The 72089-nt window shown below is 40.4% G+C and overlaps 2 protein-coding genes across 6 annotated transcripts; one reads left to right on the top strand and one right to left on the bottom strand.

Moving 5' to 3' along the window:
* Nucleotides 1-16750: 16750 nt before the first annotated feature.
* Nucleotides 16751-19695, bottom strand: erich2 (glutamate-rich 2). 3 transcript variants are annotated; one of them, XM_077724742.1, is made up of 6 exons: nt 19554-19695; nt 17446-17543; nt 17246-17364; nt 17124-17193; nt 16975-17046; nt 16751-16911 (listed from the first exon to the last, which is right to left on the bottom strand). In XM_077724742.1, exons 2-6 carry the CDS (start codon nt 17471-17473, stop codon nt 16763-16765), a joined length of 438 nt encoding a protein of 145 aa, XP_077580868.1. In that variant the 5' UTR covers nt 17474-17543; nt 19554-19695; the 3' UTR covers nt 16751-16762. The 3 variants fall into 3 exon arrangements, with proteins under 3 accessions (XP_077580868.1, XP_077580869.1, XP_077580870.1); XM_077724743.1 differs by having other exon boundaries at nt 17446-17518; nt 19554-19670; XM_077724744.1 differs by having other exon boundaries at nt 17446-17529; nt 19554-19647.
* A 2509-nt stretch (nt 19696-22204) lies between these two features.
* LOC144201196 (glutamate decarboxylase 1-like) lies at nt 22205-61947 on the top strand. 3 transcript variants are annotated; one of them, XM_077723640.1, is made up of 17 exons: nt 22205-22369; nt 23108-23224; nt 24391-24447; nt 25792-25932; nt 26625-26867; nt 28610-28700; nt 38290-38402; nt 38716-38831; nt 39004-39083; nt 48651-48705; nt 48779-48895; nt 48986-49050; nt 49687-49765; nt 49866-50015; nt 50109-50216; nt 50306-50395; nt 60154-61947. In XM_077723640.1, the coding sequence occupies exons 2-17, from the start codon at nt 23149-23151 to the stop codon at nt 60325-60327; spliced, it is 1755 nt and encodes a 584-aa protein (XP_077579766.1). In that variant the 5' UTR covers nt 22205-22369; nt 23108-23148; the 3' UTR covers nt 60328-61947. The 3 variants fall into 3 exon arrangements, with proteins under 3 accessions (XP_077579766.1, XP_077579767.1, XP_077579768.1); XM_077723641.1 differs by lacking the exon at nt 24391-24447; XM_077723642.1 differs by lacking the exons at nt 22205-22369; nt 23108-23224; nt 24391-24447; ... (1 more) ...; nt 26625-26867; nt 28610-28700 and adding an exon at nt 31821-32109.
* Nucleotides 61948-72089: the final 10142 nt, after the last annotated feature.

Raw genomic sequence — 72089 nt, 5'->3', positions numbered from 1 at the left:
TTTGTATAACCTTTCTTCTCTTTCCATTCCTTTGGGTCATGGACAATTACAGAGGCAGTTTATTTTCCTCTGTTTCTTCTCTTTCCATTCCTTTGGGTCATGGACAATTACAGAGGCAGTTTATTTTCCTCTGTGAATAAAAGGAAATCAATAGATTTATCAGGCCATTATGTTTTAAGGTCACTTGCTCTATTTATTATATTATCCATGCAAAAAGGGGGAGGTCACAATTCCACTTCTTCAATTTGCACAGTACATTGGCGATGCAGATTTATGCAAATTCCTTCCCCAGTGTTTGGGTATACAATACAGGAGGAGCTTTACACTCCCATCAAAGCAAATTCAAAGCTTAAAGGGAAATTTGCAAGGCTGGATAGAAAAAAAAGCAGGATGTGAACGAGAAAGTAGCGGCTTTCTGTCGTCAGTTGACGTAGTCGACTTGATGGTCGTCACCTATACGTAAGACACCCACATACATTTTAGGCAAGGTAAGCAGCTGGGATGATTTTGTGCTTCCAAAAGGGCAAATCAAGGACAAGCCAAATAGTGTTACCATAAAATATAGTGTAGTAAATTTGAATAAAAGTTTAAATTATATTGTATAGTACATACAATAAATTATCCATCCTTAGTTTGTAAAACAGTTTACATGGAAAAACAACAGTACGGTCGATAAATTGAACACTCTCAGTTGTCTGGAGGCAAGGATACAACTTGCTGGTTATTATTGGGAGATTGAAAAGTTTTACACGCATGCACGTGTACACAAACATATTCTTGCAGTTTTCGACTAACTCAGGTGATCTATACTTTTGTTGAATCGTATAATTTTGTGAAATGCTGGCTTGTTTTTCCAGTACTTTTACAAATAGATTGTAGGACTACAGTGGCGAGCCGTGCATTTCACACCTAGGCTTCAGTAGTACTGTGTGTGAATCAATCCAACCCTCAAGTATTTTATGGCTATAAAACCTTTAATGCAGCTACAGCTGCGACACATTTAAAAAGAATCAATAATAACCTAAAAAAAATATATATTATTCAGGTAAATCAACTTTTTATTTATACACAATCCATCCTCCTTTATTTCCTAAGAAGATTTCAATAATTCTGTCATGCAGATTACATGTGCATATCAGGTCCATCAAGAAGTCCTTTTCTATCACCATCAAAGCTAATGCAGTTGAGTCTGTCCTGTTGTATTTCTGGCATAAGTTTTGATTCGGTTTTGGGCTGAAAATGTCCGTTCGACAGAAGCAGTGGACACAGGGATGGTCAATGTCAAACCTGCTAATGTGTACAGCTGCCCCATGCACTCACTTAGACTTGGAGGAAGTCAGGGAGATCAGTGGGAGATTTTCCTGTAAAATCATCCGTGGCATACATTACAATCAGTTCTGTTCTTAGCCGAGGCAAATCGAAAAGTGCTCTGTGGCTCTGCGTTAAGCAGGAGAAGGTTGCATGTGGGCAAAGTTTTCTGGTATTCCCGAAACTTCTGCGGGTCAAGGAGGGAGAGAAACATCAGTCTTTCGTGTTCTTGAAATCTGGTCCGTGTCTGGCAAATAATATTGTCCAGAATCATGTCGTGGAGTTGGTGGTAGTGGACGCGAGAATCTTGCGCTTGATGTCCTCGTGCGTTTGGAGCACCCGCACTGCGTTCAGTGGCCTCATAGATTTTCCTCATATCGACTCCACCCTCACAGGGGCTCCTGGTCTCACAAAAAGCTCTATTTTTTTTATAAAAAGGATGGCTACCACCCACTGTCCAGCCATTTTATTTCCTCAGTGCTGAGTTGGGTGACAGTCTGTGGAGTATAGAATGTATTATCGTCACTAGGATATAATTTTGCAGAGCCTAGTGGAAAAGTGACATCTATGAGTTAGGGGCGCGTCATATACCAAGAGACGCCCATTTCTTTGTTCACCTCTTCCCACCTCAAGTTTGTACCTAGGTCACAGGACCCTTTGTTAATAAAACTAGCTCAACTGTTGGAGGTAGGTAGGGATTCGAACTGGTCACGCTGGGGGATGGACTCATCTCCCAGCGCTGGCTATTCTGACCCCTCCTTCAGCTGAAGTCTTTGAAAATCTCATCAAGCCGACTCTCCGTGTGCTACCTCTGATCCGAAGTTATTGAATGTATATGGTTCTAAACCTGACACAGTCCTCTGTCTTTCATCATTTTCCTAGTGTCAAGCGGAAGAAAAGAGAGTGGCGTCCGCTAGCGAGTTTCAGTGTGGATTCTAATTTTTTCATGTAATTTTTTTCAGAATAAAATCTGCGATGTATTGAAGCCGCGAAAGTTGAAGCCGAGAAGTGACAAAAATCACAGTATTTGAGGAGTTGGTGATCAAGTTTTTGTTCACTTGATTAATGTTTACGTTACAAAGTATGTGTGATTATTTTATTGGCTCGATCTGATTATGCCTGTTAATTATGTCCATGTGATGATGATTTTGAGTCTTTGTCTATTTGTGCTGTGCAATTGGCTGGCAAACAATATGAGGTGGAGCTACCATTTACCTAGCACATAGTCAATAGTGAATGGCTCTTTATCCTCTCATATGAATAAGCAGCAAAGATAATGGATGGATGAATATGTGTTCAATTTCAATACAGAAAAAATGGTGAGTGTGTGTATGCATGCGAACAAAGAATATGTTGCATATTGATTTTCTGACATTGGTCTCCTGCATAACCCAGACAGTGAACAGCATACTCTAGGGAAATAATGCTCATAAGGTTTTAGAACACGCTATACAATTATGCCTGTTATCAATGGCAGTTATATACATCACACACACTAACACACACACACACACACACACACACACACACACACACACACGCATGCACGCACATACACACACACACACACACACACACACACACACACACACACACACACACACACACACACACACACCACACTCCTTTAAATCCTTAATTTTGACTCTTTCCTCCCCCCAAATCCACTGCTTCCATTGCCTTCATTCACATTTTAGTTTAGTCCAACTTCCTGACGGGAGGAACCCTTATCAGCCCCAAACAGATGCACCAATGTGCGTGAATGTGTGTAGCCATGTTAATCCCCTCATATTGGCTCAGCAGCAGCACATTTTATTGTAGGTGATGACTTTTTATTTCATTTCTTCACAATATCTGAATTTCTTGCAAAAATTGAATGTGTTGTTTGAATGCCACAACTCTAATGAGACAGAATATCACAGTACAATAAATTCCAAATTAATGTGATGGATTGTTGACTGTGGGTGCATGTGTGAGTAATACATGCTTCAGTAAACTTATCAAATATTGTCAGTTCAACAAAATGATTCGCTCTTTTAAAGCATTTTAGTCATTCTTAGTGTTGTGAATATTCATGAGTGTCTGTATGCATTGTCAAAAACGATCAACTGAATGCCATAATAATTTCAAAGTGACCATTGCCAAACATGTGTGAACAACCACTAGCTATTGACGAGAATAATCTGCCATTTTGTATGTTTGTGTGTCTATGCAGCCAAATGCCCAACTCTCATCTATTTAGTTGCCATAGTAACTGGCAATTCACAGCATCTGGCAAATTATAGAGCTGTGTTGAAGGAGGGAGGAGGTGGGGGAGTGAGTGCATGTGTACATATATTGCTTGTGGGAAGTTGTGTGCATGTTTGATGGTGACCGTAAACCCTTCTTTACCCAAAAAAGATGTGTTCTTTAGTTGCACGAGAAACACATATAATGAACAATGATTAATTCCAGCCAATTTACCTCAGGTAATCCAGAAGACACAGACACAAACTCCAATAACAATCAGAAGCACACGCAGAATGTGTATATGCTAATACGACTACAAGAAACAAAATATAGTATATATCTATATACTATCTCTCTCTCTCTCGTCGTCGTCTCAGCTCTCTCTCTCTCTAAGATCTATCTTATATATATATATATATATATCATATATATTATATTATCTCTCTCTATATATATATATATATATAGTATATATATAGTGTATGGATATAGTATATGTGTATATATATATATATATAGGGATAGAGTAGTGAGTGGATATATTTATATATAGTATGTATATATATATAGTGATATATATATATAGTAGTATAGTAGAGTTAGTATATATATATATATATATATATATATATATATATATAGATAGATTGATAGTGTAGTGAGATATATGTATGTATATATATATATATATATATATATATATATATATATATATATATATATATATATATATATATTATGTAGTATAGTATATGTATATATATATATATATATATATATATATATATATATATATATATATATATATATATATATATATATATATATATATATATATATATAATATATAATATATATATATATATATATATATATATATATATATATAATATATATATATATATATATATATTATATATACTATATATATATATAATAATATATATATATACATATATATACTACATATATAATATATATATTTATATATATATATATAATATATATATATATATAAATATATATATATATATATTATATATTATAATATCAATTATATATATATATATATATATATATATATATATATATATGTATATATATATATATGTATATATATATATATATATACACATATATATATACATACATATATATATATATATATATATATATATATATATATATATATATATATATATATATATAGAGAGAGAGAGAGAGAGAGAGAGAGAGAGGAGAGAGAGAGAGAGAGAGAGAGAGAGAGAGATATATACATATATATACATACATATATATATATATATATATATATATATATATATATATATATATATATATATATATATATATATATATATATATATATATATATATATATATATATATATATATATATATATATATATATATATATATATATATATATATATATATATATATATATATATATATATATATATATATATATATATATATATATATATATATATATATATATATATATATATATATATATATATATATATACTTCCGGGAAGTGTACCAGGGAGTATACTTCTGTTTGTGTGTCGTGATAACATACGGAAAAATTGTTGCCAGCTGATTGCACGACAACTCCCTTCAAAATGGGGACCTAAAATAATAAGACGGCTAGAGTTGACGATCCCAAACAAAGTCTGCTGTGTAAAGATTGAAAATGTGCTGAAAATCAAAGTGCTACAAGGGTTAAATACCTAACTTTATAGATTAACGAATATGGGTTTGCTGGTTAGCTTAAAATGCATAAAATAATAGAACTGCAGGATAATATACGCACTAATGCATAGAGGTAATATATATGATATATGAATGGAGATAGAAGTGAGACGACTTGTTCCAGAGAAGAATAAGACGGGTCCGTTGTATCTAAAAATAAATAAAAGGAGTAGCGGGGCCTCCTCGGCTGACGGGGAGAATATTTACCGAGATAGGTGGCGGGAGCATAGGAGAGATTGGATGAAAATAAATGGGGAGGTTAAACAAAATCAAGTTTTCAAAAATGCTGGGTTTGTGGAAATTGGGACATTTAGTGATTGCCTGGACAAAAGGGTCTCTAAAATCAAGGGATGCCTGCTCAAAATGATTTGAATCAGGATTTTGAATATGGGGATGAGGATGTTGATGAGGATGTTGAGCTAGATTAAATGGTAACACCGGCATTGGATTTGGTTAAACCGGGATCACATTTTTTGTGAAGGGGATTCAATTGGAAATTTGGTGTGATGCTGGAGCTCATAAAACAGCAATTAGAATGGTTAAATCCAAGTGCTTAATGTACTTTGTGTATTCTGGGTATGGTGCCACTACACAACTTATAGGGTTAAGATGGTTGCAGAGCATGCCTAACCTATGCTCGGCATACCAGTGCACAATTTGAAATTCCAAAGAACCATTGATTTATCATGATAATGGCACCCAAATTGTGTTAACAAAATAATTGGCTGGATGGACAGAAAGTTCCATATCTCGTTATGAATTCACTGTCTACATAACAAGTTCAACAGGAAAACAACATGGAAATCCTATTCAGTAGACCCTACAAAACGCCATTATTTACTGTACGATTGGAACTGGATGATAAAGCTAATGTGGCTGACTGCAAAAAAAGGGAAATCTTTAAGAAAACACATTGAATTTCGATTGGCAGAAGGAGACTGTGCTTTCAACAGGAAACGGACTGGACCAACGGTGGTGCTCAACCTCAAAGTGAAGAAGAAGAACTAGCACTATGTGGAGGTACTTTTTGCACTGTAAGAGGGTGGTCTCAGTTGAAACGTTTAGGAGACGGGTAAGAGGAAATTTCTGACTTAATAAAATGCGGCAACCACTCCAATATTGATTGGAAAGATTATTGCTCAGTGAGCAATACCATAAACTGTACTTTTATATTGGTTTTGATGTCTCCATATGCGAAAGGTGCAAGCGTTTCAATTGAGACTAAACCATCTTACAAAGGGTTAAAACAAAAGACCAGACAAGGGAAAATACAATCGGATATAACAACTCCCTCAATCACCATTTTGTTGGGAAAGTGTTTTTACAAAAGAAAAAGTGTCCTGTTTGTAAAGAAAAGCTAGAAATATTAGAATATTGTCTATCCTGTTACGAAAGCAGTAAAAGGCAAGTCAATTATTCCACTGTTTAACTTTACCTGTTTGAACCTTACAGGGTATGGTCTGAATCTGGGTGCGGTAGTTGAGACATGGTGTGCCCATTGTCCAAGACAACGACCTTACTGATTCCACGTTTTGGCTTATAGTGGTGAAGTGGGGCAAATAAATTATATAACTGCTGTCGAAAGAAACAGTACTATGTGCTTTGGTTTTCTTTACAAGGATTGTCTCTGCTTATTAGACAGCCTTCTGGTGATAACATCGATTTCCAGGATTATTTAAATTATGAGTTAAACAAGAATAATTTTGTTCTTCCTTTTTCAGGCCAGACATGCAAGTAAGGTGAATTCTGGTAAAGAGCGAGACAACGGACTTCCCCCAAGTGTATTTGTATTTGTCATGAATAAAAAATGATTATGGGATTACGTAAAAATATATAATAACAGGTGGGAAGATTAGGTTTATCATTATTAGAAATTTGCTTGAAATATAATCATTACATATATGTGCTTGCAATGAAGAACGCTTTGCTTATTTTGGATATTAAACATTACATATATGAACGGTTAGCTTATTAGGAATGTTAGGTTAGTCATTATTATAAATTTGACAATAATACAAGGTATTTTAATATTTATCTTGCAAAAGAAGTGCTCGCTCCAAAGTTAACCAAGACAACTTTGGAGGTCACTTCTCCTTCACACCTGGAGTTCTCCAGACTATGGTTCACAGCAAAAGAATGTTAAATTGTTTTGGGAAACATCAAACTCTGAAGACGGTTAACAACAAGCTCTGGGTAAGAGTGGATTTGTTTTGGGAAACGTAGCTTCTCAAGATGGTCCACATCAATTCTCTCTCGGGAAGATTCGACAGACCTACAATAGTATTGAGAACTGAGGCAAATTTTTACGAGACTCTGAATAATATTTAGACTTCTGTTATGCATGTTGTTTAAATCTTATGAATATATTGGCAAAAAGGACATTGGGGTCTTCAGAATCATCTGACCCGAGGCGCGTGTGGATGGATCTCTTCTTGCAAGAATAAAAAGATATGATCTCAGATGCCTCCATTATTGAAAGTTGAACTTGGGAATACGTATTGGTAGACTTATCACCCCATAATCAAAAATATTCTGCAAGCACAACTATATCATAGCAAACGCCCTTTTTGCCCTCAAGCTTGCTTCAGCACCCCCAAGGCCAATTATTGTAATGTCTTCACGGAAGGGGTCCAAAAATGTTTTAGTTGCTTGTGCGGTCCGCGCGCATATTGAATGCCTAACACCGTCAAAACGGCAGCCCCGTGGCCCACATGTTTCATTCATTCCAATCTAATCAGCAGCTGCAGCGCTTCCCCCACAGTCGCCGCATTATTTGGCAAGTCTCGAGTGTGATAAAAAAAAAGCAGGTTCAAACCCTGAAAAAAATTTAATTGGCCATTTTGTCTGTATTCTTTCATCTTCTAAACACCATATTCCTGCTAGCGGACGGGATCAAAACCAGGCTAAGCTGCAATAAGCCATTTCATTCCAGTAAATTGACAGTACATTTAGGTGCTATTCACAAACTACATCTAACGCTTTTAAATAATCATTTAGATTGCTCTTTTACGAGCTCCAGCATCACACTAAAATTCCAATTGAATTCCATTCACAAAAAAATGTGATCCCCGGTTGAACCAAATTAAATGCCAGTGTTTCCATTACATTTAGCTCAACATCCTTATCCTCATATTCAAAATCCTCATTCAAATCATTTTGAGCAGGCATCCCTCGTTTTTAGAGATTTTAGAGTTTATATATGTGTAGTAATTCATTTCTTTGTTAAATCATTAAAAGTCTTTCTATTGTTCGACTCAAGGTCATAAGCTGCCGCCTAGTCCACTCTCACATGGACTTATCCAAGGATTGTTTATGCTACATCTCATCCAGTATCGGGCTGTGAGGGTTGTTGATCGGGAGGCAGCAAGGACTCGGGATATCTGCCATTTCCAGCAACGGAGCAAATAACAAAGATGTTGGTTCTGCCACTTCCATAACACTCGTGGCGCACTTCGGGCTTCTTTATGTAATGGTTATATGATTGTTAGGTCAAATGAAGGCGTGATTGTTTTTATCCAAATGCCTTAAAGCCGTACGCGAAATACTGGTCGAGAGGATACTTTAGAAGACATCCTCCCTTAAGGTTCTTATCTGTGATCCAATCTATTTAATTAAATGTCAATAATTGAATAAGATGTTTGCCTGCAGTTATTGATAATTAAAAAGAAGGGCAATTATTAATGAACCTATCAGACCCTTTTGTCCAGGCAATCATCAAATGCCCGAATTTTTGGCAAACCCAGCATGCAGCATTTTTGAAAAGCCGATTTCGTTTAACCTCTTCATTTATTTTTCCTCCAATCTCTCCTACACTCCTGCCACCTATCTCGGTAAATGTTTTCCCCCTCAGTCGAGGAGGCCCCGCTATTCCATTTTTTTAATACAACGGACCCGTCTTATCCTTCTGTGGAACAAGCCGTCTCGCTTCTATCTCCATTCATATATTATATATATTACCTCTATGCATTAGTGCGTATATTATCCTGCAGGTCTATTATTTTATGCATTTTAAGCTGGCCAGCAAATCCAAATTTGTTTATCTATTAAGTAAGGTATTAAACCCTTGTAGCGCTTTAATTTTTAACAAATTTCCAATCCCTACACAATCCCCGACTTTGTTTCGGATCGTCATCTCCAGCTGTCTTATTATTTGAGGTCCCCATTTTGAAGGGAGTTGGTGTGCAATCAGCCAGTAAAGTTTTTCCTTTTTACTGTATGTTATCACCACACACAAACACACAAGTATACTCCTTGGTACACTTTTCGGAGTTGAAGTACCTTTCCGGACAGTAGAGGACACCGACACCCTTAGTTTTATAGACTACTCCGTCTCTTCACCTGCCAGAGACTAGTATTACACAGGATTTACTGTCGCATTTTCCCCTGAAATGGACCTACACATGCAATGTTCCTTCGCGCATTTGGCAACCGGCAACAAATGCAAACGTTCAAGGATTTTAAATGCCGTGGCCACAGTCTTTCCAGATGTCGACCAAGCGCTTGGAATTGCTTTCAGTGTGTTGACCCCAGGCTCGTACGGACCAAAATTATAGGTTCACCAATAAATATTCCCAAGTTCACCTTTCAATAACGGAGGCATTTGAGATCATACCCTTTTATTCTTGCAGAGAGAATCGATCCACACGCGCCTCTGGTCAGATGACACCCCAGTGTCCCTGTTACGGAATGGGTTTAACTTCCCCCGGTCGTGCCACGCTAATATGGTACAACTGGGGGAAGTTAAACACATTCGCGGGAACGTAGGAATAAACGGGAAGGGCTGGTCTCATGGTGGTAGGTTTTAATAACTCAATAGAAGTTTACAAAAGAACAAGGGCTTGAATATCCCAAAAGTAACAGAACCGAAGCATGTAGAAGTATACCTTGTAGCGCTGTATGCTAGGACACGGAGCGTCACGCAAGGAGTTACGTCATCGAAATGCGCAATAGATCCGACAGTGACTAACACTTCCGTCGCACTTAAATAGCCCATCAGGACGTAATCAAGGAATTGACCACAGCTGCTATGAAATGACGTCAAGCCAGGAGGGGCAAACGAGCCGCTCCTGACAGTCCCTTTTATTAATATATTCATGAGATATAATCACCATGCATAACAGAAGTCTAAACAGTATTTCGAGTCTCATAACAATTTGTCTCAGTTCTCAAAACTAGGCCTGTCGAATCTTCCCGAATGAAAATAGCTTTACTCATTGAAAGAACCAATGGAACAGGTAAACTCAGGTAAATCCCATAGTCGACGCCAACCCATGTCTACCCACCAGGCGTCAACGCCAGAGCCTCGATTTTCCACCCCCATGGTGTGGGGCTAGGATGTCCTCCTCGAACACAAATAGTGGTCAGTCTCCTCCAATATATATATATATATATATATATATATATATATATATATATATATATATATATATATATATATATATATATATATATATATATATATATATATATATATATATATATATATATATATATATATATATATATATATATATATATATATATATATATATATATATATATATATATATATATATATATATATATATATATATATATATATATATATATATATATATATATATATATATATATATATATATATATATACATATACATATACATATACATATACATATACATATACATATACATATACATATATATATATATATATATATATATATATATATATATATATATATATATATATATATATATATATATATATATATATATATATATATATATATATATATATATATATATATATATATATATATATATATATATATATATATATATATATATATATGTATAGATAGCAATATTCAATGACAATGACCTTTTTTTTCATCAATCTCCTGGATATATATAGCCATTTGGTTTGTTAAAGAGCCTGACAGCTGATGAGAGGAAAGTTCTTCGGAAGCGCTACTTCCTGCAATGAGGGTGCAGCAGTCTTTTGCTGAAAGTGCTTCGAAGGGACTCCACAGACTCATGCAGGGGATGCTGTCCATGGTGGACATCATCCTGGTCAGCATCTTTTGCTCTCCCACTTCCTCCCACCTTTCATCCCCCATAATATTAGATGGAATGCTGGGTCTGAAGCGTCGCTTTCTCTCCTGATATTTTCGTCCAGGTCTGCAACCTTGTCTCTTCCTCTTAAACTCCGCAGGGATATCCAGGGGCATCCAGGTGTTGCTTAGCGCGAACAGCTGATCCTTTGTGTAAAACTGCAGTCAAAAATGAAATGTCCAGAATTTGCAAATATAAACTAAACTAGTAGATCAAAGACTGCCTCTCGCGAGTCTTGAAGTAGAGTCTTGAAGTAGAGTCTTGAAAGTAAAGTTGGAAAACATAAAAGTATGGCGTCTATCATAAAAATTAACAAGTATAATCTTAAGAGACAATAAAACGTAAAATAAAGGATAAAAAAAGCTGTAAAAATTTATAAAAACACAGAATACGAGTGAGGGTTTCAGGAGCTACTGCAACTGGCTGCCGCTTTGAACCTTGCCTATGATGATATGCATATCAGCACACTCAACTGCTGATTAATCTATCTTTGCACTGCAAATGACTAACACGTATCTGTCCAACATCTTGCTGACAACTGTCAGTTATGCCTGTATACAAGACTCACTCACTGGTCATTTGGAGAGCGTTGCAGGACAACAGACTGTGAGCTACAGTTTGGTAATAAACTGAATCTAAGCTATTTTACAGTCCTATCTGCTGTGAGCACTGTTTTTGAAGGGAACTATACACAGTCACCTCTAGAGGCATCCCTTGTTCATGAGTTGAAATTTTTCTGTACAAAATCTTGCAGAGAATTAGGTGCTTTGTGTTGGATTATTTTGAAAACTACGGTGGCATCTGCATATTTAACAGGTTTTGTTTTTTTAATATCTGACAATGGTGGTGCGTTTTGGCTTTATGTCCAATACTTTCAAAGCTTGCTTATAAATGGTTTCAATTGGTTTGGTGTTCTTTGACAGGCCGATGACCAGCTTGGTAGGCAGTAAGTCATGTATGATGTGATCATTGTGTCACAATACAATTGTGGTGGCTGTTAAATTGTTTCTAATGAAGCTAAAAATTGACAAATTTTATTTTATTTAGCGTGTGTTTTATCTGTCGTTTGAAGGCTAGTTGAGAGCCAAGAGTGATTGCTACATATTCAATTTCTTGGACTTCAATGTTTGATTTTCTTTGGACAAAAACATGGGGTCACTGTTATTTGACTTTCATTTTGAAAATTACGTAACAAAGTCTTAGATATGATTAAGGATGGTCAAGTATTTTAAAGCCAGTTATTCACGCTCGTTATCCCATCTGTGAGTTCCCGTGAAGCATGTTTTTGTCCCTTGTGTGGACATACAGTTGTGGTCAAAAATGTACATTGACTTGTGAAGAACATAATGTCATGGCTCTCTTGAGTTTCGAGCTATTTTTACAACTCTGATTTTTCTCTGATAGAATGATTGGAACAGATTCTTCTTTGTCACAAAAAACAATCATGAGGTTTGGTTCTTTTATGATTTTATTATGGGTGAACAGAAAAAAGTGACCAAATATCCTGGATCGAAAATAAACATGCAACAGCGCTAATATTTGGTAACATGGCTTTTGGCCATTTTCACTCCTGCTAGCCATCCACAAGCTTCTGGCAAGCTTCTGGTTGAATCTCTGACCAATCCTCTTGAGAGCATTTGTGCAGTTCAGTTAAATATGATGGCCTTCTGACATGGACTTGTTTCTTCAGCATTTTCCACAAGTTCTCAATGGTACTTGGACGATTCGCCAAAAGGCGTTTCGCCGACGGGCGTCTGGGGAAACGTCCGTTCGGCGAAACATCCCTTCGGCAAACTGTCCGTCGGCGTTTCCCCAAACACACGTTGGCGAAACGTCTTTCGGCGAATCGTCCGGTCACGGTTCTGGATGGTGTTTAAGTCAGGACTATGGGAAGGTCATTTGAAAACTTTAATTCTAGCCTGATTTAGCCATTTCATTACCACTTTTTATGTGTGTTTGGGTCGTTGTCCTGTTGGAACACCAACTGCGCCCTATACCCAATCTTCAGGCTGATGACTTTTGGTTATCTTGAACAATTTGAAGCTAATCATCCTTTTTCATTATACCATTTACTCTCTGTAAAGCACCAGTTCAATTGGCAGCAAAACAGTCCCACAGCAGAATACTACCACCACCGTGCTTGACGGTAGGCATGGTGTACTTGCGGTTAAAGGCCTCACCTTTCCGCCTCCAAACATATTGCTGGGCATGGTGGCCAAACAGCTCGAGTTTTGTTTTGTCTGACCACAGAACTTTCCTCCAGAAGTTCTTATCTTTGTCCATGTGATCAGCAGTAAACTTCAGTCGAGCCTTAAGGTGTCGCTTTTAGAGCAAGGGCTTCCTTCTTGCACGACAGCCTCTCAGTCCATGGAGATGCAAAACACACTTGTTTGTGGACACCTGTGTTCCAGCACCTTCTAATTCTTGGCAGATCTTCTTTTTGGTGATTCTCGGTTGAATCTTCACCCTTCTGACCAATTTTCTCTCAGCAGCAGGTGATAGCTTGCGTTGTCTTCCTGGGTTCAAGTCAAGGATTCGCTTTTTCAGAAACATGCTGAGCTCCTTTGAATTTCCCATTGTAGCGTTTGTGGTCGTTTGCATCCAATGAGCCCTCATTAAATGGCCTCAGAGTAGTCACCAGATGTAGTCATTCATCATCACTAAAAAGAAGTTAAGAGGCCATGATATGACGCTCATTTCACTGACACAACTTTCTAAGTAACAAAAATTGCTAATTTATGTTGTTGTATGTATATTTTTGACCAAACAGATTTGATCACTTTTTCTGTTAACCCACAACAAAGTCATAAAAGTACTTAAATTATTTCCTTTTTTAAATATAAATTATATTTAGATACCATTTGTCTTCATATGCCCATAACTGTAACATTTAATAAATACACTCTTTGATAATTGTACTTTGATAATTGCTTCAGTATCTCTTAACCACTTTATACTCATTCGGATCACGGGGCTTGCTGGAGCCAATCCGAGCTGTCTCTGGCCAAGGGCGGGGCACACGCTGAATCGCAAACATGCAAACTCCACACAGGTCGACATGGACTTGAACCCAGGACCCCAGAGCTGTGAGGCCGATGGTCTACCCACCCGTGCCAGAGAGCCGCCCCTGGCTTCAGTATATCGCAGATTTTATGTTACATTTTTCTATCATAATTGTTAAAATTCACGATGAAATCTCAGTAGAAAGACGGGAGAGGAAAAATTGCAGAAGTCAAGTCACTGCGTCTTTTTTTCCGTTGATTTGGGTGGCTCTCAGGGCCAAAGAAAACGCGCGATGCGGGCGCCCGCTGGACCGGCCATTCCTTCCCCTCGTCTTGGGCCGGCGCAGACACCCGCTGGACGATGTTAACGTCACCATCTGCCCCCTCTGCCCGATTTTCTCTTCTCATGGACATTTGGCATTGGAACGTCTGGAATCCGTCCCTTAGAGGGGAGGTACTGTCAGGAGCAGCACGTTCGTCCCTCCTGGCTTGCCATTATGTTCGAGCAGCTGCGAGTGATTCATAATGATTACTTCCGGATGTGTGTATTTAAGAACGACTGAATTGGTATTCATCGTTGTACTGAGTGATACTGCATACTTTGCTGCAAAGGTACCTGCGTATGATTCCATGGCAATGCAGCCACACTACCATACTCCTTGATGTCATTTGTACTCCATGCATCTAAGTTATTAAAGTTGTTACGCTGAGCACAATTTGCCTCGTCCCCTCCTGCTTCCCCACTACTGGGTCCAAATCCCTCCGACCGCGCCACGGCGTCTCAGCGCAATCATAACAACAACAAGTACTGCATGGCTACTGTGGACAGGACCATCCAGGTTTACCCAAACTGTAAACCGTGGATGACCAGCTAGGTCCGATCACTCATCCGGGCCCGAGATACAGCCTTCAGATCTGGTAACAGGGTAGTCTAAAGCGCAGCTCGCGCCAACCTGAACACAGGAATTAAGGCTGCCAAAGCAGACGACACTGGGAAAATAAAAGGGCAACTTGACGACCCCTGAACAAAGTGGCAGAGGATATGGATCTTCACCAACTACAAGGGCTGTGCTGCGACTCCTGTGGACTCAAGACGCCACTGGCAGAGGAGCTAAATGCCTTTTATGCGGGCTTAGAGTCCCAAGCCCAGCACTCAGTCACACTACCTTAACCTCCAGTAGATCCCACACCAAGCTCGGGTAGAAACTCCACCCCACTCATTGTGGAGGGAGGGAGTGGATGTGAGACATGTGCTCTGTGAAGTCAACGCCAGGAAGGCCACAGGAACAGATGGAATACTAAATAAAGTACTTATGGCCTTTGCTGACAAACTAGCACCAGTCCCGTACATTTTCAACCTTTCCCTAGAACAAGCCCCCATCCCAGCCAGTCATGAATCAGCCACCATCATCCCCAGTACCCAAGAAGTCACCCGCTTACAATCTGGGCAGCTAACGCTCAGTAAATCTTACAGCAAACATCACTAAGTGCTTTGAAAATTTGGTAGTGAAACATCAAAGCCTGTCTTCCCTCATTCACGGCCCGCATCAGTTTGCATATCGGCCGAACAGATCCACCAAAATGCAATAACCACCTCCCTCCAGAGAAGAGAAAAGAGAAGAGAAAAGAGGGAGCTACGTCAGAATGCTTTCGTTCGCGTACAGCTCAGCCTTTAACACCATAATACCTGAGATTCTTATCCCCAAGTTGCCCAACTTTCCCACATTGCACTGGCTCGCCCCAAGGCTGGGTGCTGTCTCCACTACTCTACTCGCTCTACACACATGCCTGCAGACATGATGCACCCTGAGAACATCATTGTGAAATTTGCGGACGATACAACGGTGGTGAGGATGATCACAGGGGAAATTTAAACGGCCTACGGAGATGAGGTCCTCAGACTCAGCAAGTGGTGCACTCTCAACAACTTGGCACTGAACGTCTCCAAAACCATTGAACTCATCCTGGACTTCAGACGGAACAAGCCCGCTCTGCTGTGCTGATCTCACTCGGACTTCTTATTTATCTATGTCTTATTTATTGATTATTTATTCGTCTGTTTGATTTTGTTATTTGTGCACTACACGGTGAAATCTTCAGATCTCTCTATACCCGCTGTATAATGACATGTAAAAAGGCATTCAATAAATGTATTCTGTATTCCAACATGCACGATTGTGTTGACAGAGGAAACATGCAAAATGCATTACCACCAGTCTAGATTGTAGTCTGCCTTTTGCCGGAAGTCTTTTGGGTAAGGCTCCAGCAATCTCTGCCACTCTTTTGAGGAGGCATCATATGGAAGATGAATGAATGAATTATATTATGTTAAGATTGATTGAGGTGTAGATATAAGGTTGATGCACTGGTCAGTTTATTTTGCTTTCTTGATCGCTACCAGCATCCACGTCTGATGGCAAAGATAAGGATTGAGAATTCTGAGATGATTCTTCATCACTTCCAGAATCATCGTCATCGTTGCATTCATTGTCCTCACTATTCTGGTTTGTGCATTTTTCTGTAAGGAGAAATAGTAGAATAATTGTGAACCTTGACTCAAAGAATTGCGCTTTCCCTTTACCTTTAAGCAACTTCCTCTGGATCAAAGGGAGGAACTCAGAAGCTTCTGGATGATGTGGATCATAGACGAGAACTGAAAATGTAATATTAAGTCAGAGTTCATGTTGACGGCACCAGATGACAGCATTAATGCAGTGAGCAGGAACGTACTCATCTGGCAAAGTCTTTTGGCCAGCTGGAAGTCTTTTGCCCTTAGCGCACTGAGGAACTGAATGTAGTCCTTCTTATAATGTGAATTAAAGTTCAATACAACAAGACTAGTGTCATTTTACCTCAATTTTCAATTTCACTGGAACAACAAGGTCTTTATCGGCACCATCTGCAGCGTTTTGGTTACAGTCATTTTTCTTCTCATATGCCCGGAGGGTCTCTGTAGGTGGAGTTGTTTCTTCTAGAAACCATGATCATCTATTAACTATGACTATTTGCTTTTCTTTCTTTTTATAATGTTTTGAATTTGCTAGATAACAACCTGCTGATGAACCTGAAGCACAGTTCATTTTAAAGTATTTTCCAAACTCTGCTGCCAAGTGTGCTGTTCAAACCTAGAAGCAGACTGATGTTTCAACTCTGTTGAATAAAGTTTAAGTGAGCGTTTAACATACTAACTATATAAAAGCACAGGGTGCAATTATTGAAATCTGATTGTCACAAAAACATTCATAAAGTTTAATTCATTTATTACTTTATTATGGGTTAACAGAAAAAGTGATCAAATCTGCTATGTGAGAAATATACATACAGAAACACAAATTAGCAATTTTGGTGACTCAGAAAGTTGTGTCACTGAAATGAGCTTGATAGCAGTGCTTCTAAACTTCTTGTGAGTGATTATGAGGGACTACAGCTGGTGACTTCTCTGAGGTCCTTTAAATAGGGCTCATTGGATGCAAAAGCCCACAAATGCTACAATGGGGAGGTCAAAGGGGCTCAGCATGGATATGAAAAAGTGAATCCTTGATTTGAACAAGTCAGGAAAGTCACTTGGAGCCATTTCAAAGCAGCTGCCGGTCCCAAGAGCAACAGTGCAAACAATTGTTTGTAAGTATAAAGTGCATGGTACTGTTATGTCACTGCCACGATCGGGAAGAAAACATAAGCTATCTCCTGCTGCAAAGAGAAAATTGGTCAGGAGGGTGAAGATTCAACCGAGAATCACCAAAAAGCAGAAGGTGAGGCCTTTAACCCCTAGTACACCATGCCTACCGTCAAGCACGGTGGCGGTAGTATTATGCTGTGGGACTGTTTTGCTGCCAATTGAATTGGTGCCTTACAGAGATTAAATGGGATAATAAAGAAGGAGGATTACTTTCAAATATTTCTAGATAACCTAAAGTCATCAGCGCGAAGATTGGGTCTTGGGCGCAGCTGGGTGTTCCAACAGAACAATGACCCCAAACACACATCAAAAGTGGTAATGGAATGGCTAAATCAGGCTAGAATTAAGGTTTTTAAATGACCTTCCCAAAGTCCTAACTCAAACCCAATTGAGAACTTATGGACGATGCTGAACAAACAAGTCCATGTCAGAAAGCCATCAAATTTAACTTAACTGCACCAATTCTGTCAAGAGGTGGTCAATGATTCAACCAGAAGCTTGCCAGAAGCGCTTAATTGAAGTGAAAATGGCCAAGGAACATGTTGACAAATATTAAGGTTGCTGTATGTATATTTTGACCCAGGACATTTGATCATCTTTTTTCTGTTTACCCATAATAAAGTTATAAAAGAACCGAACCTCATAAATGTTTTTTTTTGTGTGAAAAAGAAGTATCTGTTCCAATCACTTTATCGGAGGACAAAAAAGAGTTGTAGAAATAACTGGAAACTCAAGACAGTCATAACATTATGTTCTTCACAAGTGTATGTAAACTTTTGACCACAACTGTAAAAACATTGTTGGACTACAATGAGGGGCAATTTAGAGTTTTTCAGCCTACAATGCATGTTTTTTGGGAATGTGGGAGGAAACCGGAGTACCCGATGGAAATTCATGCAGAAGATGAGAACAAGACGTCTAATTTAATGTGGAAAAACGAACACCCATAACCTATCGATAGCTGTGGAAACAAATAAGATCCCAAATTCCAGCAATAGACAACTTACAAAAACACATGACCAGAGAAAGATCACAAATTTGCACTAGAGTTTAAAAATTTGCAATGGCAATGGTGGCAACTAAGATACTATTTCTCCATGTCCAGACATTGTATAGACTATAGAGGATAATTGCCAGCAGTGTGACACAGCCCACTACACCCTCCAAGAAACGACAAAATCAGGAAGGCCCAAAGGAAATGAGAAAAACAATTAGATATGACAGTTGCTTTGCAGTTGCGGGGGTCTAGTTAATTTTGGTGCTACGAAGATAAAAAATGTGTTGAAAATTGGGATTGGACAAGTGTTGTGTGTGCGCGCATGTGTGCTGTGTATGTTCGCGCGTGTGTGCTTGTGTGTGTTCGCGCGTGTGTGTGCTTGTGTGTGTGCGCGCGTGTGCGCTTGTGTGTGTGCGCGTGTGTGCGCGTGTGCATGTCTGCACGTGTGTATTACTGTGTGATTTTAAAAGAAACGTTTATTTACCTGTCTGGGGTTGAAAATTAATGCACTCTGATGTTGCTCTAGTAAAATAAATTCCAGTATTTTAAAACTACTTGACAACAAGGTATCGACACTGGTTGCCTTAACAACAGAACAACTTTAGTGTCTCGATCAAATACTGCCCCCTATGTTTAAGAAAATATTGCATTTAGGAAGACGTTGAGGAAGCACGTCAGGAATTGCATACTACATTATTATTCTTTCATGAATTCCTTTTCCCTACAAGGGTCACTGGAGCCCTTCCCATGCAACTATAGGCAGCAGCCAAGGGACATACTGAATTGTTGCCAGCCAATTGTGGGTCACAAGGAGACAGACAACAATACACACTCACGCCCTTACATACCTAGGGGCAATTAGAGTGTTCAATCAGCCTACTGTGCATGTTCTTGGAATGTGGGAGGAAACCGGAGTACCTGCAGGAAACGCACACAGGCCCGGGGATAACATGCAAACTCCACATAGGTGGACTTAGATATGAACCCAGACCACAGAGCTGTGAGACCGATGCGGTAACCTCTCGTGCCAACCACCCGCACCACTGGGCGGCCCTCTATTTTGACATATTCCTCAAAATCAGTGTTGCTCAAACTTTTTCTGCTCAAAGATCTACTTTTCAAGGAGCCAACCTTACGTGATCTACCCTTTTCCGGCCCAATGACAAAGCTCAGCAGTTACTATGTCTGCTGATGCCAGTAAAAACCCAAAGTAGTGTAGGCAGGTAGTCACCATGCTTGGACACGCGATGGCGTTGTTTCCCAGCTCAGGCCCCACATCAAATTTGATTTATTTTGAAGCTTTGTGAATTGCTTCTCATATCATATCTGTACATTTGCTTGATAGATTTTAAGTGGTGAACTTCTTCTGTATCATAACTGTATATATTTGCATACACGTTTGCTGTGCTGGCGACGCCTTCAATCCAATCCCTCTACTATTTTATGGCTATAAAAACTCTACTGCATCTAAACCTGCGACACATTAAAATAATCAATAATAACCTCATACAATTAAAATATAATTTTGGAATATAGCCATATTTTAGTTTTCAAAAATCATTTTTACCTGTACACAATATCCACCCTCCTTTCTTTCTTCCTTCTTTTCTATCGCCATCAAAGCTAATGATGAAAGTCGAGCCTGTCCTGTCGTATTTCTGGCATAGTCCATCTTAAAAATGGCTTTAAATCAACACAACAATATAATTGCTTTTGCAGCTCGCTCCAAATACAGTTTGGTATCTCTCAGTTAGCGCACTGAAAGTGGCGAACACGCCCTTTTTCCGGCTGTAACAGGCTTGCTAGCTTCGGAGTTGACCGCCCTTTCTTCATGATGTCCTTTTTTTCTGGAAAAATCAGTCTGGAAAATAGCTTTGTGGGCAAATCTGCAACCAAATAAATCCATTTGTTTTCCTCCATTTGCCATTGTGGGTGGAGTTTGCGATCTCTGGCTGGCTCACTTTTGCTCGCCTACTAGCCAATCAGAGTTGGTGAAAGCAATGACGTCTCCCTTTGCCTGCGAAATGGCCTTGGTGTCACCGAATCGAATTCTGATTATTTAAAGCAACAATCTTATAAACGCTTGTTTAATGCAGCAGAGCCCGCAGACCTCATTGTGAAGGCCTTGGGGCAGATTTCTCACCCTGGCAACAAATAATGGCTGAAATGTGATTGGTTAAAAGCTTCAATATGAAAGCACACATCTGGAAGCAGTGCAACCAGGGGGAAAGCAATGAAAGGAAGCTAATAAACAGTTTGGAAATTTTCAGTAGTGTATTTTTAAGTATTGATGGACAAAATATGATAATTGATTCAGATATTTCTTATGGCAGTCAACTGTGTCACAAAACTCCTTTGTTCTTGCAAGACAAAACTACACTCAGTTTGTTGTTCTGTAGTATTGAAAAAAGCATGTCTTGATGGACAAAATATAATATATGATTCAGATATTTTTTAGGCCAGCAGAGACGGCCTTGAAGGCCCTGACGGCCCATACTGCTCTTTGTAATGTCTCTGCGAGCACTGGGCGGAGCGTTGCATTTTTTCAGTGTTTTTTTTTCCTGTTGAGGTGATTGCTGATTCGGGTTTTATATACTAATCGTTGACAAGTGGTCGTGCGTTATCCTATTGTGAGGACATTTGTGTGCATAATTTTCGGGTATTTTGAAGGGAATACAAAAGCAAACTACCATCGAAGGTTGTATCGGAAACTCAGGGTGGAGGCGTGGCAAACAGAGCCAACCCGGCCAGCAGAAGAAAGATATCAAAATGTTAAACTAAATTAGAATTAAGCTTAGTGTTGGGTTAGATTAAACATGTTTTTGAGTGTTTCTGCATTGTAATCCAAGTTCATTTAAATTTGTTTGTGTTAATTTACCACCACTGACGGATCCTGGGTTCTCTCTCACCATGCACTTGAGGCAATCATGACAGTCTTCACACTTGTGGTGGAACGTTCCTCGTTTGAATTTCTTAAATAAAATTTTATATTTACTTCTCAACTGATTGCTCATGTGCATTGGCCTTCTGAGTCATCAGATTGAGGTGAGGGTGTAGTTGTGATTCATAAATGTGTGCATGCTCGCGTGCATGACAAAATGCGTAGCTGGGTGTGCGCACGTGTGTGTGTGAACAGACCAATGGGTAGCCGCAGCTTCCATATAAATAAGGCATCAAAGTATTCTTAAGGGAGACTGCTCACTTGTGCACCCTCGAGGATATTATTGACGCCTCCAAACATCTGCACCTTCAGCGTCCACTTTTTGGAATTCTACTACCTGTGGGTGCTCCTTCATGCGGGTAAAACGTTGGCTTTGATTCCCACTGACACTCGTAGTGCGTCTTGTTTTAATTGCAAGGGTTTTAGTTAAGAAGAATTTGTATATGCATCAGGTTGATTGGAAGGGAAAATACATTATACTAAATGACAGAAAATGAAATAGTTCACCTTCATTGTTTTTTTGCAAACGAACAGTGTAAAATTTTTGGCAAAATTCGTTTTAATGTGCTTACTGCATAAAAAGTGCAATTCATGAAGGTTTAATTTTAAAGATAAAATATTATTTTAGCATTATTTTATCCTTTGTTTATTCTACAATGTCCTTGTTGACAAAATGTTGATATTTTCTCTAGCGAATCTAATTTATTGCTTATTTCTTCCTCATGCAGTTTATATTTTTTCAAGCTGTCGGACTTCCACCGACATTTCTGACAGAATTTAATGGCCAATACAGTCAAAAAAATGTGGCTGCACGTTCCCGAGATGGATGTAACCCATTTTATCCTCGAGCATCTATTCCTATTGTCCGCTGTGTCAGTGCACAATTGTGCTTCCAAATTTCCCATCCTAGAGCACCCCGCCAGGCATTGAGCATGATATCATTCCTGTTCAAAGCCCCAGAAAAAATATTATTACTAGTAGTTTTACAACTACTGTTATTGTTATTATTGTCTTACTCATCAGGTTAACTTACTTAATATATTTTTACATGTGTGATAAAGTGACATTTATTTCCAAATCATCTGCATTGTTTGCAGTTGAATCACAGCATTCTTGGAAATCAATTAAACAAAGAGTGATGGCCACATCAGAGCCTCGAGCCACCGGCGGAGACCAGGACACCAACACCTCCGATTTAAGAGGCTCATCAGCAAGTATGTCATTTATAAGACCTGGCAATATCGGCCCCAATGGTCTCTCACATCTAGAATTAAGTAGATGCTGTGTATGCATGGCTGCAACTGCCAGTATAAGGGTGACTTGCTAAAAGCGCACCCCACTCCCTCCCGTTGCCTCTGCCGTCACCCCTGCTTTTCCGTCTGGCGGGTAGCGACTCCTGTCCAGGTCATTTGCTGTTTGAGCTCCGTCGTTAATCACTGCGGTTAATTACAGAGCCATCACAGCTGACTGTGCGACTACCGGGATGTCTGTTCGTCCGTCTGTCTGTCAGAGTGGAGTAGTGCGTGGGGTGAGGACATAATAATGTCACATAGAAAAAATTAAGAAAAAGATACTCTAAATTGCCCCTAGGTATAGGTGCGAGTGTCAATCAAAATCAATCAAAAGCCTTTATTCTCATCATACACAGCTGCGTATAACGAAATTGGTGGTACTACTCCAAGCTTTTCACAGTGTTTTCCCAGTTAAAAAAAAACATAAATAGTAGTACAAAAGTTAAAAAAAAGTCACATCCCGAGCTAGCTTCTAAAATATTGCACAGATTCTGAAATATTGCACAGATTCTGAAATATTGCACAGGTTCTGAAATATTGCACAGATTCTGAAATATTGCACAGATCCTGAAATATTGCACAGATTCTGAAATATTGCACAGATTCTGAAATATTGCACAAATTCTAAAATATTGCACAGAGAGTGAGATAATGTTGTCTGTCTCCTAGTACCCTGCAATCGCCTGGCCACTGATTCAGGGTGTCCCCTGCCTTTGGCCTTGAGTCAGCTGGGATTTGTGTGGGTGTGGGATGTGAGCCAGCGGTCGCGATTGATTTGGCCTACGAGACGGAAATGTTATGATTTTTCCAATATTTAATACCGTAATTCTCAAAAATATATGAATAATCCACTTATAGAACAAAATAATTTCGTTAAAATAGCGATCTACAATGTCATGAATTTAGGGGGGGGGGGGTGCAGCACAGAACTCCGACAAATGATTTACAGAGATAAAAGAAGAACATTTGAATTCATCGAGTCCGATGATCAAAACTCCGTTAACCCTGCCTCACGCTTGCGCTGTTTGGCCAAATTTTCTTTTTTTCGCTGCCGTACGTCACAATATTAAAGGTCTATTCTGTTTTAGCCTACGAATATGCGTGGATGCATGGCTGTACACGGAAACTGGGCATGAGGATGTGTGGTAAGTTTTTTCATTCTGTAAATATGATGGCCGTGTCCTTGAGGTGGTTCCCGATGTCCGGCAGATTTCTTTCAAAGAATGTATATTTAAGTTGGAACGTTTCGTAAGAATAACCCTGCAACCCTATAAACATTCGAAATAACATGAAAGTGCGATTACAATGTAGTTTTAAAATTAGCTTTGATCCATTGTAATTTTTTGAATCAACTTTTTCTTGAACTATTTTGCGCATTAATTTCATGGGTAACTGCTCCTTATAGGACAGGGAGTCAAACATAAGCCATACTGTGCCTCATTATTATGTATAGTGAGTACATTGACGCATTAATAATGTGCAATATGTGATAGGAGCTTATTAAATTGTGCCATGTGGACGTTCAAAAATGTTACATAGTCCTGTGGGTCGCTGTTCGCAGCCAAGTCACTGTCTTCTAAAATAGGCCACTGTAGGCTGTGAGAACAAAACTGTCACAGTGTGTTACCATCTTGGAAAGGTCAGTGGACATTACCCTGTGGGTCTGATGATGAGAGCTGTTCTCACCCACTCTGACCGCACCCTGATCCTCATATGTCTTTTCCATTTTCCAGGCACGTTCAGCAAAGGAAATATATGTTATGAAGCATGCAGGGTCGCATTTATTATATGCATGATAAAAATGATCAGTTAAGTTTGTGTGGGTGGACATTTACTGAATTGTGTAGTAATTCTTTTTCCTACTTACGCTTTAATTTTTTTTTTTTTAAAGAAGTAACCATTGTAGGAATGGCTGTAATTGTCAACTAATAATTGAAACTCACAACATTTTCCAAGGAACAAACAATGGATACATCAGTGATTGATGAATGCATTGCCACAAATTATTATAAAATTACGCTTGAATGGAATCAGAGCTTCATGCCACCGATTACTTTAGAATGTATATGTTAAAAATATAAGATCATATTTTTCTTCATATAAATTGCATGAATAGAAAGAAATATGTGACAGCTTTTGATATACAATGCTTGCATTTATTTTTCGTTTTACCTTCTAAATTTAGCACTTCACCAGCCTTTAGGGCCTTTGAACAGGGGGTGGATCAATTGTTACACAGGCTTATATGCCTTGGTTCTGACTAACCTTCATTAACACTCGTTATGCACAGGTTGGGGGAGGGCTTGCGTGGGTGTGGTCTTCTATATAGCCTAAATTTGGTTTGGCCTTCACCAGAAATATTTTGATTTTTAAACAACCAGTAACGCACCATTTTGCTTTAGAATACACAAATAGTTAAGATATTTTAAAACATTGTACGATGGAAATGTTTGGTGACAATTCGTGTACTTCCCCATGCAACACCCTAGGTTTCCTGCAGAAGAACAACAATCTGGAGGAGAAAGGTAGAACAAGAGTAGGTCAAAAGAACCTGGTTTCTTGTGACAACAGCGACAGGGACGCCCGATTCCGACGCACCGAGACAGACTTCTCGAACCTATTTGCTCGAGGTAAGAATCACTATAGAGACAAATTTAAAACAATGTATTACCAATCAAAACCATTAATATTGTTAACAAAACACATTTTTGGGGAATTCTACACTGCTGGTTCCAAAATGAGGAAATACTAATTGCAAGAAGCAAATGGCTTAATAAAAATGTATAATTCGGTATGATATGAAAATAAAATATAGATCTCCCAAGTGTTCAAAATTGTAAACCTTTTTAATTGTGCCTCATTTAATGCAGTGCAGCTTTACAATATACCTAAAGGAGTGGCATGCATTTTCTAAATGTGAAATTTCAATTCATTCATATTAATTTAAATCAAATTAAGATTATGAAAACAAAATTAAATCTGCCCCATGATGGTGTTGTGGTTCACTCGCCTGACTTCAGTGCAGGCAGGCGTGGGCTTGATTTCTTCTGGTGGCAGTTTTATAGTGAATGTGAAAGGTCCTATGTCTCTCTGTGTGCCCTACGGCTGACTGGCAATCAGTGTAGGTTTGTGGTCTGACTTTCATCCGAAGTCCGCTGGGATAGGCTCCAGCAACCCCCACGACCCTTACGAGTATTTGTGGTACGGAAGATGAATGAATGAAAAATAAAATCTACTGTCATCTTTTCCCATGCTCATGACATTTGATTAGAAAATACTAAAATCCTCAAAATTTACAAATATATTTGCATTCTGTTTTGAGATCTGTTGCCTGCAAAAAATGGAGATGAACCGACCATGCAATTTTTACTGGAGGTGGTTGACATCCTTACCAACTATGTGAAGAAAACGTTCGACCGCTCCACCAAGGTCTTGGACTTCCACCACCCTCATCAACTCCTAGAAGGAATGGAGGGCTTCAACCTGGAGCTGTCTGATCAACCCGAATCTCTTGAGCAGATCCTGGTTGACTGTAGGGACACACTTAAATACGGCATCCGTACAGGTAAAAACATGCATGCATTACATGTACATTTTATTTTACTGGGCATTTTTTTTACGGGCGGCCCGTCGGCGCAAGTGGTTAGCACGTCGGCCTAATAGTGGGTGTCCTAATTTCAAATCTAAGTTGGTCCACCTGTGTGGAGTTTGCTTATTCTCCTGCATGTGTTTTCTTCAAGTACTCCGGTTTACTCCCGCATTCCAAGCACATGCATGGTAGGCTGACTGAATACTCTAAATTGCTCCTAGGTATGAGTGTGAGCGTGAATGGTTGTATCTCTCTTTGTGCCTTGCGATTGGCTGGCCACTAATTCATGATGTCCCTTGCGTCTGGTCCGAAAGCAGCTGGTTAGACTCCAGGAATATTTACTAATATATTTATACTAATTGGGATATTTTTGGGATTTATATATATATATATATATATATATATATATATATATATATATATATATATATATATATATATATATATATATATATATATATATATATATATATATATATATATATATATATATATATATATATATATATATATATATATATATATATATATATATATATATATATATATATATATATATATATATATATATATATATATATATAATAAACAATTTTCACAATGCAAAATAAGGTTCAAATCCAGGTCATGTCCAACTGTGTAGAGTTTGCATGTTCCCCCGAGCCTGCGTGGTTTTCTTCTGGGTAGTCCAGTTTCCGCCCACATGCTCTAGGTATAGGTGCGAGTGTGCATGGTTGTCCGTCTCCATGTGCCCTGCGATCGGCTGCCTACCAATTCAAGGTGTTAGGCCCAGGGTCAGCTGAGATAGGCTCCAGCACCCCCTGCGACCCTAATGAAGATAAATCGGTTCAGAAAATGAGATGAGATGGCTAGAGATAATGCTAAATACTGCTGAAAAAGGACATTCATATTATTTGTCCACTCTGATAAAGAGGACCATCGTAAAATTATTTTTTTCGACTGTCTCCGAAAGGACAGTGTGACAGACATCATAAGGAACAGCACAATGTCCAATCAGTTGAAACATCAAACAGAAGTAAATGAGTCAAAAAAGATATAATTCTCTTATTTCAAATCACATTTTGTTGTTTTTTTCAGATTCATACCAAGTCGATTCGAATTACCATGGAAAATATACGAGATATTCTGAGTGAGAAGATTGAACGTAAAAATATCTAAGAGCACAACTGTACCAACAATACTAGTCAATATGCTCCGGTCCAGTTTCACACCACTATGATCTGTAGTACAACTGTCAATTTGTCATTTAAAATGCAGCTTATACAGGTGAATACTGAAACCACATTTACATGCCATCTATATCCATGACTGCCTTTAGGCTAGAGGCTTTTTTAGGCTGGCTGTGTGCATGCGCCTTGAATATAAATTGCTGTCACATTACATCATTGTTTCCACAGTGGTACAGCAATTTATTTAGGTTTGGAATAGCTTTCCCAAAGGCGCTAGCAGCAGCATAATGTAGTGTGTTATACTATATAAAATGAATTGAATTGATCACTTTTATTGTCATTATACAAGTAAAATGAAATTTAAAGATTACACCATGTAGTACACAAATAACAAAAACAAACATATATAAAAATAATCAATAAATAAGAAATTGAAAATTAGTAGTCCGAATTAGATCAGCAGAACGGAGTGGTCTTTTTTCGCCTGAAGTCCAGGATGAGTTTCATGGTTTTGTGTATCCTTCTTAGGTCACCCTCGCTTCTTCAACCAGTTGTCCTCAGGTTTGGACATTATTGGCCTGGCAGGAGAGTGGCTCACCTCCACTGCCAACACCAACATGTAAGTCTTTCACTCTTGTCTTTTGTTTGGTACTATTAGTGGACACCCCCGACTGCATGCCTTATCAAAATATACCATTTGTAAGTCACACGGCAACACTACCAGTCATTGTAAATGTATTTTTTGTTTTTATTCCCGTAGAGACCTGAGTTGATAGACTTATCAAGCTGCTCTGTGTATTGCAATTTCTCCTGCCCCAGGGGTGGTTAGATTGCATATTGATCGCATGTCACAGTTACATTGAAGCGTAGTTTGATAGAGGGCAGGAACCACAACATCTTCACACCGTATGCAAGCATAGACACACCAAAACACATGTTGGCTCCTAATAAAAACAATTGTGCCACATTTTCTAACACCACAAGGAATTGCCCTTTGCTAAATCTGAAAAACCTACTCTGTATGGTTCACATGGAAAATTGGGAATAAATGATGAAGACGTTTTATTGCTTTAATGAAAAATAAAACAAATATAAAAATACCAAATAACAATAATAATATTAAAAGATAATAGGTTATATATATGTATATATATATATATATATATATATATATATATATATATATATATATATATATATATATATATATATATATATATATATATATATATATATATATATATATATATATATATATATATATATATATATATATATATATATATATATATTTATATATATATTTATATATATATTTATATATATATTTATATATATATTTATATATATATTTATATATATATTTATATATATATTTATATATATATTTATATATATATTTATATATATATATATTTATATATATATTTATATATATATATTTATATATATATATTTATATATATATATATATATATATATATATATATATATATATATATATATATATATATATATATATATATATATATATATATATATATATATATATATATATATATATATATATATATATATATATATATATATATATATATATATATATATATATATATATATATATATATATATATATATATATATATATATATATATATATATATATATATATATATATATATATATATATATATATATATATATATATATATAGAAATATGTGTGTGTATGTATATATATATACATATAGACAATTTGAAGAAGTTCACATACAAAAATGATTAAATGCACACATATATAATAGTATTACAGAATAAACCCAACAGTAATCCTGTTGTGGCATTTCTCAGAAAATATCTGAGGTGTTCATCACTCCTCTGGGATCTGTGGGGTGCTTTGTTGGTGTTCATCAAACTAAAATTCTGTTCACACACGCATACAGTGGGGAAAATAAGTATTTAGTCAACCACAAATTGTGCATGTTCTCCTACTTGAAAAATTAGAGAGGCTTGTAATTGTCAGGGTCAACCATGAGAGACAGAATGTGGAAAATTAAAACAGAAAATCCCATTGTTTGATTTTTAGAGAATTTATTTCCATATTAGAGTGGAAAATAAATATCTGGCCACCTCCAAATAAGCATGATTTCTGGCTGTCAAAGAGATCTAATGGTAGAACTGTTTTAAACCTGAGTACCGGAGAAAGTCCACACAGGCACAGGGAAAACATGCAATCTCCATACAGGAAAGTCAGAACCTTGGTTTGAATCTTTCATCTCAGAACTGAGCCTCGTGTGCTTATCACTTTTCCATCGTTACAATTACAATGTTTCCCACAAAATCTAAGTGCAGTGTTTATGTTTAACCTGGATCTTCAGAAAGAAAAAAAAACCTTGGCCTTATTTACAACTGTATTTACAACTGTATTTTAATGTTGGGACACAATGGTGGCACTTGTAAAGCAAAACATACTTCCTATAAAATACTTCAGAGCCACTGTCCAAGAGCAAATATTTCCGAGTGCTCTCGGACAAGTATCTATAATGTTTTGTGAAATGTATAGTACAATGTATTCAGAATATTTCAATTGTCATATATTTTACACATCTGGCTCAGAAAAAAAAGATAAATTTAGAGATAATCAACACAGATTGAGACACTTAAGGTATACCATTTCTCATAACAATAGTAATGTATTCAAACCCTTTACAAAGACGACATGGTTACACAGAGGATTTTGCACACTATCATTATGAAACACATTTTTAACCCACACCAATATCAATACACACCAGTTTTGATTGTCCCAGATACATCAGTAGTTTCCAGTCCATTGACCGCCGACTCACTGAGAACTGTTTTTTTGCGGGACAGGCCAGCTAGGCAGCCCACTGTAACACAATGTCCCCCGGCCCAACAACCAAAATGGCGCTGTTTAAGCGGCAGCCGGCGGCCACGGTAGCTTTGTCCACTCTTGTTCGTTTTGTGTTTTTGCGGCTTTTATGTTTTAATGATTTGATGATTCCATTTACTTTGATTTGCTTTGTACTTTGTGCTTTTGCTTTGCTGTTTATTCTGTCTAATCACCCTCTTGCTACTGCCACAATGTAATTTCCCGAATACGGGATGAATAAAGTTATCCAATCCAATCCAATCCAATAAAGCAATACCACATGGTGGAAAGTGGCTGCTGCAGCTCCCCAAGGAGCGCTCATTCAGACGACCTTGTCCCCAGCGGACACAATCGGAGTCGATTGGCCGTGCTGCACATTACAGGAAAGAAAGAGAGCGTGTATCACAGAGAGTTAGTCACCTAAAAGACACACACTAAATGAGACTCATTTACACAAGGAGTGCCCTTGATGATGATGATGATAATAAGGGTATTTAGGGACTTTCCCCAGAGAGAGGCAGGTGACTGACGGGTAATTTTCACGCACAAAAGACCAATGGTTGTTTCTGATTGTGGTAATCATCATCATTATTGTCAGAGAAATAATGTATTTGAAAGACAGAATATAAGAACAGGCTATTTTGGATTTATTCTATAAGAACAAGTTCTTCTCCTTCAATATTTTCTTTATGTTCATCATGATGTAATTTTCTTAGTTTTTTTTTCATTTACTAATTTTCTTAACTTTAATGTCCATTTCTTTGAGCACTTGTAGAAATAACTCCCTCTTTCATTGTTTTGTCTACACAGCCTTTATCCTATCTCCTCTTGAACAGAAATCAGAAAGTGTTTTTCTCTCCTGCAGAAGATGTAGCATATTTGAGGACAAGATATATTACAGTTAAAATGGATGTTTCCTCATTACAAAGTGGGATTAGGCAGTGTAGGAGGTGTGGAGTGGCTTCATAAGATAAGTGGCGGTCGGATTTAGAACATTTTTTGGACTTAGAAAATTTTTGAGACCCAGGAAATTGACCGGGACATTTGCCCGTGCCTATCCGAGGCTTCGATGGCGATAGAAAAGAAGGACGAAAAAAAGGAGGATGGATATTGTGTACAGTTAAAAAGGATTTTTGGTGAGTAAAATATGGCTATATTCTAAATAATATTTCAATTGTGGGCCCTGTTCTGATATCTGAAAAGCTCCAGTGTTTGTATTTAATCACTAAATGCTGCTAGGAAGTCGATTTTAGTGCAGTTTTTGCTGTTTCGCCATTGACCGCCATCACAGTCTTTTCCCAGGGAAACCACCCCCTGGTACGGTTGTAATGTTTGAAAAGCTCCAGTATTTGTATTTAATCAACAAATGCTTCTAGGAAGTGGATTTTACCCCATTTTTGTGTATTGATTATTTTTTATGTCGCCGCTGTAGCTGCAGTCGAGGTTTTATAGCCATAAAATAGTTTTTGAGGGGTGGATTTATTTGTTGAAGGCCTACGAGAAAATGCACGGACCACCACTGGTGTCCAGTTAAAAAAGATTTTTGGTGAGTAAAATATGGCTATATTCCTAAATAAGATTTCAATTGTGGGCCCGGTTCTGATATCTGAAAAGCTCCAGTGTTTGTATTTAATCACTAAATCCGGCCCGTCTGGTGGTTTGGTACGGCGGGGAAGAAATCTGCATTGTATAAAAAAATATGAATTGTGTTTAAAATTTGTAGTTCTTGTATTATCCGCTAGGGGACAGTGTTTTAGTACGTGCAGACAACATGAATTGACATTTATTTATGTTCTTATGTTATTCTCTTGTTCATAATGTAAAAGGAAAATTCTTTTAATAAACATTTTGATAATTTACTCATTCTTTGCACTAATTATTAGTATTAGTCACTAATACAAAGGAAAAAAGTGGGCTTATTGTTATGTAATTTTACAATGAGTTTACTGGTCCGGCCCGCTTGATCTCAAATTAAGCTGTATTCGGCCCGCAGAACAAAGGGAGTTTGACATCCCTGCACTAAATGCTGCTAGGAAGTGGATTTTACCCCATTTTAGTGCAATTTTTGCCGTTTCGCCATTGCCAGAGAAATCACCCCCTGGTACAGTTGTAATGTCTGAAAAGCTACAGTATTTGTAGTTAATCAATAAATGCTGCTAGGAAGTGGATTTCACCCCTTTTTAGTGCAATTTTTGCCATTTCACGTATGGTCGTATATGGACATATCGACGTTCATCGCTGTCTTTTTCCCGGGGAAATGATAGTCCAGGCCCGGTTCTGATATCTGAAAAGTTCCAGTGTCTGTATTTAATAACTAAATCCTGCTAGGAAGTGGATTTTATCCCATTTTAGTGCAATTTCAAACATACAGTAGTGGTCAAAAGTTTACATACACTTGTGAAGAACAGGGGTTCTTTTATGACTTTATTAAGGAGGAATAGAAAAAAAGTGATCAGATCTGCTAGGTCAAAAGTATACATACGTTACGGTCCCGTAACCCACCAGGGGCACCGTGATGAAGATTCTTGAACCATTTGTCTCCATTTCTCTCGGTCGCGGGCGACTGATTGCGTTGCGTTGAGGCCATATCCCGTCCACTCCTTGATATTGTCCGTCCACAATTTCCTCTGGGGACCTCGTCTTTGTTTGCCACTGACATTTCCTTGGAGAATGACTTTGGAAAGTCCATTACCCCTGACGACATGGCCGTACCACTTGAGCTTCTTCTTCTTTACGATTGACAGGAGGTCTTCATGCTTGTCTACATCAGCAGTAATTAGACCCCGAATTTCATCGTTTGTTACTTGGTCTCTGTAGGTGATACCGAGAACCGTTCTGTAGCATTTCATTTCCAATGCTTGTATTCTCCTTTGAAGCTCAGCAGTCAACGTCCACGTCTCACTTGCGTAGAGGAAAATTGACAGGACGAGGTCACGCAGCAGCTTGAGTTTGCTGCGGAGGTTGATGGATTTGTCTCTCCATATCGGTTTCAGTTTGGCCAGTGCTACTAAAGTTTGAGCTGCACGAGCCAAGACTTCAGCCTTGGAGCCTTCGTTACTGATGGTCGATCCAAGGTATTTAAACTGCTTCACAGTTTCTAGCTGGGAGCCGTTTACTGCAATCTTGCTCATCATAAGCCTAACACTGTTCGTCATGATTTTCGTTTTCTCAGCGCTGATCTTCATGCCATATCTTGCTGCTGCTTTGTCAAGGCGAGCCACAAGATCGGCTAGTTCGAGTTCAGAACCTGTGATCAATTCGATATCATCTGCAAATCTGAGGTTGGTGACCACTCGGCCACCAATGCTGACTGAACCAACATGGTCGTCAAGTGCATCCGTCATGATTGGCTCAAGAAGTATGTTGAACAGTGTGGGGGATAACAGACATCCCTGTCGTACGCGAACCTGGGTGTGGAACCAGTCGCCTACTAAACCTTGCACAAGTACTGCGCTGCTAGCTTTGGCGTACAGTTCCTGTATGATCTTGGTGACCTTTGAGCCCATGTTGTATTTGTTCATTGTCGCCCACAGTGCATCGTGCCATACCCTGTCGAACGCTTTCTTGAAGTCGATAAACACATGGTATATATCTCTCTGATGTTGATCATACTTTTCATACAGCACTTGAAGATTGAAGATTTGTTCAGCAGTGGATCTTCCTTTACGGAAGCCAGCTTGTTATTCGGCAATAATTGCTTCAGCTTGGGGTTGCAGTCTATTCGGGATGACCTTGAGCATTACTTTGCTAGCATGTAGGTCCGAACAGTATTCAGTCCAGCGCTTCAGAATATCTTGGCTTTCGGTGAGGCAATGTCCATTTTTGTCCTTGATCGAATTTACTCTGGTCTTTTTCCGTATGGTCAGATCCTTCACGATTTGGAAAGCCTTCTTGCTATTGTTACCTCTAAGGCTAGATTCGACTTCCAAACACTGTTGGTTGATCCAATCTTCTTTAGCCTTGATCATGTGGAGTCTGATCGTTCTGTTGACCGCTTTGTATTCCGTTGCACCGTTTGCTGTGTTGATAGACCTTTTCAATGCTTTACGTGTGTCGCACAGATCTAGAATCTCGTCTGTGACCCATGGCTTCTATTTCCTGCGATGAATTCCCAGTATATTGGTTGCGCTTTTGACCATCACAGAGTTGAAATTGGTGGTTAACCCTTCCAGGCTATCATCAAGTTCCAACATTGCTGAGAACTTGCCGCCAATTTTTGCTTGAAATGCTTCCAGTATGTCAGGGGACTTCAGTCGGTCCAGATTAAACTTAATTCTGGAGCTCTTGGCCTTTGCAATCCTTCTCAGTCTGACTCTGAAGTTCAGAAGCACCAGGTCGTGGTCGCTTCCCACATCTGCACCTGGGAAAGTGCACGCTGTGGCTCTATTGATACCTGACATGAAGCGATTTGGCACCAGGATATAGTCGATTTGGTGACGCATGCCATTGGGGGCATGCCACGTACATCGTCTTGAATCTTTGTGTGTGCCAAGGGTATTAGCCAGCACCATATCATTGAGACTGGCGAACTTAAGTAGGCGTAGTCCACGCACGTTAGTTGTTAAATTGCAGGAGGGTCCACAATGGTTTCCCCAGTCCTCGATTGCATCTACACCAACCTTGGCATTCCAATCCCCTTGTATGATGATAATATCTTTCTTGTCAGTAGAGTTGACAGTATCCTGTATTTGAGAATAAAATTCCTCAGCTATGTCATCGCTAGCATCACTCGTGGGAGCATAAACCTGGATAACCGTCATATTGAACGGCGATGCTCGCAGGTGGATGGATATAAGTCTGCTTGAGATTTGTAGGCACCCAAGAATTGAGTCTTTTACACTCTTGTTAACTAAGAAGCAAACGCCACGCTGGTGTACGTCCGATTCACCACTGTAGTAGAGTACATGTTGATCTTCGGTTTGATGCACACCTTGATTTTTCCATCTGACTTCGCAAAGTCCAATAATGTGCTAGTGGTAGTTTAAAAGGCTGTGGGTGAGCTCATGAATCTTGCCTACCTGGGCAAGAGTCCGGACATTCCATGTACCAATACTGATTAGGTCTGTTGACCGTATTTTTCTTGCTACGTTTGTTACACTTTTGGTTTTATCGTTTATGGTCGCATCAGTAGCCAACTTGACACTCCCGCCCCAATACATGACGGAAAGCGTGGCCCTTTTTATCCTGGCCGACGACCGAGCCAGTATGGAGGTTTTATTTTGGTTCATTGTTCATCTGGTGTTACAGGGGCTATGAAAGACTGGCGGTGCCCATTCCTCTCCAGTCCGCAGTTGACTTGTAATCAGCCCTATGTCGCCGTCCATTTCTGTCCGCCGACTTGATGCCTGTGCCATTGGTCCACACTAGAACTCATCTGCCAAGGACATCACCCAGCTCCCTGCTGCCAGAGCCTTCATGCTTTGATTGGAGTGCAAATCTCCTAGAAGGATTTCCCTAAAGAGGGTGCGGGCTCCTTCTGCCCGATAAGCGCAATGAGGTTTTGTCTGCCAGCTGAAGCCGTTTCCAGGGCATGGCAGGTGGAGCCACTCATGCGCGATTTGGGAATGAGTGAGGGCTAGTGACGTCTGTCGACCCGAAGGCTCAAGCTGACGAGATGTCAAAAGTGAATCCCCCTCTCCTCAGGGTCCCTACGCCCTTTGGTAACATGTCACTTGGCCATTTTTACTTCAATTAGGTGCTTTAGGTAGCCATCTACAAGCTTCTGGCAAGCTTCTGATTGAATTTTTGACCACTCCTCCTGACAGAATTGGTTCAGTTCAGTTAAATTTGATGGCTTTCTGACATGTATGTGTTTCTTCAGCATTGTCCACAAGTTCTCAATGGGTTTGAGTCAGGATTTTGGGAAGGTCATTCGAAAACCCTTTTCTAGCCTGATTTTGCCATTCCATTACTACTTTTGATGTGTGTTTGGGGTCATTGTCCTGTTGTAACACCCAACTGAACCCAAGACCCAATCTTCGGGCTGATGACTTTAGGTTATCTTGAAGAATTTGAAGGCAATCTTTCTTCTTCATTATCCCATTTACTCTCAGTAGAGCACCGAATCAATTGGCAGGAAACAGCCCCACAGTATAATACTACCACCACTGTGCTTGACGGTAGTTATGGTGTACTCTGGGTTAAAGGCCTCACCTTTCTGCCTCCAAATATTGTTTTTTGTTTCGTCTGACCACAGAACTTTCCTCTTATCTTTGTCCATGTGTACAGCAGCGAACTTCAGTCGAGCCTTAAGGTGCCGCTTTTGGAGCAAGGGCTTCCTTCTTGCACGGCAGCCTATCAATCCATAGAGATGCAAAACACGCTTGACTAATGACACTGACACCTGTGTTCCAGCGGTTTGTAATTGTTGGCAGTTCTGCCTTTTTGGTGATTCTCGGTTGAATATTCAACCTCCTAACCAATTTTCTCTCAGCAGCAGGTGATAGCTTTTGTTTTCTTGCTTATCGTGGCAGTGACAAAACAGTGCCATGCACTTTATAATTACAAACAATTGTTTGCACTGTTGTTCTTGGAACCTGCAGCTGCTTTAAAATGGCTCCAAGCGACTTTCCTGACTTGTTTAAGTCAATGATTCACCTTTTCAGATCCCTGCTGAGCTCCTTTGACTTTCCCATTGTAGCGTTTATGGGCGTCTGCATTCAATGAGCCCTATTTAAATGGCCTCAGAGAAGTTGATAGGTCTGAAAATACAACTTCAGGAGCAGGTTAAGAAAGAGTGAGATCAATTTAAATAGGAAATAGGTTTATTACCGGACTGCAGGATGGTTGGAGGATGCTCCGACAGCTGTGAACCTCTCACAGCCTGCCTTCCTCGCAATTCTCTCTGACTGAACACTAGGTCAGTTTTTATATAGGAACTCAGGTTAATCTTTCTAAAACAGTGATGTATTTCTAAAACACTGATGCAAGACTGAGTTTATGTAAACAAAACTTTGGGCTAATATGGTTAGACATCAACATTCAGAATTATCCCTGAGTCTGGAAGGATTGACAGATAGCCATCACAGCATTGTGTGCATTAATTAAACAACTGCGAGATTTAACAAGGCATCTGAATATGAATGTTTGCTGCCCATATGGTGCCTATTACTCACTTTAATTCGCTCAGTCCGCACAGGGTGTCAATTTCTGCTGTGTATATAATTTTGGAGAAGCTAATGTAATACCAATCTCTCTGTGTGATGCAGACATAATTGTCTCTTTTACATGCAGACATGATGTTTACTGATTCACAAGGTGCTGAATGCCATGTTTTTTTTATATTGGTGATGCAAGCATTTATACCTCTTGGACAGGTTCACCTACGAGATCGCTCCAGTGTTTGTTTTAATGGAGCAGCTTACCCTTAAGAAGATGAGAGAGATGATTGGCTGGCCCGATGGTGAGGGAGATGGCCTATTCTCACCAGGTTAGTAACACAAGAACCAACAAAATCTATTCACTACTGTGTTTTAATAAGGTTTACTGAGAAATAAGAAAAAAAAACAAAGATATACACGTCTATGTGAAACACTTGACCCACTGACAACCTAGTGAACATTTTAATGCAGTGTGAAAGCACATCAGAGTTTATCTGTAGCTTTGCACAAATGCCATGACAATTAACCAACTGAAGCAAGATGTATTAGAAAATTCCTGTTCATAAAACCAACTAACTAACTGAGGTTTTGGCCAAGAGTATGATTTTTGTTTTAAACACCACTGTCTCTTCTGCTCAACAGGTGGCGCTATTTCTAACATGTACAGTGTAATGATCGCACGTTACAAATATTTTCCCGAGGTCAAGACCAAGGGCATGTTTGCTGCTCCTCGCCTGGTTCTTTTCACATCCGAACATGTATGTTGTATTTAAAGAACAGATGTGAAATGTGGACCTTAATTTGCCCACTACTCCTTGGGAGAATTGCTTGATTTTGATTAGAAGTAAAAAACACTATTCAACTTGATGATTTATTGAGCCACCGAGCCAATAAAATCATCATTGTTTAGCTGATATGTTTTTCCTGCAGAGCCACTACTCGATAAAGAAGGCTGGTGCTGCACTTGGATTTGGCACTGAGAATGTGATTCTGCTAAGCACAGATGAGAGGTAATTAAAAAACATTATTTGAAAACAAATACAATAAACAACCGCATATCCACTCTTTAACCACACAAAGTCTTTAAATGTGCTATGACACAACAAATTACTTTAAAATGATTACAGATTCAAATCCATGCACCAAAAGATGACAGAACAGGCGTCATAATGAAATTAGAGACAATATAGTCTTACTTCCTTTGATGTCTTGGAACTGCCCACTAAAAAAAGCTTGTAACAGAAGATTTTGTCACAACCGGTCTATTAGCATTTTATCCATAGAGTTTGTATTGTCTGGTTTCTGTACAATCGTTCTGTCATCCTGCCAACATGCACTAGCTTAAACTGCACAAGAAATGTAGACATGATCGTTTATTTTCTGGTTTTGGTTCACAAACAGACTTGGAAAAAGCAGTTGTTTAATGCATTATCTCATTTCATCTCATTTTCTGAACCGCTTTTATTAGGGTCATTGGGGGGGGGGGTGCTGGCCTCTCTCCCAGCTGTCTCCGGGCCGGAGGCAGGGGACACCCTGGTCAGCCGATCGCAGGGCACAAGGAGACGGACAACCATGGACACTCACACCCATACTTAAGCACAATTTAGAGTGTCCAATCAGCCTACCGTGTATGTTTTGGAATATGGCAGGAACCTGGAGTACCCAGAAGAAACCCACGCAGGAAAACATGCAAACTCCACACAGATATGGACATGACCTGTGTAATAACTTTGCTGTATGGACGACGGAGCCAACTTGAATGCGTGCCGGAGGCTGGTTTATTGATACTCACAGACAGGCTTTTAAACCATCAACAACCGGGTTACTCGTAATACGTAATGCCCATCAGGTGGCGATGGTTACGCCCACCGTTATTGTATCCATATATTACACTCCTTCCCCTTAAACTATGAAGTCCCCCTTAAGAATTAACCCTTACTTCAAAAATGGTAACTAACTTATTACTGCTCACACCACCATTTGACCCAATATTTCCATCTCTGACATTTCCATCTCAGGAACTCTTTTTCACATTTTTGGTAGGGACCGGAACTCTTTTAGTCCAGGAACAAAGTTCCAACAAGTGTTGATCACAAAGTCAGTCGCTTTGGAGGTGCTCTTACTGGGTATCTGCCCCCAAACACCTCGGAGGAACTGACCGCTCGGCGGTCCGATGTAACTGTTTTGTCACACCCTATGTTCCAAAGGTGTCTCTTCCGGTGAGGACGGGCTCCCACCTACCGCTCCAGGTGTGCCTTTCCTCTCCACATCTGCATGAACCACCACTGGGTATTTGTTCGTGACGTCCAGCTGCTCATCTGGAAACGGCAATGTCTCTGGTCTGGATGGTTGGTTGTACAGCAGGTGATCTATGTGGACTGTGCGTCGGCTCACTCCATTCCACACCATATAGTTGACTGGTCCGAGTCTTTTTTTCCACTATTCCTCTTGTCCACCTCTCCTTTCCTCCACGGAAATTCGGGATCAGGACTAAGTCACCCTCAGACAGGTGTCTCAGCTTGGAGGCAGTCTTATCATGGTAGGTCTTCTGCCTTTGTTGTTTTGCTTCCACCACCCGAGTGAGATCTGGCTTCAGTAAGCTGAACCTGGTCCTAATTTGACGTTTTAGGAACAGTTCCGCTGGAGCACATCCTGTAACACTGTGTGGTGTACTCATGTATGCTATCAGGAAGTTAGCCAGCTGGTGCGGCATTGTTATGGTGACATTTTGTTTCCTTTCATCAATCACTTGTTTCAGCCAGCAGTGATGCTTTCACTGTCTGAACTGCCCGCTCTGCAGCTCCATTTGAAGCGGGATGGTAAGCCGGTACCAAAGTTTGTTTTATTCCATCGCTCAGCAGGAAGGTTTTGTACTCCTGTGACGTGATTTGAGGACCGTTGTCGGAAACAATCTCCTCAGGAAGACCATGAGACGAAAATATGTTCCGCAACACCTCAATTACTCGGTGGCTGTTGCCATGGCGATGACCTCAAGCCATTTGGAATGACTGTCTACTATGACTAAAAAATTGTGTTGATCATTTGTGGCAAAGTCAATATGTATTCGTTGCCAAACTCTAATCGTCCACTGCCAGTGTAGAAGTGCTGCTGCTGGTAGCTTCCTCACACTCTGACAGGCCTCACATTGTTGTACAGTATATTCTATGTCACTGTCCAGCTGCGGCCACCACAACTAGCCTCTGGCTAAGGCCTTCATCCTGCATCCTCCCTGCTGTCCTTGGTGAAGCTCCTGCAGTAGTCGCTCTCGTTGTGCTGGTGGAATGATAACTCGAATTCCCATAATATGTATCCTTGTTCCACAGACAGTTGATTTTTCCGGGAAAAGTATGAGTTAAGTCTCTCGTCCTGGTTATGACTTGGCCATCCAGACCGAGTCAACTTCAGTACTTTACACAGGACTGGGTCCTTTAGAGTGCTCTTTGCGATCTCTGTAGCCTGCACGGGAAGCTCATCCATTACTGCGAAATAGAAGATGCTGTTTTCCTCCTCTGTGTTATCCTTCCCCGGCAGTCTAGATAAGGCATCTGCATTGACGTTTTCCGCCGAATTTCTGTACTCGATATTGTAATCATAAGCCATCAGTCTCAGCGCCCAACGCTGCATTCGCAGAGCAGCCAAAGTGGGGATTGCCGTATTTGGTCCCAAAATTGCCAGAAGTGGCTTGTGGTCAGTTATTAAACTGAACTTGCGCCCATACAAGTATTTTTGAAATTTGGGCACGCCAAAAAATATGACAAAAGCCTCTTTCTCCATCTGGCAGTATTGTCTTTCTTTCTCCGACAATGTGGGCAAATGCGATCGGCTTCTCCTCCCCATCTTCCATTATGTGAGACATGACTGCCCCCGTTCCATAAGGGGATGCATCTGATGCTAGTCTCAGGGGTTTCTTGGTGTCATAATCCTTTGCATCCTTGAATGCCGCTGCACATTCAACTGTCCATTTCCACGCAACTTCTTTCCTTAGCAGTTGATGTAGCGGCTGCAGCAGTGTCGACAGATCATTCATGAACCGTCCATAATAGTTCAATATTCCTAGAAAAGACTGCAGCTCTGTGACATTTGTAGGCTGGGGTGCATTAACAATGGCTGCAATTTTCGTCTCAGTGGGGTGCAATCCCTCCTTATCTATCAGATGGCCCAGGTATTCCACTTTCACCCGCATGAATTCACATTTGGCTCTTTTTACTCTCACCCCGTAGCTTTCCAAACGGCTCAGTACCCCCTCCAGATTCCTTAGGACTAAGGTGCTCATCTCTTGTTTTCCCTGTGACCAATATGTCATCCAAGAAACAGGTCACGTGCTCCAAACCATGGAGGATCTGGCCCATCACATTCTGAAATATAGAAGCCGCACTGGACACTCTGAATGGAAGTCTAAGGTACACAAAAAGTCCTTTGTGAGTATTTATCGTTAAATACTTTTTTGAGTCTTTTTCCAACTCCAGCAGTTGGTAAGCGTGTGACAAGTCCAATTTGCGGAAAAGAGTGCCCCCAACTAGGGTGGCAAAAAGGTCTTCAACATTTGGTAGTGGGTAGGTCTCTTCTTCCACACTCTGATTCACTGTGACCTTATAGTCCCCGCAGATACGAATTGACTTGTCTGCTTTGGGCACTACCACTATGGGCGCAGTCCACTCACTACGTTCTTTCCTTGAGATCATGCCCGCTTTTTCTAGGCGATTCAACTCATTCTCCACTGCATTCTTTAGTGCATACGGTACTGGCCTGGCCTTCCTGAAGATAGGTTTGGTATTTGGTTTTACTGTAATTTTGGCCTTAAAATCACGAATCGTGCCTAGCTCCTCAGAAAACACTGCTTTGTGTCTCCGCAACACTGCCTCTTCATCTGAATTGTCACATCCTCTCGCTGGTCTAACTGCGAAGATGCTTGCCCAGTCTAGTTTTAAATTTTTGAGCCAGTCACGGCCAAGGAGGGCTGGTCTGTTACCTCCTACGATTACCTGTGGTAGATGACCAAACTGATTCCCTTTTTTTACCTTCACAGTTACTTGTCCCATCAAAAGAATGTTCTCCCGGGAAAGGTCGCCATCTGCACTTTACTTACTTTTAATGGTCGATGCGAGAGATGCTTCCTTTATATTCTTTCAGGAACAAGTGTTACAACAGCTCCTGTGTCGAGCTGCATTTCTAGAGGAGTTCCTTCTAATTTTAATAGTACTGTCATTTCCTTCTTCTAATTTCCAACTGTATTTGCAGGATACACAGCAGTGAAGGGATATGACCCAACAAATTCACCATCAACATTTCCTGTTCTCACTTATATTTTCAGTTACATACCGTGTGTGTCCTTGCCTATATTTTGTTGTACACATCCTTGCCATGTGCCCTACGCTGGAACACTTGTAGCATGTCTCTGTTTTAAATCGGCATACTTGAGCTTCATGATTGCTACCGCCACATCTGTAACAGGGTTGGTAAGTTTCTGCTCTCTGTGGTCTGAAATGTCCAATTTTTGTGGTTTTACCCTTCCATGTGCTGGTTGGTTGGTATTTCTACACACCTTTGCTCGTTTTCTCCTTGTCGATCTTATTCACTGTGGCTTGTCCTTCCTTTTTGCTGGCGAACTCCAATGTATTTCTTGATACCCATCCATCGATAGTGACAGTTCGCATGTTTTTTTAAATGTCAGATCTTGCTCTGCAAGTAACCTTCTCTGAATAGCCTCCACTCTCAATCCACTAACAAATCTGTCTCTCAGTGCTTCATCTAAATGAGTACCAAATTCGCAGTGGGTGGATAACTGCTTAAATGCCACAATATAATCTGACTCAGACTCGTTTTCCTTCTGATTCCTTTTTTGAAATTTGAATCGCTTCGCGATCACCAGCGGTTTTGGGTTGTAATGGGATGATAATTTTTTTGCTTAATACCTCATACGAGAGGTTACCTGGCTTCTCTGGAATATATATATATATATATATATATATATATATATCTATCTATATATCTATCTATCTATCTATATATATATATATATATATATATATATATATATATATATATATATATATATATATATATATATATATATATATATATATATATATAGATATAGATATAGATATAGATATAGATATAGATATAGATATATAGATATATATATAGATATATATATATAGATAGATAGATATATAGATATATAGATAGATATATAGATATATAGATAGATATATAGATATATAGATAGATATATAGATAGATAGATATATAGATAGATATATATATAGATAGATATATATATAGATATATATATATAGATAGATATATAGATAGATATATATATAGATATATATATAGATATATATATATATATATATATATATATATATATATATATATATATATATATATATATATATATATATATATATATATATATATATATATATATATATATATATATATATATATATATATATATATATATATATATATATATATATATATATATATATATATATATATATATATATATATATATATATATATATATATATATATATATATATATATATATATATAGCTTAGATGATTCAATAAAGACTTGTGTTACCGAATTCGTACGGTTTAAAATGCAGGTAAATCAAGATGGCGGAAGCTGTAGCGATGGTGTGAATTTCGAGGCATTTTATGTGGAAATCTGGTACTCATCCAAAATGTTTTCTTAAAAAGAATTACGTGACAACTTTTGAGGGATTTTTGGAGTTTAGAGAGGTTTTGGATTGGATTGGATAACTTTATTCATCCCGTGTTCGGGAAATTTCTTTGTTGCAGTAGGAAGAGGGTGAGGATGCAGGAATAGGAAAGGCATTTTACACAAATAGGTAGTTAATAGTAAGTCAATAAATAAATACATGAATAAATATATAAATAAGTAACCGTGTTGCTGAGACATACATATTTCATACACATACATATATATAGCAGCACATGTATACTATATGAGAATTCAGTAGGTCCTAACCCACAGCCTTTTTTTGGTTAAAGAGCCTGACAGCTGATGGGAGGAAGGATCTGCGGAATCGCTCCTTCCTGCAGTGAGGGTACCGCAGTCTACTGCTAAAAGAGCTTCGAAGGGACTCCACCGACTCGTGCAGGGGGTGGGAGGTGCTGTCAATGATGGACCTCATCCTGGTCAGCATCCTCCGCTCTCCCACTTCCTCCACAGAGTCCAAAGGACAGCGCAGAACAGAGCTGGCCCTCCTGGTCAGCTTGTTCAGCCTGTTCCTGTCCCTCTCTGTGCTCCCGCATCCTCAACAGACCACTGCATAAAACACTGTAGATGCCACCACAGTGTCATAGAAAGTCCTCAACAGTGACCTGCACACTCCAAAGGACCGTAGGCTCCTCAACAGGTAGAGGCGGCTCTGGCCCCTTCTGTACAGGGCATCTATGTTTGTGGACCAGTCTAGTTTGCTGTTGAGGTGAACACCCAGGTACTTCAAATTCTCCACGATTTCAATGTCTTTACCCTGGATGTTCACCTTAGTGGTCTGTTGAGGTGTCCTCCGAAAGTCAACGACCATTTCCTTTGTCTTACTGGTGTTGGTGTTCAGGTGGTTTTGCCTACACCAGTCGACAAAGGCTGTGATGACTCCCCTGTACTCCAGGTCGTTCCCGTCAGTCACTCGTCCAACAATGGCGGTGTCATCGGAGAATTTCTGGAGGTGGCAGGTGTCTGTATTATGTTTAAAGTCTGACGTGTAGAGGGAGAAGAGGAGTGGGGAAAGCACTGTGCCTTGTGGGGCCTCCGTGCTGCAAGTTACCACATCAGACGTACAGTCCTGGAGTCTCACATATTGTGGTCTGTCGGTGAGAAAGTCGATGATCCATGCGGCTAGGTGGTTCCTTACTCCAGCCACCTCCAGTTTCCCTCTCAGAAGGACCGGCTGAATGGTGTTGAATGCACTGGAGAGGTCAAAAAACATAATTCTCACCGTGCTTCCCAAGTTCTCCAGGTGTGAAAGAGACCCGTGCATCAGGTAGGTGGTAGCATCTTCCACACCAATGCCTGGACGATAGGCGAACTGCAGAGGGTCCAGCTCTGCATTCATCAGGGGGCTCACGTGGTTGAGGATGATCCTCTCCAGTGTCTTGATCAGGTGAGAGGTTAGTGCTACCGGCCTGAAGTGGTTTGGCTCCCTGGGGTTCGCAGTCTTTGGGACTGGGACCACGCAGGAAGTTTTCCACAAGGTGGGGACCTTCTGCAGACTGAGGCTGAGGTTGAAAATATGCAGAATCACTGTGTCAAGCTGATCCGCACACTCTCTCAGTAGTCTGGAGCTGAGGCCGTCTGGACAGGTAGCCTTCCTTGCCTCGATCTTCTTTAGTTGTTTTGTCACCTGATCGACAGTGATGCAGAGACCGGTGGAAGAGGGGGAGGAAGAGGGGGAGGAAGAGGAGAACACGGGGGTAGAGTTGCTGCTGGTCTGGGGGGTCAGGGGAGCAGGGGCAGGGCTGAATCTGTTAAAGAACTGATTCAGTTCATTGGCCCACTCCTCGTCTCCGGACTCCGGGCCTCTCCCACTGTTGCCTCCATGGCCCGAGATGGTCCTCAAGCTCCTCCAGACCTCTTTGGTGTTGCCTCTTTGGAGTTGCTTCTCTAGCCCCCCCCTGTAGCTGGTCTTTCCCCTCCTTATCTCTCTCTTCAGCTCCTTCTGGACCGTTTTGAGCCTCTCCTTCTCCCCAGACCTAAAAGCCCTCTTCTTCTTGTTCAGGAGGGCCCTTAGATCCCTGGTGACCCACGGCTTATTGTTGGAGTAACAACGGACCTTCTTGGAGGGTACGATGTTCTCTACACAGAAGTTGATCCTGTGATGCAGTGGGTCAAGCTGTTGATGTCTTCCCCATGTGATTTGCACAGCACCTCCCAGTCGGTTGTCTCGAAACAGTCCCTCAGTACCATGCTGGTCTCCTCGGTCCATCTTTGTATGATCCTCGTGGTAGGTTTTATTTTCCTCACCATGAGGATGTAGGTGGGGATCAGATGGACCAGGTTGTGGTCTGAGCGCCCCAGTGGGGGAAGGGGGACTGAGCTGTATGCCTCATTTGTGTTGGCATACAGCAGGTCCAGAGTTTTTTGTTCCCTGGTGCAGCACTTCACATACTGAGTGAAGGTGGGGAGAGTCGAAGTCAAGGGAGCATGGTTAAAATCACCAGAGATAAGAAGGAGAGACTGGGGGTGTGTCGTCTGTAGCCGGGACAGAGTAGTGTGGAGCAGCTCACGAGCCACTGCCGCATCGGCCGAAGGAGGTATATACGCAGTTATTATGATGACGTGCGAGAACTCCCGGGGGATGTAAAACGGCCTGATGCTAACAGCTACTAGCTCGATATCTCGAGTGCAAAATTGCTTCTTCACAGTAATATGCCTAGGACTGCACCATCTACTGTTAATAAAGACAGCTAGTCCCCCACCTTTCTTCCTTCCGCTCTCCTCGGCGTCCCTGTCCGCCCTCACCAGCTGAAAGCCATCCAAGGAGATGAGAGAGTCTGGTATTCGCTCATCCAGCCAGGTCTCCGTGAAGCAGATAATGCAGGTGCTCCGATATTGTCCTTGTTGTTTGGTCAGCGCCGTTAGCTCTTCCATCTTGTTGGGGAGAGATAATAGATGGAATGCTGGGTCTGAAGCGTCGCTTTTTCTCCTCACATTTTCGTCCGGCTCTGCATCCTCTTCTCTTGCTCTTTAACTCAGCGGGGAGGTCCAAGTCCAGGGGAATCCCGGTGTTGCGTAGCGCTAACAGTTGATCCTTCGTGTAAAGCAGCGTAGGCATGGCTGGGTGGGTCAAAATAGTGTCCAAAATTTTGAAATTTGAATTTGAAAAGATTGACTAAACTAGTAGATCAAAGACTGCCTCTCGCACAGCTTGAGTCTTGGAGTAGAGTCTTGAAAGTAAAGTCCCAAAACATTAAAGTATCGAATATAATATATAAAGTGAAGTAACAGGTAAAGTCTTAAGAGACAATAAAAACATAAAATAAAGGATAAAAATCTGTCAAAAAAGCTGTACTAACACAGAATTCGAGTGACGGTTTAGGGAGCTATTGCAACACGCAGCCGCTTTGAACGGCGCCCTATGATATCCGGAGTCCCGGAGTTTGCGTTGCATTTCTGGGTCCATGACTGAAATTCCGGAGCAGTTGGCAGCTCTGCTATTGTTCCAGAGTGAGGAAATGGTGAATATCGACAGGCGGATCAATGTCTGCAGTGATGCGGACTCGAAAAGGAGATTGTTGAGGAGTTGATCATTTAATTCAGTGAGTTTGAGGTGAGAGACATGGAGTTGGTGATGCCTGCTCTAGAAAGATTTTTTTTTAATCTGAAAATGAGATGGTTTTATAGCAGGCCTTTGATGCTTGCTTTGTCAAAAGGAAACCCTGTTTAGAAAAACATATAGCATGAATTATGCTTTTCACTTTGAGTTGATATGACTATTAAGCTTCTTGAATCAAAGGGTTGCAGAAGAAACCGCTTCATCTTCTTACGCTTATGTTACCTATCAAACACTTATGCGATTCATGTTGTCTTCTTCCAGGGGGCGGGTCATTCCTGCTGACCTGGAGGCTAAGATTATCGATGCTAAGAAAAAGGTGGGATCTTTATTTTGCTTTTAGTCGCAAACGTTCATAAATTCAAAGTGTTAAGAATGTCTACATTTTACAGGGTTTCGTGCCATTATTTGTGAACGCCACAGGTGGCTCCACTGTCTATGGTGCTTTTGACCCCATCAATGAGATTGCTGACATTTGTGAGAAGTACAATCTATGGTTGCACGTTGACGTAGGTCTCCAATATTAGTTTGTCATCATTATATTTTGTTATATTATAAAAAAAAACCTTTATTAATGAATTGTTGTCATGTCCTCCTAGGGTGCATGGGGTGGTGGTATGCTGATGTCTAGAAAGCACCGCCATAAACTCAATGGAATTGAGAGGTAAAAATTGTCTTTTTGTGATGTATACTGTGCCAAGCCTATTGTGTAATCAGACAATAATTCACAAGAATCTTTTTGTCAAGTTGTCTTAATTTACAGTGAAATTGTTTTCCAGCTTTTGAGCTCCGAGTCGTTAATATCATATTTTACTAGATGATCTTGCATGAGAAAAAAAGGTCTCACGACAAATAAATTACTTGTAAAAAATGAGTGTTTTATTATTTTTCATGTAGCTTTTGGGTTAAATGAGCGAAAAATGATGCCAGGCTGAATTCATGTAAGAAATGTTTGTAATATTGTGGCTCTTAGATAAGAATCTGACCAAAATAATAGCACAAGCTCTCAGAATGACGTGGGACACATTTACACCCATGTGAGCTACACACATTATTATATTACATGAATTGAATACTGAGCTTTCAAATAGGTGATGGTAAGGTTTACATAACATCCTGTAGAGCTACAGTATTTCTTTGCATTGATAAATGCAAATTATATTTCTATTTTGTACTTTGGTTTCCAATTATATTGTATTTTATTCAAAATAATACAAATTACAGCATTCATAGAGATATATTGTGTAGGTTAGTTCTACTCCCACTAAAGTCAAAGAAAAAATCAGTTTAAACTTTACAGAGCCAACTCAGTCACGTGGAACCCCCATAAGATGATGGGCGTGCCTCTGCAGTGCTCAGCAATCCTTGTCAGAGAGAAGGTACAGAACTCACACATTGTCCATTTATCATGATCACATTCATATTGAAGTTCATTTTGCGTATGGAAAACATTGAGAATTTGAATGCATTTGTGTCCAGGGACTGATGGGTGACTGTAACTCCATGTGTGCTGGTTATTTGTTCCAACAAGACAAGCAGTATGATGTCACCTATGACACCGGGGATAAAGCCATCCAATGTGGTCGGCATGTCGACATATTTAAATTCTGGCTCATGTGGAAAGCAAAGGTTAATTGACATATACTGCACCTTTAAAATAAGCCTGCACAGACTAAGAGTATGTTGTGGTTCTTATTCGGAATGGGATCTTTCTCCTCACAGGGCACCATTGGCTTTGAGCAGCACATTGACAGGTGCTTGGATCTGTCTCAGTACCTGTACAACAAGATCAAGAACAGGGAGGGATATGAGATGGTCTTTTATGGAATGGTAAGCCCTACAGATTTCTGTTTCATGTCTATATAATTATAGATATTTATATATTTTCCCCATTAACTTGCCCCCATTTCTTTCTCCAGCCTCAGCACACCAACGTTTGCTTTTGGTACATTCCACCGAGTCTGAGGGGAATGCCAGAAAGTGAAGAAAGGCAGAAAAAGCTCCACGGGGTGAGACGCCTTTCGAGAATGATACGGGGATACCGTGGTTAATGCTGCATGGTGATTAGCACGCCTCTGAGATCGAGGCTTCAAACCCCAGTGGGTTCCTTCCTGTGTGGAGTTTGCATGTTCTCCTTGACGCCTTCATGGGTTTTTCTCTGTGTCTTCCGGATTGTGCCCACATCCCAAAAACATGCAAGGTAGGCTGGTTGAACAGACAAAATTTTCCCTTGGTATGAGTGTGAGCATGACTGAATGTTTGTTTCCGTCTGCCCTGCGTCTGATTGGCAGTGACACAATCGCAACTGATTTATATTGACAAAAATAGAACAGAGCAGGCCCTCCTGACCATCTTGTTCAGCCTGTTCATGTACCTCTCCATGCTCCCGCATCTCTACACACACTCTGCTTTTATGACACTGCAGTTTCCACCACAATGTCATAAAAGCAGTGTCCTGCACACTCCCAAGGACCGTAGTCTCCTCAGAAGGTTGAAGCGGGTTTGGCCCCTTTTGTACTGGGCATCTGTTTGTGGACAAGTCCAGTTGGTTGTTGAGGTGAACACCCAGGTACTTAAAAATTCCTCCGCAAATCAATCACCTTTTCCTTTGTCTTACTGGCGTTAATGAGTCAACAAAGACTGTGATGACTCCATGGTTGTTCCCATCCTTCACTCTTCCAATAATATAGCATATTGTGGCCTGTGCTTTACTCCAGCCTCTTCCAGTTTCCACCTCAGTAGTACAGGCTGTACGGTGTTAAAGGCACTGAATAGGTCAAAAAAAAAGCACGACTCTCACTGTGCTTCCTGTGATCTCCAGGTGTAAAAGAGAAATTTGCATTAAATGATCGCATCTTCCACACCAATGCCTGGACGGTAGGAAAACTGCAGCTTGCCCACCTCTGTATTCACCAGGGTGGTGAGATGGTTCAGGATGATTCTCTCCATTTTCTTGATCAGATCAGAGGTTAGTGCTACTGGTCTGAAGTGGTTGGGCTTCCTGGGGTTCACAGTTTTTAGAAATGGAATCAAACATGAAGTCTTCCACAAGGCGGTGACCTTCTGCAAACCGAGACTGAGGTTGAAAATATGCACAATCACTCTTCCCAGCTGATCCGCACAACCCCTAAATACTCTGGAGCTGAGGCCATCAGGACCAGTAGCCTTTCTTGCCTTGATCTTCTTAAGATGTCTTATCACCTGATCAACCATAATGGAGAAAATGTTGGGGGAGTAGGATGATGTCCCATGTGGTGACATTGGGGTTGGAATAGGGGGAAAAAAGGGAAAGATGAGGGTGGAGATGTGCCTCTGGTCTGGGGGGCCAGGGCTGTGGGGGCAGAGTCGATTCTGTTAAAGAACTGATTCCGTTCATTTGCCCACTCCCTATCCCCGGACTCCAGGACCCTCTGTCTGTTGCCTCTATGGGTGGATATGGTTCACTTTTGGTATAATTTTGAGAGCTGGTTCCAACAGTAAACTTTCTGTCACCATTTGACCGGCGACCAAAAGACCGGCGACCAAACGTTCGAGCACCGCCCCGGCTACACTATTTGCTGTCAATAAAAACAGCTAGTCCACTACCTTTCCTCCTACTGCTCTCCTCAGCTGCTCTGTCCACCCTCACCAGATGAAAACCATCCAGGGAGATGAGTGAGTCGGTTATTATATCATTCGGCCAGGCAGGTCTCCGTGAAGCACATAATACAACACTCCTAATAATCAATTGCAGCCTAGAAAGCTCTTCCATTTTATTGGGGAGAGATCTCACGTTCCCCATAATATTATGCTTGGTCTGAAGCGTTGCTTCTTCTCCCGGCTTTTTCGTTCAGCTACACTTATACCTCATTTACCCCGCAGGGATTTCCAGGGGTAAACAGGTTTTGCTCTTTCTGTTGCGTAATGCTAACTGCTGATCCCGTGTGTAGGACAGCAGAGGCATGGCTGAATGGGTCCAAAAAATGAAAATGAAATGAAAATCAGACATAGGCATTGTCGTCATCATTGACTTGACAAAAAGCCTAGTAGTCATCATACCCTCAGCAGCGTATGACGAAATTGTATAGTGCTTCTCCACAAGTTCGTCTTCCCAGGCCAGACACATTTATGACATTTATGACATTCATACTTGTTAGCTCTCCGCCTTGAGCGCCATTTTCCGGCGACTACAAGTTGCCTCACCGATGCCAACAAGAATAAGATGGATCACTTGCCTCTCAGTCTTTATACTTACCCTCCCTCAGTCATCCTGTGGAAGGCAGATCTGCACCAAACGACCTTCCTGTTACTTCAATTCGACTTGACTTAATTTCATAGTAGGGATATGTGTAGTCGTCACGTCACGTGTTGCTGCAGGTTCAGAGACCTGATGGCTGTTGGGAAGAAGCTGTCCTTGAGCCTGTTTGTCCGTGCTTTGTAGGACCTGTAGCGTCTGCCAGATGGAATCAACTGGAACAGGCCGTGTCCAGGGTGGTATGGGTCTCCAACAATGGACCCGGCTCTTCTGAGGTATCGGGGGTTGGCAATGTCTTCTAGTGATGGCAGAGAGCAGCCGACGATCTTCTGGGCAGTGTTTATCACCCTCTGTATGGCTTTTATGTCTGCTGCCGTGCTTCCGGTATACCACAATGTAATGCCGTAAGTCAGGATGCTCTCCACAGTGGCTCTGTAGAAGGTTGCCAGAAGCTTGGTGTCCAATTTGTCCCTTCTCAGTACCCTGAGAAAGTGGAGTCGTTTCTGGGCCTTCTTCACTAACACTGCGGTGTTTGTGGACCAGGAGAGCCTATCCGTGACGTGGACTCCCAGGAATTTGAAGGAACAAATGTCCTTCAAAGGAAGGAAAAAATGTCCAGAAATAGCAGAAAGAAACTAAACTGATAAAACAAAGACTTCCTTTCTCACACGACACGTGGAGTCGAGTCGTTAAAACATAAAAGTATAAAGTACAAAGTAAAATATTAAGAAATATTAAAATGAATTTAAAAAAGATAGAAAAGATATAAAACACTTAAAATGAGTCAGAACGGACAGAGCTGCTGCCACCAGCTACCGCTTGGGCGGCACCTTCTTAAAAACAACAGCTTTTATAAACTACTGTTTACTTGTATTTCCCGTATGGGCGCGAAAAAAATTCTTATGGTAGTTATAATGGGTGTAACTTCTACAGGTATTGACAGAATTGGATTGGATTGAATTGAATGCTGGCGGCCCGGTGGGGCAAGTGGTTAGCGCATCAGCCTCACAGCTCTGGAGTCCTGGGTTCAAATCCAGGACCTGTCCACCTGCGTGGGTTTCCTCCGGGTACTCTAGTTTCCGCCCACATTCCAAAACATCCATGATAGGCTGATTGGACAATCTAAATTGCCCCTTCATGTGGGTGTGATTGTGCACGGTTGAAAGTCTCCTTGTTCTATGTGATCGGCTGGCCACAATTCAGGGTGTGCCCCGCCTCTGGCGCGGAGTCAGCTTGGATGGGCTCCAGCACCCCCGCAACCTTAATGAGGATAAAGCGGTTCAGAAAATGAGATGAGATGATTTCAATGCGTTTATTGTCATCATACAAGTATAATGTGATTTAAAGGTTTCACCATTCCATGCAGAAATAACAACAACAAATAGACAAATAAATAATCAATAAATAAGAACTAAAGAAATAAGTAGTCCAAGTGAGATCAGCAGAGTGAGGTGGCCTTGTTCCATCGGAAGTCCAGGATCACTTCCATGGTTTTAGAGACATTCAGCGCCAAGTTGTTGAGAGCTCCACTCGCTAAGTCTATGGACTTAACAACAAATAAACAAACACAGATAATCAATATAAAGTAAGGTAAATAAATAATCAATACATAGTAAGGTAAATAAATAATCAATACACAGTAAGGTAAATAAATAATCAATACATAGTACGGTAAATAAATAATCAATACATAGTATGGTGAATAAATAATCAATACATTTTACGGTAAATAAATAATCAATACATAGTATGGTAAATAAATAATCAGTACATAATAATAGATAAATAAGTGATCAACATAATAAATAAGTAGTGCATATTCGTAGTATTAATGTCTTGATTAGGTCCTAGGTGCAGAACTCAAGTTGAGTATGGTGACAGCCCTTGAAAGTAACTGTCTTTGAGTCCATTGGTCCTGGCTGTTATGACTCTGTAGCACCTTCCAGAGGGCAGCAGGTTAAGGTGGTAGAAGCCGGATGAGTATTATCTTTTGGAAGACACAAGCATGGGAGCCTGGATTTGCCGGTCCCCCTTGCTTGTTTAGAACCAATAGACAGTTGTTGCGCATTAAAAAAATGTACACAATTATGTACAGGTATGCTACAGAAGTTCTACACTTCAAATCAATCAGGCAAAATTTACAGATATTAGATTGGAAAACTTTATTAAACGATTAGTTACAAGGTAGACAGTACAGGCTCAAAGGCCGCAGAACAACAAAGCAAAAGCAGAAAGTACTTAGCAAATCAAAATAAATGGGATCATTAAGAATCACCAAATCAAATCAGAAAAAGCAGCAAAACACAAAACGAGCAAGAGTTGACGCAGCTACCGCCACCGGCTGCCACTTGAACGGCGCCATATTGGTTGCGGTAGCAAAAACGGATACAGACTCAAAAGACGTAAAGGTGGACAAAAACTGGAACCACACACAGGAAGTCTTGCACAAGATGGGGAACTTCTGCAGACTGTGACCGAGGTAGAAAATATGCAGAGTCATTCTTCCAAGCTTAGTTCCTCAGTAGTCTGGAGCTGAATACAACAGTAGCAGAGTAGAGCCCCTGGTAAGCGCCGACAGCTCTTCCATCTTATCCCATGATGGAATGGTGGCACACGGTCTACTTGCCGAAAGACTTTTAGCCGACTGACATCTGGCCGAAGGCCAATTCGCCGACGGGGCATCTGGCCAAATGTAGAATTAGCGGAATGACTAATTAGCCGACCGACTATCCAGTTGAAGCACATTTTACCTATGCGCTTCCCCGCCCCCGGTCGTGTGTGTGTACAATTTTTTAACCTCGGCCCGCGGGCCATACGCGGCCCGTTATTTATAACAACATTCATTTAGAATAACAAGTTACAGATAACAACATTCATTCAGAATAACAGGTTACAGATAACAACATTCATTTAGAATAGCAAGTTACAGATAACAACATTCATTTAGAATAACAAGTTACAGATAACATTCATTTAGAAAAACAAGTTACAGATAACATTCATTTAGAATAATAAGTTACAGATTACAACATTCATTTAGAATAACGAGTTACAGATAACAACATTCATATTCATTTAGAATAACAAGTTACAGATAACAACATTCATTTAGAATAACAAGTTACGGATAACAACATTCATTTAGAATAACAAGTTACAGATAACAACATTCATTTAGAATAACAAGTTACAGATAACAACATTCATTTAGAATAACAAGTTACAGATAACAACATTCATTTAGAATAACAAGGGCATTTATTCACGGCCAAACAAAGTCGTCATAACAGCAAGCACTTTAATGACAAGAAAAAAGGTATTTATAACATTAGATACTGTAATTTACACCAGCATAGAAAACATTGAGATTAATCTTTGAATTAAGGTTCTCAGCAAATAGTTTTGAATATATATTTCCTAAAATAATGGGAAATTATTTAAATTAAAATATATTTAACAGGTATATATTTCTGCGTATCTCAAACTCCAAAGAGTTATCAATTAAACAACTGTTACTTTGTCTTCATTTGTTCTCACGACTGCAAGAAATTATTCCACAGTGCAAAGAAATTGATGGGGAAACATCTTTTATTTTTACATTGACAAATGCATGTCTTACAAAGTTCAAATATGGTACTACTGCTTGATAAAAATATTCCTGAATACTCTTGTCACGGGAAGAGTATTCAGGAATATTTTTTACATTTGTATTATTTATAATGTGCTAAAATCACGCGGAAAATGGCATTTAATGATTAAATACAGATACTGGAGCTCTTTGGAAGCTTAAACCAAGCCCAGGCCAGTGATTTCCTTGGTAAAAGACAGCCATGGACGTCAATGGCGAAAAACCCCAAAATGCACTAAAATGTGCTAAAATCACACGGAAAACGTCTTTAAATGATTAAATACAGATGCTGGAGTGATTTGGAAGCTTAAACCGAGCCCAGGGTAGTGATTCCCTGGTAAAAAAAACAGTCATGAGAGGCGAAACGTACAAATGCGGCCGCAAAAAGCCCCAAAATACACAAAAATGTCTTTAAATCCAGCCGAAAACAGCATTATATGAATAAATACGAATACCGCAGCATAAATAAAAGTAATGGCGATTTTTGAGACTATAACCGAGCCCAGGGTGCTTGATTTCCCGGTAAAAAGTCCACTTTTAACCCTGTACCGGACCCAATTGCAGTAAAATTATTTGTCCATCAGGTGGAAGTGTTCTGCCGATTCAAATAAGAACAAAATTTTAATTTGAAATAATATCCCATTATTTTAGGAAATATATATTCAAAACGATTTGCCGAGAACCTTAATTCAAAGATTAATCTCAATGTGTTCTATGCTGGTGTAAATTGCAGTATCTACTGTTATAAATACCTTTTTTCTTCTGTCATTATAGTGCTTACTGTTATGACTACATACTTTGTTTGGCCGTGAAGAAATGCCCTTGTTATTCTAAATGAATGTTATCTGTAACTTGTTATTCTAAATGAATGTCATTATTTGTAACTTGTTTTTCTAAATGAATGTTGTTATCTGTAACTTGTTGATCTAAATGAATGTTGTTGTCTGTAACTTGTTCTTCTAAATGAATGTTATCAGTAACGGGCCGTATATGGCCCGCGGGCCGAGGTTTAAAAATTTGTACACACACACACACGACCGGGGGCTAATTCTACGTTCGGCCAGATGCCCCTGATTGTCTTTCGGCAAGTAGACTGGCCACGTGGAATGGTTGGTCAGTGTCAGGTTTAAAACCATATACATTCAATAACTCCGGATCAGAGGTAGCACACGTAGAGTCGGCTTGATGAGATTTTGAAAGATTTCAGCTGACGGAGGGGTCAGAGTAGCCAGCGCTGGTAGATGTGTCCATCCCCCAGCCTGACCAGTTCGAATCTCTGCCTACCCCCAACAGTTGAGCTAGTTTTATTAACAGAGGGTCATGTGACCTAGGTACAAACTTTAGGCGGGAAGAGGAGAACAAAGAAATGGGGGTGTCGTGATAGATGACACCCCCCAACTAAAAGGTGTCATGATGGAAGTTTCCACTAGGTCATGCAAAATTCTTTTCTAGTTGCTACACTATATAAACCAAAAGACATAATAATAAGCATAAAATACATTCATACTTCACAGTCAGAATCTCCTGCGACACCGAGGTGTTGCCTCTTCTGCTGCGTATTGTAACAGCTGATCCCATGTGTGACAGCGTAGGCATGGCTGAATGGTTCCAAAAAAGAAGTAGCCAAAAGAAGCCAGGCTAACAAAACAAGGAAATTTTTAAAAACACTAAAATAAAAAGTATAACGTACAAAGTAAAGTAAAAAGGACTGTATTAAGAAATATTAAAATGTAATTCAAAAAAAGATAGAATGGCTGTAAAACACAAAAAGCATAAGAGTGTACAAAGCTACTGCCACTGGCTCCCGCGTGAACGGCGCCATCTTGGATGATTATGATATTATATGAGAAGCAATTCAGCAGTTCATTACAATCAAGCCAAAGCGTCAATAGGATACCTAAACAAGGTAGCACACTATCAATTTGAGGAAAATGTCGAAATAGAATTGTCTTCTATGGGGACTGTAAAAGTGAAAGAAAACATGAATAATCTGGAAATATTTTCGTTTAAAATGAAGTGTAGTTTCGGCAAAGTCCAACAACGTTTCCAATGCAGTTTTGAAGTGAAGTATTTGTGTTAGTCGTTATTTGTGGTCCTTACAGTTTAAGAATAGATAAAGCATGATTTATGGATGGTGGATGTTTCTTAATCCGAAAATGATGTTTGTAAATGATGTGGAAAGGTGTTTTACCTTACAACTAATCAGCCATGCGGTGCGTTTAGGGCATATTGAGGAGCACTTCACAGAAAATATCCCCAAGAAGATGTGGCAGGGAATACAACAGATTACCAATTACAATGACAATAATAAGGTGTCTGTTAATGCAGATGCCTCACTAGCAGAGGAACTGAACTGTTTCTTTGCCCGCTTTAAGACTGACAAATCAGATTCAGTCTCAACACATCCACCACCCTGCAGCAGTGTACTGTAGCTTCAGGAACATTAAGTGAGACAGGTACTGCGGACTGTGAACTCCAGGAAGGCTTCTGGCCCTGACGGAGTACCTGGAAAAGTGCTCAAAGCCTGTGCTGACCAGCTGATGACATCAGCAGCACAGATTTGGCCCCACTCCTCATAAATGGAGTATGTGTAGATAGAGCCCAGTCCTTTAAATTCCTGGCGGTCCACTTAACAGACAAGCTTTCCCGGTCTACCAACACCATGGCAGCAGTGAAGAAGGCCCAGAAATGTCTCTATTTCCAGAGGGTACTCAGGAGGAACAACTTGGACTTCTGGTAAACTTCTACAGAGCCACTGTGGAGAGCATCCTGGCATACTGCATTACAGTGTGGTACGGTGGGAGCACAGCAGAAGACAGAAAAGCCATGCAAAGCGTGATCAACACCACCCAGAAGCTCATCGTCTGCGCTCTGCCCTAATTGGATGACATTACCAGCCTTTGCTACCTCAGCAGAGCCGGCCGGGAACATTGTTAGGGACCCATACCACCCTGGTCACAACCTGTTCCAGTTGCTGCGCTCTGCTAGACGTTACAGGTTTCACAAAGCATGGACAAATACACTTTGGGACAGTTTTTCCCCAACGCCATCAGGACTCTGAACTTGCGTTAGCACGACACAATTAACCCCCACGCCCCCTAGCAATAATTTCAGGGTGTGCAATAACTATATGCAATATCTTAGATTGTGCAATATTTTAGAATTTACCTTGCCAGGATGAAACTTTTTATATTTTTATATTAGTTATTCATGGTTTTTTACTGGGAAAACGCACTTTATTGAGTACCACCACCAATTTTGTTATACGCACCTGTGTCATGACAATAAAGACTTGATTTGATTGATTTGACCTCATGTAAAAACAACGATTCATGCTTCAACTCTGTTTTGAGCTTTGACAAATAAAAGATTGAGTTTACATGCTAAAGAAATTGAATTTTTTGGATCTGACAGCCGTTTCTGGCCACCATAAAAAAATCTCAGCTCTCTACATTCCACGTTTTGGACCAACGTAGCGAGAGAATCTTAACACACACACACACACACACACACACACACACACACACACACACACACACACACACACATACTTCCATAAATCAAGCTTTATAAGCATGATAGAAAAATGGCTTTCTCAAACAGTTGCATTTATGGAAATCCTGGCTTTCTGAACTACTTTATCCCCATCAGGGTCATGGGGTGCTGGAGCCAATCCCAGCAGTCTCCGGGCCAGAGGCAGGGTACACCCTGAACCGGTGGCTGGACGATCGCAGGGCACAAGGGACGGACAACCATGCACATTCACACCTGGGGGCAATTTAGAGTGTCCTTTCAGCCTACCATGCATGTTTTTGGAATGCGGGAGGAAACCAGAGTACCCGGAGGAAACCCACACAGGCCCGTGATTGTTATGACCATAATTGTGATTCATTTATTTATGACAGGTTGCACCAAAGATCAAAGCCATGATGATGGAGACAGGAACCACCATGGTGGGCTACCAGCCTCAGGGTAATAAAGTCAACTTCTTTCGTATGGTCGTTTCCAACCATGCGGCCACCCAATCTGACATCGACTTCCTCATTGATGAGATTGAGAGGCTGGGTCATGACCTGTAGACCTCTCTTCCCACCGCTTCTGTGTTCTTTATGTTGCATTTCTATAGCAGATCCCTTTGATTATATCCCATCTGAGGGGAGAATGCAACAATAAGACTGAAATAGCCACCACCCTCTGCACATACATTTGTCCTTTTGCTGTGGTGTGACATGCTGTAGTTCCAGGGTGTGTGCTGGTGGAAAGACTCGTATTGCGTGTATTCAATCTAGTGTCATTTAATGTAGATTGTCGTTGAATGCATGAGTGCGTGTGCACTAGTGTGTGCAAAATACACAGATAGTCTGACAAAGCATCATAAAATTATTGTTATCTATACAGCAATGCAGGTAGCGTGTGTTCTTTAGTATTCCGAGGAGGATATTTATTAAGGATAAGATAATATATATGTGAGCACAGCATAAATGTTATATGCAGATAGGAACTTTCAGCTACTAACACCTGACCTGGCAGATTATGACAATGAAAAAAATGTTTGCAGGTATTCTCTGTGGCGTCGGTCTTAAAATGCTGTCTCATTGTCTGTTTTATGCAAATATGTGTTATATTTATGTGTTCTTAACAACTATTTCATATTGTTATTTAATAGACAATATTGCATTTTATGCTGCAAAGATTCAGGTATTTTAATTTAAATATATCTTTGTGTTCTACATGGTGAGAATTTGTATTATGTCAAGCAGATAACATTTAAAAAGTAGTGAATGTGGCCCAAAGAAAGAATACAGTGGACATTTTGCAAGTCATTATTCCTCATGTATATGTTGTAGATGTTTGTAATGTGTTACCCCCAACGGTGATATAATTTCTATCGTGCATCAATTTATGTGATTGTGAGTCTGAATGTTTGAGACAACTGGCGCCCTTCTGATGAAATGGAGAAAAATATCTATGCATTAACAATTTAGCAAGTTGCATAGAGAAGTGAGAATGTACTCGCTTCTTGAGAAAGGATAGCAAGAATTATGGAATTTGTTGGAATTCTATCACATTTCATGGAATATAGTATACATTCATTCATGTTTCATACCGTGCATCCCGGAAAGGATTGCAGGGTTACCTGAACCTAACCCATGGACTGACTTTGGGCAAAAGGCAGACTACACCCTAGACTGGTCGCCAGTCAGCCTTTGGACACAGAGACAAACAACCATCCACACTCACAATCACACCGCCACCAGCGGGAATTGAGCCCACGCCTGCCTGGACCGAAGTGACATGGGTGAACATCTACACCACAAAGGGGGCTTTGGAATATAGTATTTTTTTTGTAATAATTGTTGGTGTATTTGCCGTGTTATGGTAGCTCAAGGAACTATCTTGTTTAAGGAGAGCCCTTTGTGTCTTTCCTCTGGGTTCACATTTATTTCCTCCATTATAAATGGATTTCTATAATAACAGGATGAGGTAGAGATAATTAATTGAACATCGATGGCAAACTGTAGCCATGACAGAAGAATTGCATTGTTCATATTGAAACATGTTGCTGTAAGAAACTCTAATTTGTGACCAGTATGGTTTGAGATGTATTTAGCTGTAAAAAAATGTATCCAAGAGATTATTTAGTGGCACTATGAAAAACAGCCTCTCTAAATAATGTTTAATAAAATCTAATAAGTGTATGAGTTATTCTCTTTTTTCATACCTTTGAGTGTGACCATAGTACTACAAACAAATGCAGGCTGTCAGGGCAGATGTGCCTATCACCCAAACACAGGTACACACTGTCATCATGGCAGACCTACTTAAAACAGCTAAAGCTTTCTTGTTTTGCCCTCAAACCACAATTTTCACTTATGCATCCTGGACGTTTATCCCATAGCCTTCACCGTTCTCTACTCCCACGCCACATTTATCGATCTTCCTATGCTGCCCCCTCCCAACCGTTGCTCTTTTTTGGTACACCGTAATGAAGACAAATCGCCAACATTAGAATTTTCATTGTGTCTGCTTCAGGGCCCTTCGCCCACGATCTCAACATGATCTCAAATGGCCACATATAAATATACTTCATTCAAGATAAGCACTCTCCGTTGTTTGTTACTTTGTTAACTTTGGTCCCAGTTTTTGTATGATTGTTTTTCATTAAAATCCTGAGTTGTACACCAGCACTTATGCCGCCTGTTTCCAGCATCTTGTATCCTGGGTTCTGTCCTCGCTGCGCACTTGAGGCAGTCATGAAAGAATACTCCCACCACACAACGAATCCAGTGATCAGCGGCCAAAGGTCTCTTTTTGACTTTTCACGGGCTGCGCCCTGGTGCCGGCTTTTTGTGGACCCCTTCTCCCCGGAGACTTCCCCGGACAATGAGTCAGCGAACCCCTACAAGAATGGCGGCCTCTTACAGGTACCCACTCCGGCTAGCCTTCCATGTATTCCCGTTTTAGATAGCCGCTCATGTGTCCCAGTTCCGGTGCCCCGCTTCTCTGCGCCCACCCAGGTGCCCCACTCTTGTACTCCCACCTCGGCGAGCCTTAAATGTCAGCACAAATTCTTAACTGTCCGAAACCGATCAATTACTTTTTGCCCTTCAAATGACTGAAACGTGTCTGTCCATGGACCTAGTGACAACTGTCAGTTTTGCCTGTATTGAAGACACACTCACTGGTCATTCGACTAGAGTTGCAAGAACATCGCGCTGAACAGAACTCTACTAATAGAGCTTTGCAGTCTGGTAATAAACCCATTTCCTACTTAAATTGATCTCACTCTTTCTTAGCCTGCTCCTGAAGTTGTATTTTCAGACCTATCACCTGCCTCTTGCATCCTGACTTCTGCCCTCAGTACGTACTCTAGGCAGTCATGATATTGAGATAGTCAAGCGTCCATTCACATCCCCAAATTTAAAACTTGCTTATAACTTTAGTCTTGCTGCATGTTTTGCAGAAGAGACCTTTCTCACCCAATTGCACCGCTTGTTCTTCTATTTGCACATACTCCGATAGCCATTCCGTCGTAAATCCATGATAAAGAGAAAGAGAAAGATCAACTCTGATTTCAGATTTAACAAATAAAAATTGAGTTTACACACTTATAGAAGGTGAAGAAATTCAATCACTCGTCTATTAGGATCCGACAGCCGTTTCTGGCCACCATAAAAAACACCACATTGGCTTGGACAAACGTAGCAAGATAATCTTAACATACACACACACACACACACACACACACACACCCATAAATGATTATTTATAAGGATTATAGATTAATGTTTCTTGGCGTTTGTCAATGACTTCCACTCTCTGAGTTGCGTTGCAAAATGGCACAGAAAGAAAATCTTTATTTTTTTGCAATTCAGGTTTGATTTTATTTTGTGCGCTGCATTTGTGCGCTGCATTAGTTTGCTGCGTACAGAGAACACAGGAGTAGTGCAGAATTGCTTAGAGGAAACAGTGGCGCTAACCACTTGTCGCCCACCCACAATGAAGGCCTGCAAGATTTTCATCACAAGTGTCAGCCTCTTTTGCCATACTATTAGCGAAAGCATTCCGCATGGAATTAGGTATAAGAATTCGCATCTTGATTTTGGATAGCGGAAATTTAATCCATAAATCTGACGTCAGCTGTTTCCCCATTGAGGAGAAGGGTGATTGATTTTCTGCTGTCTAGAAGAAGGAAGCGAATCCATCCCGCCGGACGCAGAGCACATCTAAGCGGCAAGGCACTTTTAAAATGAATTTGTAAAATCCAATCCAGCATGAGTCTCCGTCTTTCTAGAGAAGAAAGATGCTCCATTAGTCGGAGAAAAAGTTGCTTATACAGTTCCCTGTGAGTCGGGGAAGCGTTCTCAGTGTCGGAGAAATACGTAAAGGAATACAGCAGGATCAAAGTGAGGATCCACAAATTCTGGTTTGAGAGAGTAACCAGACAGAGGAGGAGGTCGCACCTCCCCGCCAGGGACTCCGGGGATTGTGTTAAAACTATAGAAAAAATTTTATACTGTGCCAAGAGAAGGAAATAGCACAATATAAAGAAAAATATATAAATATATAGAATAATAACTCTAAAACTTGCAAGTAATCTTCATAAGGAGAAATTAAAACCGGAGCACTTGTGACACTCGTAAATCACGTCGTTTGCCGTGCAAAATAAGAGTATAAACGACTATTTAGGCGGGTAAATAAAACGGGATGTCCCTAGAGAAGGTGAATAAACACCCCCGTAAATAAAAAGTAATAAATGCGTTATAGGAATAGCGGAATATACAAATATAATTTTTGAATAAACAAAAATCTTCAAACAAAAGAAAATTTTCTAAAAATGGGTTTAACAAAAAGCAAAGAACTCTCAACCGACGTGAAGTTTATGCTGAAACATTTTCTTGATAATTGCAGCTATATGAAAGAGTGGAGGAAGAATAAAGACAAAAAGTGGGATGGGAGACTATTGGAGGAGCCATTACAGGCCATAAAGCGTAAATTGCAAGTCGAGAAGGCTATTGAAAGAGGAAAAAAGGAGAATATATGAAGAGAACTTCAAGATATTCAAGTTTGGATTGTTCTGGCCCAATTAAGACAAAAACAAAAAATTATGAAGAAAATTAAACAAGCTGAACAAAAAACAAGTATGGCAGCTTTGATTGATATTAGGCCCCACAAAGAGACAGTGCCCCCCTTCTATGCCCCCTCTTCGGACAGGCCGTACCAGACATTTTTACAAGCCAAGGACACAAAGTGGGAGGGGGACCTGAAATGCACCCACAAGAGCAACATCTCAAGCTACGAAAAGCCTCTTACATACCACACGATGAAGAAAGGCGGGGCGAGCCACAGCCCACAGGTGCCACTGCAGGACCAGCAGGAGTAATCAAAATGCAGACGAGAGCACAAAGAGAAAAAATGGGGGGAGGACAACTCTACCATCACTTGATAGCATTTAAAGGACCTCACACTGACCCACAGTCATGGGCACCAACAAGCCAAATGTATCCCATGGTTGAAGTTGCAAACCCACACTACCATTCTCGTCCACCGTCCAAGGACCGAGTCTGAATGCACCGAAGCATGCAAGGGACTGGGAGACCCAATAAAGAACCCAACTGAATGGTCAAATAATTTTGAACAGCTGAGACAAAGTTTCCATCTGAATGGAGCTGAGACAAGAAAAGCGTTCACCATGAGTCTGGGACACAACTGGGCCAGAGTGAGAGGAACCTTCAACGAAAGAAACAACCAAGGAAAATTTCACCCCCATGATTCACCAGACCTAACGCTGCTAGTGGAAAGAGTCCTGATCCGAGTTCGAGACACGTGGCGCCCAACACCATGTTATGACAAAATCAGAGCTACAAGACGGGAACAAGGAGAAGGAATTAATGAATTCAGAGCAAGATTTGAAGAAGTGTTCTAAGCGCACAGTGGGATAACAGAAGACCGAAATGAGCAAGGAATGTACCAAGCCCAATTCAGACAAGGGTTCCTGGAAGGGCTCCAGCCCTAAATTAATGGTTCGTGTAGAAGTACTGTGTCACATACCGAACCATGCCAATGAATCAACTAATGGAGTGGGCGATTTATGCCGAGAAGAGACACCGCAAAAAACAGGGAAGCTCAGAAATTAATACTCTGACCCAAGCCATGACCTGATTGGTGGACCAAGAGTCATCAGAAGTATTCTACCAACGAGAACATGGACGAGGAAGAGGCCGAGGAAGACACGTTCGACTAAGAAAAGTAAACCCAGATGACAGGTGTTACTTGTCTTATCTCTACTAAAAACACAGTCGAAGCAGCTTTTCGGCGGGAAATAGCTTTGAAGAGCTTGGAGAGTAGTCACACTCTCCGGCATCTGAATTGTTGCATCCTCCGCCTCTGCAGACGCGGCCTTTAAATTTCATTCTATCTGCCTCAGTGTGTGTTTCTGTGGTCGAGTTTAATGAAGTGTTGGCCAGTAGCCCCAACAATGGTTTGTATTTTTCTGGGGCTGTTGAAAGTGCCTTCTGTTCCAGGTTCTCCATGGAGAAACCACACAGGAAGGCAGAGAGTGGATCTCCCATGGCGAACCCTTCTTTTTGTCAGAATGTGGTGTTTCTGAATTGAAAGTAGAGTCATATCTTGAGGTACAAGCTTAATGCGTTTCGGGACCGAGCTCGTATGGTGATTTACTTGTATCTCAAGTCAATCCCATGGTTCTAGTTCACCATCTACTAACAGAGTAACAAATAACTATCTAGTGGTTATGATGTTCACGAAAATGACACATTATTCAGCTTAATGCGTTTCGGGACCGAGCTCGTATGGTGATTTACTTGTATCTCAAGTCAATCCCATGGTTCTAGTTCACCATCTACTAACAGAGTAACAAATAACTATCTAGTGGTTATGATGTTCACGAAAATGACACATTATTCAGTACAAAGCAGCGTGCAGAAAGAGAGAGAGACGGCAACACGCTTGTAATATAAGATAAACATAAACTTACCGTATTTTCACACCTACAAAACGCATTGTCTTATATTTTCTGTTTTTATAAACTTACAGTATTTTCACACCTACAAAACGTCTTATATTTTCAGTTTTTTTGTCAATAAATTGGGTGCCTCATCGGATAAGGTGCTAGAATAACACTAGGCTATAGTATGTTCTGCAACCTGATAGCGTGTTTTTAAAGACAGCATGGGCAAAACTAAGTTTGATCGGTGGTGTGCCATCAGGGCCTCCAAGGCCTTCTCTATTGGCCTAAGAAATATTTGAATCACAGACTGATGTTAATTATATTTTGTCCATGATAACTTATTAAATAATTCCAAATTGTCTGTTAGCTTCCTTTCATTGCCTTTCCCCCTGGTGGCACTGCTTCCAGATGTGTGTTTTCATATTGAAGCATTTAATCAATCACATTTCAGCCATTATTTATTGGCAGGGTAGGAAATCTGCCTCAACGCCTTCACAATCAGTTCTGTATGCTCTGCTGCATTAAATAAGTGTTAATAAGACTTTTGCTTTAACCAATCAGATTTCGAGTTGGCCACACCACAATGCCTTCTCAGAGGCGTAGGGATATGTCATTGCCTTCTAACAGGCGTAGGGATACGTCATCGCTTTCACCAACTATGATTGGCTAGTGATAGCGTGCACTAGCCAGAGCTACCAAACGGTATCAAATATATTATTGTGTTGATTCAATAGCGGTTTTGTCAACCCAAAATGGCTGAGAGGGGAGAATAAATTGATTTTTTGCACATTTACTGTCAAAGCCACTTTCAAAGCAGACTTATTAAGAAAAAAAAAGCTGGAAATCATTAAGAAAGGTTGGACAACTCCAAAGCAAGCAAACCTGTCACAACCGGGAACGAACATTTTCAGCACTAAATCGAATAAAAACATTTGGCAGAAATTCGACAAAATAGGCTCGACTTTCAGCATTAGCTTCGATGGAGATAGGAAAGGAAGAAAGAAAAGAGGAGGGATATTGTGTACAGGTAAAAACGAATTTTGGTGAGTAAAATATGGCTATATTCCTAAATAATATTCAAATTGTATGAGGTCATTTTTGTTGATTTTTGTATGTGTCGCAGCTGTAGTTGCAAGAGAAGTTATATAGCCATAAAATAGTTTTTGAGGGTTGGATTGATTCAGACATAGCTGAAGGCGTCGCTAGAAAGTTCACGGATCGCTGCTGGGTTTGATAGTGCTTTATTGAGGTAAAAGTTACACAAGTTGCTTTTAAGTTTATTCATTTATCTGTGTTAAAAGAAGGCTCTCCATCTCATTATGAATGTCACTGTGCAGCTTGGAAACTAATTAGTCCTTTGGAAAGCTTGATATCCTAAATGGCTTCCTTTTGCTTCATGATGGTGCATATTGTTGAAGTACTCCTCTTGTATTGGTGAGCCAGCTCTGTCCTGTGTTTTGTTTTTCCATAATTTCGTGCTGAATATCGATTGTGATCTTACACCTTTTCTTTGAACTAACCTTCATTGCACCGACTTGTTTTGAACCATTGTTTTTCCTTTAATTCTGCACTGACTAACGCAAAAAAAAGGCAGAGAAAATGCAACCCTCTGCCTGTCAGGAGTGGATCGTTTGGCCCTCCTGGCTTGATGGCATTTTCTGTTCAGCTGTGTTCACTTACTTGATTACGTTTTCCTGGGTTATTTAAGGACTATGGTTATTATTAGTCGGCGTCGGATCGACTCTTCGGATCATGCGGACGTCACTTGCGGATGTCAATTCAAACCACGCCATGCCACTCTGAGACGTAACCTTCGCCGCTTCGTGAGACATCATGTTTCTTTTCAGTTAGATTTGGTCGATTCAAGCCCCTGTTGTTTCATAAGTTTTTGTTGAGTTATTAAACAAAGCCTACAAATGAGAACAAACGGCCTCTTTCCCTCCGGCGTCACCGTGTATGGGTAACGTTTTCTTGTTTGCCAGGTAGCGTGGCGCGACCGTAACACTACCCAGTGCTCCTAGATATCTTTACACGAAGGAGATGCGGTGAGAAAGACCGTGCGTTGTTATCATAAGCAGCCTCTCGCGTCTCATTATCTCATATCTCAAGTCAAATGTGTCCTCGCAATTTTACTCGTATCTAGAATTTCTCATATGTTGGTTCACTCATATGTTATTACTGTATGTGGATGTGGCAATGAATTGGACTAACTGGGTAATGTCTCTTAGTATTGGATTTGTGCATTTTTTGAGTGTCCTGTCTGCTTTTAACCTGTGCTGTACTATCTGAATAGTGGCTTGTGTTGGACGGGGGCTCGGCGGCCCTCCGAGCAGCCAGGGTAAGGTGGCCGCCGATCTTTCTGAAATTCTGGTGTCTGTTCAGGGCAGGTTGCTCGGCCATCGCTTAAAGAAATGCCCACCTAACTGGCCTCCCCCATTCCTCGTCAATTGTAGACGTGGACGCCCGCTGGATCGCCCACTCCCACTCCTCGTCAAGTGCCGGCGCGGACGCCCGCCGGACCGGCCACTCCCACATCTCTTCACGGGACGGCCGTCGGACTAACTTTTGAGAACCCAGCCCCCTTCCCCTCAAGCGGTTTCTTTGTTATGGACATCCGGCTGTGAGGCGTCTGTGATCCGTCCTTTAGAGGGAGGGTTACTGTTAGGGTTGCTTGGTTTTATGCTTTTTTCCCCTAGTGTCCTGTCTGAGTGATTGCTCATTGTGCTCAGCTGTTGTTTCTCCGCCCCTGTGTATTCCCCGCCTGCTACGTGTGTTTCCCAGGTCTTCCTAATTGTCTCGTCAACCCATGTGAGTCTATTTAAACCCCACTGATTTTTATGTCATTCATCGGATCGTCTGCTTTCGTTTGTTCTCACAATGTTTCCTCGTTATCTCGATCCATGGTCCATGTGCCTCGTGTCAGGTTTAAGACCATATACATTCAACAATATCGGAGCAGAGGAAACACACAGCCAGTCGTGATGAGAATTTAACTCACTTCATATGAAGGAGGGAGCCAGAAAAGTTAGCGCTGGGAGATATGTCTATCTTCCAGCGTAACCAGATCGAATCCCTGGCAACTCCCCACAGACAAACTGGTTTTATTAGCACAGGATCATGTGACAGAGACAAACTTAAGGCGGGAAGGTGAACAAAGAAATGGGGGTGTTGTGATAGATAACACTCCCCCTAACTAAAAGGAGTCGTGACGGGAGTTACCACAAGGTCGTGCAAAATTCTATTCCAGTGACTACACTATATAAACCAAAAGACATAATAATAATAAGCATAAAATACATTCATACTTCACACCTCGTTCCTCCGATTGCCATATCTTCCTTGTCGGATTTTGTTTTGTGATTCAATTTCTAAGTCTGTTATTTTCTAAAATCCCCACCTAAGTTGTTAATTCCGATAATAATCCTTACGCACAACGCGGCATATATTTACTCACATATGGCCCACTTAAAAGTCTAAAATGTTCCCCAAAGTGGAGGGGGAATATTAGTCGCTGCAAAAGGTAATATCTTGAGCCCGAGCTCAAACCCGACCCGTCCGGGATTTCGGATCGGGACTGTTACTCATTATCGGGCCCGTCCGGGCTTCTCTCGCAAAAAATAAAAATAAATAAATAAATTATATATACACATACACACGTGTACACATACACCCGTATACACATACACACATACACGTATACACCCGCATACACACGCATAAACCCGCATACACACGCATACACCCGTATACATCTCTCTCTCTCTCTCTCTCTCTCTCTCTCTCTCTCTCTCTCTCTCTCTCTCTCTCTCTCTCTCTATATATATATATATATATATATATATATATATATATATATATATATATATATATATATATATATATATATATATATATATATATATATATATATATATATATATATATATATATCTGTCTCTCTCTCTCTGTCTCTCTCTCTCTGTCTCTCTCTCTGTCTCTCTCTGTCTCTCTCTGTCTCTCTCTCTGTCTCTCTCTCTGTCTCTCTCTCTGTCTCTCTCTGTCTCTCTCTCTGTCTCTCTCTCTGTCTCTCTCTCTGTCTCTCTCTCTGTCTCTCTCTCTGTCTCTCTCTCTGTCTCTCTCTCTGTCTCTCTCTCTTTGTCTCTCTCTCTCTGTCTTTCTCTCTCTGTCTCTCTCTATGTCTCTCTCTCTGTCTCTCTCTCTGTCTTTCTCTCTCTCTGTCTGTCTCTCTCTCTCTCTCTCTCTCTGTCTCTCTCTCTGTCTCTCTCTCTCTGTCTCTCTCTCTGTCTCTCTCTCTCTGTCTCTCTCTTTCTCTCTCTGTTTCTCTCTCTGTCTCTCTCTCTCTCTCTGTCTCTCTCTCTCTCTCTCTGTGTCTCTCTTTCTCTCTGTCTCTCGCTCTGTCCCTCTCGCTCTGTCCCTGTCTGTCTCTCTCTCTCTATGTCTCTCTCTCTCTCTCTCTCTCTATCTCTATCTCTATCTCTATCTCTATCTCTATCTCTATCTCTATCTCTATCTCTATCTCTATCTCTATCTCTATCTCTATCTCTATCTCTATCTCTATCTCTATCTCTATCTCTATCTCTATCTCTATCTCTATCTCTATCTCTATCTCTATCTCTATCTCTATCTCTATCTCTATCTCTATCTCTATCTCTATCTCTATCTCTATCTCTATCTCTATCTCTATCTCTATCTCTTCCTCTATCTCTCCCTCTATCTCTCCCTCTATCTTTCCCTCTATCTCTCCCTCTATATCTCCCTCTATCTCTCCCTCTTTCTCTCTCTCTATCTCTCCCTCTATCTCTCCCTCTATCTCTCCCTCTATCTCTCCCTATCTCTCCCTCTTTCTCTCCATCTCTCTCTCCCTCTCTCTCTCTCCATCTCTGTCCCTCTCTCCCTCAATCTCTCTCCCTCTATCTCTCTCTCCCTCTATCTCTCTCTCTCTTCCTCTATCTCTCTCTGTCAGGAGTGGCTTGATTGCCACTCCTGCCATGATGTCATTATTATTATCAGCCGCGGCTAATTAGGTGATTATGGTTTTTTTTATGCTATTCAAGCATGATGGTTTTCTGTGAAAGCTGTTGGATCGTCTGGTTTCATTCCGTGTTTCCTCGTAGTCATGCCGTTCACATTGACGCCACGCCACGCTGCATGTTTCTTTTCGTTTGTAATAAGTGATCAAGCTAAGTTGTTTATGTTATGTTACCCCGTTTATTAAATCAAGCAACAAGAGCAACATATCTGCCTCCCCTTTTCTATTTGCTTCGGCGACTCTGCACCTCGGTTCACTTTCCCCGCCGATCGCGTCGCACTACGCGACTCGATCATAACAGCACGATCCGACCATCATGGACCCAGCGGAGCGCCACCTAC

Source organism: Stigmatopora nigra, chromosome 9, assembly GCF_051989575.1.
Source record: "Stigmatopora nigra isolate UIUO_SnigA chromosome 9, RoL_Snig_1.1, whole genome shotgun sequence".
NCBI classification, from domain to species: domain Eukaryota; kingdom Metazoa; phylum Chordata; class Actinopteri; order Syngnathiformes; family Syngnathidae; genus Stigmatopora; species Stigmatopora nigra.
Note: the sequence above shows the minus strand (reverse complement) of the source record. Positions and strands in the feature narration are given on the sequence as shown.

Coding starts and splice junctions, on each gene's coding strand:
- LOC144201196 (XM_077723640.1), top strand. CDS start 23,149: ATGGCCACATCAGAGCCTCGAGCCACCGGCGGAGACCAGGACACCAAC. Junction 28,701..38,289: donor TCCACTGCCAACACCAACAT/GTAAGTCTTTCA, acceptor CCTCTTGGACAG/GTTCACCTACGAGATCGCTC. Junction 38,832..39,003: donor TTCTTTTCACATCCGAACAT/GTATGTTGTATT, acceptor TTTTTCCTGCAG/AGCCACTACTCGATAAAGAA.
- erich2 (XM_077724742.1), bottom strand. CDS start 17,473: ATGAACTGTGCTTCAGGTTCATCAGCAG. Junction 17,194..17,245: donor CAGTGAAATTGAAAATTGAG/GTAAAATGACAC, acceptor CATTATAAGAAG/GACTACATTCAGTTCCTCAG. Junction 16,912..16,974: donor CCAGAGGAAGTTGCTTAAAG/GTAAAGGGAAAG, acceptor TTCTCCTTACAG/AAAAATGCACAAACCAGAAT.